The sequence below is a fragment of the Anopheles cruzii genome, chromosome 3, assembly GCF_943734635.1.
Source record: "Anopheles cruzii chromosome 3, idAnoCruzAS_RS32_06, whole genome shotgun sequence".
NCBI classification, from domain to species: Eukaryota; Metazoa; Arthropoda; class Insecta; order Diptera; family Culicidae; genus Anopheles; species Anopheles cruzii.
In genome coordinates this window covers 84,525,536-84,596,229 of record NC_069145.1, presented here as the reverse complement: position 1 = coordinate 84,596,229, position 70,694 = coordinate 84,525,536, and the positions used below count along the sequence as shown (strand labels likewise).

Below are 70,694 nucleotides of genomic sequence, written 5' to 3'. Positions count from 1 at the left end.
TCATAAACTTGGGCAACGCGCCCGCCCGCTGCTGAAGAAGGTTGACCCAAAGTTGGTCCGCGTGGTTCGCTGGAACTGTGGCATCGACGAACGCACGACTTCACTTCGGTCCAACGGCCCCGGGATGGTCCGGGGTTCCGAGCAGCTAACAAGACCCCACTGTAGAATTAGCGGACGCACGCCACCGTTCCGGTGAAGAAGTGATCCAACTAGAGGACCCTCCGGAGCTCGATTTCAAAATTGAACTGCGGCGCCGCGGGGGATTGTTGCGGTGTGGTCCGTTTACCGTTGTCATTATCATTGCCAAGCCGCAGCGGTTGACAGCCGCAAAGCTGCGCAAGAAGTTTCGGTTTCGAAAAGGAACAAAGAATCCATGGCGGAATTTACTGCCTACCGGACGGGGAGAGCCACACGGCCGCACATTCCGCGGTGACGGCCACAGCAATTACTGGCCACTGAGACCAACCAAAGAATACTGACTCCCCTGCGCATCCTAAGCCCGGGGTGCAAAAGTTTCGCCGAACAAGGACAATTCAGACAGCGCGACGAGAGTGACCATCCTCCCGTCGGTAGACGAAGACAAGCGAAACTAAAAATCTCCACCGACGACCGCCGTCGAAATCAAGATTTTGGGAAATCTTTCACAAGCGACCTCCGCCGAAAGGTCGGCGGCAGAGCTTAGTTTTTGTTTTGCACTTCAAGATGCGACGCAGACGACCCGCCAAGCCAAAGGACAGCCCACCGGGGGGTTTCATTTTTCCGGTGACTTTGTGACCTCGCGGCTTTGGGATGGTCATGCCGTCCCGCCCGGTAAGGAATTATTTGGTTATTCACACTTCCCTGTGCATCGCGCCAGCGCCGCCAATTTCTTGGGACCAGAGGACCACCAAGAAACAAGTTGAGAAACTCTGCAAGCAGAATTCATTTGGACAACGTGTATCTTCTTCCCCCCCGCCCGCCAGGTAGCATTCAGGTCGAAAATCGCCGCAAAGTGGCTTAGAACCGAGACCGACCCACGGGCATTTTCCGCGGAACGAGCCCGCAGCAGTAGCAAGCGTATTCCATTTCAAAACACCTTTCTTGGAGATCATAAAATTAGCTTCCTGTCTATTGCAACTCCGCGTCTCGCCGCCTCTCTCTCTCCGCGGGCATGGCTGGACCCAAATCGGAAGGCATTGCACCCTGGTTGGCTTGTGCAAGGGGAGCTTAGTGAAACAAAAAAGTATCCTCTACGGACGCGCGCGTCCGGGCAGGAAATGTTTGTTCCCGGGAAATCGAGAAAAAATACAACTTTCCCCGATTGGACAGGGAGTTGGCGGTATTCAAACGAATCAACTTCAATTAGGTTCAGCTTCAGAGAACACGATAAGCAGCAACCTGCAGCCGAGTGCCTCCTTTTTGCCCAGATGCTAATTAATGAATCGGAAAGATTTTCCGACAGTTTTGCTAATTAATGAGAGACCTTGAGAGACAACTACAACACGACGGGTTCCTGGAACTGGAGGGAGTTTGTTGAACCTTTTGTTGGTGCGCAATTGAAATGAGCCACTTCGAACAATCGGTCAAACAGGTTCCGATCGTTTGACGTGTGTCAACATTTGTGACTTTGACATCTATTGACAGATGCCGAAAACGGTTGATGGTACATCTCAGACAGTTCGCTGGCGATTCTCTAGCGTATGGAGCAAATATGTATTGATAGAAGGCGAACCGACCCGGAAACTCCTGTTGTCCCATGCATCGCCATCTCCGGAATGCATCTGTCGGACGGGCGTCGGACGAAATTTCATTAAGCATCCATTTTATACCACCGTCCACCACCGGACACTCCGGCCGCCATCCGTGTCTCTTGACGATGATGGACGTTCCTTAAGATGTGCCCTTAGTTCTTAGTCTCCACGTCTGCGGGCTCTGCGTCTGCGAAGCAATCAGTTTCCTCCACCGGAAAAAGCGCAGCACCTGCAGCGGCGCTGTCCGGGGCTCGGGTCTGTCAGAAGGCATGGTAATTTAATTTTCTCGTTCTAACCCACGTTCTGATCCCGGGGGGGCGAGGGTCTCTGGCCGGGAAGTCGAGGATCAGGTGGTTTATTGCCAGCCTGTACACGCCAGCGGCGTGACCGGGCGGATGATGCTGGTTGACCTTCATTAGGGCCAACCGAAATCCGACTAAATCAGCCCCTCCTGTATCGGGGCAACGGTGGGCGCGCATCCTGGAACAATGGGCCCAAAACTTCTGGGTGCGGGGTGGCGTGTTCCAGACGGTCGGTGACAACACATAAAGCACCGAAGGACCAGCAGCACCCGGCAACAACACGAACGGTAATGCGACACCTTTGTGTTGATTTAATTAACTCCGGAGCATTATGTTCGCCCGTAGACCTGTGTGTATCCTCTTGGATACCCGTAGGAGGAGGTGGTTTGGTTCCTATTTTATGGCCGTCCGACGGTCACCCCGGATCCCCCCGGAAGGTGGTCCTGCCCGCTTTCACTTCCAGTCCCGAGAAGCCGGCATACCTTGAGACGACCCCCAGCCAGCCACAAGGGGAGACACAAGGAAATCATAAAATATCTTTCTGATGGGTCACTCATAAAATGGAGCCATATCCGAGTGCCGTAAGATATGGCGGCGTCCGTTCCTAAATGGTTCCGGGCGACCGCCAATACTACCCCTTGGCCATGGGCGCCGTTGCTACTTTCTCTTGATACCGTTTTTTTCTCACTTCCTCCAACTAATAGCGAACATTATGAGTGGCTTTTCGGGTACATCCGCCCGAAACCGAAACCTAATCCACACCGGCGGCACCCGGCGGGTCATCCCAAAGGCAGTCAGTGGACGGCGACGCTAGAGTAGTGGACGACGCGCTATTATTATTGGAGCCCTCGTTTTAATATCCTTTTTGCGACGGGCGAGCGAAAGTGTTGCTCGGTAGCGGCCCGTGCCCTTCGATGGAGTTGTTCTTTCAACTTTCAACTACCACCGCCTTCGTAGGGCCGCGCCGCGGAGTATCCCCCGAAGCAGCGTCGTGTTATTCAATATCGCGGCGTCATCAACTCGAGATAGCATTAATGGAAGATGTTTCGGCTGATATTTTTGGGGTGGCCAGCAGCGGCAGCCACGTGGCCACAGGGCGGGTGGGCTTCTGATGGGTTTTGATGGGTTTCAGTTTTATCTGTGCTCCGGGGTGTCAGTTTTACACTTTGGCAACAATTTATCTTCTCGCCCTTCGTGGGCTGCCGCGGACATGTTTCCTCGGGGGCGGAGAGAAAGATGCGTCAGGCGCAGCCTTCTCACTGCCCACGAAGCCCAAGTGTCACCGGAATCTGCGCACTGTTCGATCCGACCCGAACGGGTGTATCGGATTACGGTCTGCCAACGGTGCTCGTTGATAAGCTCTCGAGATGCCTGACGAAACGAAGGACACACTTTTCGGGAATGTTCTGTTTTCCGAAACGGTGGCCACTGCGAGAATCCGTAGGAAGTTCCAAAACCACCAAATTGGTCCATCATATCTCGCGCGACGCCGTATCTGAATTTTTAGCTCGAAAACTTCGCATGAAGCAGCATCCCTATCCTTCACCTTAGTTCCTTCATGAGTGGCGCACCCAACAAAAATCGTTTAATTATTCATCAGCGCCACGATGTGCTCCACAAGATCCTTTACGATGCAATGAAAATGCACACCGCGCCGCTCGGTTCCCGTATTTTTTTCCAGGCGGATATTAACGCGCTGCCCGCCCGAAAGCCCGAACATTCTGGAGTTGATCCGTAAAGTCGATTTTCTGCCGACCGGAGTGCGGGGCTCGTAACGCGTGTCGTTTCGTTTTAAAATTAACAGACCCATAAAGCAGACACCAATTAACCGGCGCGCGCGTTAAACGACCGCTGCCAACGATTTCGATTACAAGCGGTTGTCGTCGTGGGTGCTCTTCCTGCAATCGGATTATTTGGTCGGTGTTTTGCTTTCGTTGCGGCTTGACGACAAGCTCGATTGGCTTTTTACGGGAATTCGAGAACCACTTGGGAGTAACACAATTATCCGACGATTCTGTGCGCCGCGTAGCTCGGATTACGCAGCATAAAAATGGGGATGTTTCATGCAAGCGAACTCTGAAAATGGCCATAAAATCAAGATGTGGCTTTGAAACGATTACTTCAAGTCCATCTTTTATGACTCTCTATCAATTGGAACCAAGAATCCGCAAGGCGACATGTACAAAAGAATTGTGTACAATTTGATGAACATGTTTCGCTTATTGAACACATGTATTGGCCAATGTTTCGAAAACTCAGCGACAGAAGAAAACTTCTTCAGGACAGAGCGCCGTGGACATCGCGCCTTCGTCATGTGAACCGCCGTCACTTTCAAACAAAAGAATTGCTTGGTTTAAAAAACATCCCAGAAACAAAAGCTTTGGCTGTCGTTGACGTTGGAACTAACATTCGGCGGCTCGCATCCTGTTTAACGATTTGCGCTGGGTGTCATAAAAGAGCGTACAACCCACCACCAGTCGAATGATGTGACCCTGGGCGCTGCGGCAGCCACTGACTGCTGACGACTTTCTGAACTAATTCTGCCGCCAGAGTTCATCCAGAGTTCCGCGAGCGAGTCCATTACACGTTCGGTACACGTTCGGCCACGTGCACGGTTAGTAACTGAACACGGCAACCGCCGGTGCGCCCCGGTTTATGTTCTCTGGCTCCGGAAAACCCGTACCACGCAACGGCCAGAGGACACGCACGAATCGCTCGGCCCTCGTAAACCGCGCCGACGGCCGAGGTTTATTGTCCACCACCGCCCGTGGCAACTCCTTCCGACGCGTAAGGGGGTCCCCAATTTGGAACACATCGAGAGATGGCGATGGCCGGCCACCTGCAGGGGTTCTAAAGTGTTATTCTAACATCCGTGCGCGCATTTCTGGGTCGCGTTTGCGTTCCGCTCCGTTTTATGCTCCGTTACGAACGGCCAGAAATGGCCAGAACCGAACTGAGTTTAAATATTAAAATAGCTCTAAAATGTTTACTCCCTCTCTAAACCGGGGAGCGGTGGAATTGCGAGTCCGTCGGCCCTGCGAGCGTTAATCTGTTTCTCTATTAGGAACGGTCCCAAAGCGGCGGCGGGCAGTTTGGCCGACGGTGGCAGCAAACATCGGAGGTTCGCAAGTGCGCATTTTAAACAGGCGACACTTTTTCTCCGAAAAAAGGTACACGACGTCCGTGAGTCCCTTTCTTCCTCGAAACTGAGCACGCAGAAAGAAGGACCCTCCGACAGCAGATGCTGCTGTCCGCTCGAAGATCCGAAGCCGTTAGCCTTTTTTGGCGCTTCGTTACAGCAATTCACAGCGGGGAAGTGAGAAAAAAATGGTGGGAAGTCAAATCGAATCGGATGGGTTATCGCGCATGAAAACGCACAACGTTCCAGCACGCGCCTTTCTCGTTTGGCTTCGATTGGCCTTTGGCGTGAACATTCGATTCGATTCGTTCCAGTCAGTGCTCGATTTCCAGAGCAGGGAGCACCAATCAGTGTATCGCAAACACAAACAAAGACACGCTTTCCACCAAGAAACGCTATGATTAAACGCTCGCGGGACCAGCGGCCGGCGAAAACGCTTCCAAGCAGACGTCAGACGTTGTGACGAAGTTTTTGGCCACTTCATACCATTTCATACTTCAACCAACGCATAGTTGCTTATCGTCGGTTACGCGTGACAGCACGCGCTTCGACCGATGAGCTTTATTTGCCTGCCATCTTGTCCCGTCTGCCCTCGGGGAGAAGCCCAGCGCGACCTTAGGCGCATTCCGCCATCTGGATTGACTTTTTACACGGTTCACGCCCGTGGCCCCATTTCCAGTGAAGCATTTTTTGCTACTCAACATCGCCTCCACAAGGTGGTCTCGACACGTGCCCGTGGACAGCCTTCGGGCCAAAAAAACATCGGTTCGGGAAGAAAACATAAAAAACCAACTTCTCCGTCTGGTGCCCGGGGCAACGCGCGCAGAAGGCGGTGCAACCAGGTGCAAATAAATTCCGAAGTAAAGCGGACATCCCCTCCGCGGGACCGGACCGGCCCCGCCGGGGTTCTTATCAAATTACCGACCACTAAAAGAACCAACTTCCCGGGGCCCACCACCAAACGGCCCCGGCAAATAAAATGCGAAAATCCTTTCCCCGTTCTAGGGCAGCGGACGACACGACACTATCTCCTTGATCCGATCCCCGGGCACGACTTCCGAAAGAATCGAAGAGGTATTTTAATTTGGTTCCCGCCGGTCCCCGGTTTCGGACACACTCTCCCCTCCGGAGGTCGGTCCTTCTGGGGGGTAACGCGATAAGCGAAGCGTCCGCCGGCGGAATCCACAAAAACCTATCCGACCGGTCTTCCAGAGGACCACTAGCCAGTGCGCCTTTGTGTGTCACAAAGCAAGGGAACACGCTCCCGAAAGTAAGCGGTCCCCTAAACCGGAGAACGAATCAAACGGTGGAGACGCCTGGTGCGCCACGAATTCTTTTTGGCAAGCAACGCAATGGCGAACGATTTCACCGAACCGGTGACCACTTCACGGAGTGGCAGCCACCGGCAGCCCGGTAACGCTCTTTATTTTACAGACTTCCTAATCAGTGGTAAATATTTAAGCAGTTTAGCAGTTCAGCACTTGAATTAAATTATTCAAACACCGCCCTTTCGGAATGGAAGGGAGAAGTAAGAGAACCGACCGACCGACCAGTCGCGACCAGTTTCGGCCGCCCGGACGCGAATGGGGATGATGGAAAACGCAACCACATTTCGTGTTGCTGCCGGCTGCTGCTGGGTCGATAAGCAGGGATCGAATTTCGCATTCAGTGCAAGCATCGGTAACCGTAGTTTGGCTTCCATTACCCACGCTGGCGACGGCGGCGGTGGCCCATCCCGGGAGAGGAGCGTAATCCAGGAACGGTGCCCCAAAACGCCTTTCATCTTCGCAAAGTCTTCGGCGGGACGGCTTACTTCGGTGCCTTTATGGTAGAGGTTGTAAAAGAAGCAATTTTACAAATTAAGCATCAACCGTTCATTCAACCAACCATTCGGGGATACAGAACCATCCATCACGTTCGATAAGCTTTCGCCAGATTAGACGTTACCGTGTGAGAGAGTGAGAAGTAGAAGCCCGGTAGAAGTGTGCGATCCTGTACCTGATCAAGTACTGATCAGAAAATCACACGAATTATTAATGAATCACCACCGGCGCTAAACGGCCGGGAAAAGTGTCCATTTCCGCTCGTTCTTTGGCACCGTCGCGCGCTCGCAGTAACACGCGCACAGCAAACAGGAACCGTTTTGTGGCGAACGAACCAGAAATCGGTTCATTAAATCGTACAACATGATTTCTGAGCCTTCGCACCGCTCCGCAACGGAAGCGGGTTAAGAGGAGAGCGCACGGGGCCAAGTGCCGACCGACCGACTGCCGGTGCTTAATTGGGAAAATTCAATCGTTTTCCCGATTACACATCGATTACGGCGACGTTTTTACACGTGCGCCGCACGGCTCGTTGGCGGCGCTAGCAGCGGCAGCGCGGTGGTGTGCGTCTCATGCGGCGGCCATGGCACGGTGCCAAAAGATGGCGACGCTCGCTCAGCTGTATGATTTCCCACCCGCAGCTTTCCCAGGATTCGATAAAGCAGCTGGAGGCGAACCATTTTTTAGGGCTTCAAGCGTCGCCGTTCTTGGATTGAGGAAGGGAGCGGCGGTATAAATAGTGCGGGCCCCGGCCAGTAACCGCAAATTGGCTACCGGTGGTGGTGAAAGCTACCATTTTGGGTACCGATCCGAGTTCATGGCATTCGTTTCAATTAGGAGGCAAATTACCATAACGATTGAAGCCGATATCGTAATTACTCCGTACGGCGGCAGCGACGGCGAGCGAGTTAATTTCAGCGGAAGAGGTACCATTCAAAACAACTCGTTGACAATTTTCGTTCACTGAAATGTAGGCTGTTACGCGGGGGTTAACGTTGAAACACGGTTCATAATATAACAATCAGCATGCACAAAACAAGGTTGAGCGAAATACATAACAAAGCATTAGGTAACGGGTCAAAGGGAGGAAAATCAAACAGGATCAAATCGGAAGAAAGGGGGGTTTGCAATAACCAATCCACAAAGCAGTAAGTTTGAAAGAAACAAAGTGTTAAACTACAACATGTTAGAACACAATCGAAAGGAACGCTCAGTTCAAAACACACGATTTTATCGAAGCAATAGAAAAGTATTTACAATATGTTTAGGAAACGAAAATTCGGAAAATGAGACCAAAAACTGGAAGGAGTCCGGTGTTGAGAAGAAAAGCAGCAGAGAAATTGAAACGGGCACCAGCAGTTTGTACAGATCGCTTGCCACCTTGCTCTTGATTAAAAACGAGTCAAAACGAGTAGGGAAGGTTACAAACTACGCGCAAGAGTAACTGTTTAACTGTTTACATCTCGCCAAAGTAACTGAATGTGCCCTGGTGCCGGTGTGGTAAGGAAGAAAATAATACGATTGCGCACTACCTCTAATTACGCGAGACGATGTTCTAACGTTACTGTACAATTTGGGGATGTTTTTACGAAGCGCCGCACCGCGCCGATCTCTACGACATCTCTACTACTGCCATTACACTGTCGTGATAAGAGTCGCGGCCAACCGACCAAAGCGTAATGAAGATCAATGGTTGGGAAGAGTTGAAAAATCCGAATGTACCTGGTTTGGGCAGTGTCAATAGTTTGTTATGGTTGCAGAAGTCAGTGGAGCAACACTCGATGTTGAAGTAGGTGGTCTTCTCCTTCGAGGTTAGACAACTCAGGGGCAGCCGATCGGCCAGGTCGTACTGTTTCTTCTTACAACTGGTTCCCCACACAGACCACACAAATCGAGTTGGATGGTTTTTGGTTGGTGGGATGTTGGATGATGATGATGTGTGTAATCCGTTGGTGTTGAGATGATGGAACATTGAACGGGTATTAACGGGTAGATCGGAACGGTTTTGCGGTCCAATGGCAACAATTATTAATTCATTGTAATCCGGTGTCACACGCACGGTCGATAATGCGTCATACAATTTTATGGGAAAGAGAGAGAAAATGGGATAGAAGAGAACATGAGTATTACACACACACACACACAACCACAAGGAACAGCGTGAAACAGCTTACAGACAAAACAAACGCTGCCTGATCGATCATAAGGCCCCGTTGCATTTGTTTGAGGTCGAAATTATAAACCGAAAACCGGGTTGGGATAATTTAAATGAAAAGCAAAAATTTGGGAAGTTTGACAGTGGAACCTAGTCATTGAGGATAGGGTAACGAGGACGAACGCCGAGAGCTTCTCTTGTACCGATGGAGCCGCAGCAGGGAAACCCCCATTGGAAAACTTGTTCATTATTCGTGGAACTCATTGTAACAAATTGTCGGCTGAAGTGAAAACACTGATTACGAGGAGCTGTAGGAAAGAGAAGCAAGGAGTGTGTCAAACAGGGTTCTTGTGTTAGCGCAAGTGGTTTGGTAAAGTCAAAATCAATGCAAATGTGGATGGCGTAAAATTACAACCAAATCGTGAACTCGTTATCGGAAAACAAGAAAAAAAATAAGTAAAAACATGGCAAAGCTGGTTAAAAGGAAAACGCAATAGTAAAACGCACTGAGAAGGGGAAGTAGAAAACGAAAGCGAAAAACGAAAGATTAACAGATTAACAATCTCAGGGTTCATTCAAGACGAGACCGGCACGCAAATAGAACGCTGGATTAGACAACTTACAACTCTGGGTGGTGATGGTGGTGGGTCAAATCGATTTACCTTAACTTGGGCATAATTAAAAAGCAAAGCTCATCTTAAAGAGTCACACGTCGTTGAGTCGTTTGGAATTGATCGTCGAAACAATGGGACGAATTTTTCACACATCGAAGGTGCGTTTTTTTCGTACCAAAAAATCATATGGTGAAACGTACAATAAAAAAAAACTAACACAAAAAAACAAAGAGAATAAAAGAGGATTAAAAAACACAAGAAAAGAGTCGTCATTATTGGGAGTGTAAGTGCAAACAACACAAACAAACGGAAGGAAAGTATCATTCGAAGTAAAAGTGCATTATTAAGCTTGAAAGTAAACAAAAAAGAGAAAACTAACAAAAAAAAACACATTAATCAAACAATAACAAAATTCGAGAGGAGAAACAAAAACGCAAGCGCACCTTCTACCAAAGACTTTGCGGGTTTCAGATGGAAATTGCACAAGTCGGGCCCGTAGCAACAGTAGTGATCGTTAGGCATGTCGTCGGTCTTATTACGACACCAGTTCCAGGTAAACGGACCCCAGTGGTCCTTCAGATCTAAGCACCTTCGGGAGGGGAAAATTACGAATACGAAAGTGAAACGCTTTATTCATGTTTGTACACGATGGAAGATGGAAATGGCATTTGTTGATCTAATTTTAGTCTGTCAAGAGAATGTTTGTAGTCATAAAGTCTGGTCACCGTATAAGTCATGTCTAGTATAAGCTCCGAAATCGATTTTGGGCACAGGCATCACGAATTCGACGAAAACGAATCATTCAATTGCTATGCTGTCTAATGCCTACGCGGGTGTCTGGTGTTGATATCAAACATAATGGCTCAATAGTTGGCTCCCACGTTCCGAAGCAGCAGGAACCTTCCAGAAGACGGGCCCGGTAGCCATAATCGTGATTGTAATTAACTCGGGTCTGGAAACGACTAGCACGCAGTCAAATTTTACGAACCGTGACCAAAGTTCTGCCGTTGGCAAGCACAAATTCTAATGCAAATCACAAAAAACCTGGCTTTGTCCAGAGGCCTAATTAATCGCCATTCATGTCTAATCGGTCATAACCAATGGGAATCACCAAGCAAGGTACAAGTAAATACTTTTAAACATTGCCAACGAGCCAAGCGAAACAACGGAAGCCCAAACCAACGGATTTTGTAAGCGTTTTCCATTTTTCTTCATTTGCCTAACTAACCCCAGGGAGCATCGGCACGGCGAAGAAGCACGGAGCGCCAGGCGGTCCGGTCCGCGAACCGGTCATCGTTTAGCAGCTGCTTTCGGTTTAATTAGCAGACTATTTACCGAAACCGCCTGCTTCGCCCGGGACCAGTCCTTCGCCCCCGAGGCCTGTAACCTGTAAGGGGTCCCACATCGCGGGGCTCAACCAACGCACACAGGCCCGACCCGGCCCAGCCCGGCCCGGCCCGGCGGATGGCCATCAATTTCCCCATTAAATAGACAGTTTTAATTGCCAACTGTCCGCAGCAGCGGCAAAGTGCTACCGGAGGAGCCGTGGCCGTGGCTTCGAACGAGTTTGACCACGAGCGTAACTCCGGCGGCGGATCGATCTTCGAACTGCTCCACCGGGGATGAAATGAGGGCCCCACTACAGCCTATTAGTAATAGTTACCCAGCTTACTTGCCAATCCCGCCGAGGAGCGACTTCCCTGGCCTGGGTTGGAGCATAGTTAACCTTCCTGTAACCAGCGCTCCCGACTGAAGGCGTTGAAAATGGAAAATTAGCACCCGACACCAACGGGTGCGTATGTGTGTGTGTGTGTGTGCCACCGCAACCGCAAATGCGGAACACGCCGGAGGCGACGGAGGGTTGCAGCAGAAGTCTTCCACAGGTCTTCTTGACTTCAAGCCATTTGCCCACCAACAAGCCAACTGAATCGAGTTTAACGCAATTTGTGAAGCCTTGCGATCGGCCGAAGCCGTCAAGCAGCGTTCCGTGCGTGGTCTTACCAACGGCCGGAGACTCGAGAGGGAGAGACTCGTAAATCAAAAGGTCCCATTAACACACACTCGAGAATGTACTGTAACGAGCGCGGGCCGTCGCCTGACGATGGATGGGATGAATTTTCTTACGGAACGCCAATATGCATCATCTTCCGGGCCTTTCCAATCGATAGCATTCGGTAGACAGACGATCTGATCCGTTTGCTAATCCCGTGCGATTCCGGGTTTGAAGCGTTTTTAATTAAACATTTTTATAAACATCCTTTTGGGGCTTAATATGCCACGTTCCGAACCGATCGAACTTCGGCAATTCTGGTCCAAGTGGCGGATAGAAACAATCGTGCCCGAAACACCAAAATGTAGCCCGCCGCGCCGCGTTACAACGCATGTCGTTACAATTCGATTTCAATTTGGCGTCCCATCGCGAGACGCCATAAAATTACGCCAACGACGCGGAACGTTTGGCGCTCGCGACGAAGCAATTTCCCATTTTTCCCGAGAATTTTCACCCGAATCTCGCGAGACATCATGCTCGGCGGGGCCAATAAAAGTAGAAAACCCCCCCCTCGACAAACCGGTTCAACGGTTTGTTTCGCGTTTTTTTTTTTGCCTTCTTCCCACAGGGGAGCCATCGGTTCCCGCGAGGCGCTTGATTATTGCGCATCGAACAGCAACAAAACCGCGATATGAGTGCGATTTTAATGTGGCCACACACAGCACACATATGCGGCGCGCGCGATGATTTCGATTCGATTTTTGTTTTTGTCCGTTTATTGGCACCGCCCGTCACGCTCGAGAGTGTGTGCGATCGGGAAAAACACATGGAGTCCCGGGGGCGAATCGAAGAAGTGGCTCCCGAATGGGCTGGAAAATTGTCGGATGTCGTCCCGTCCCGTCGAGGTCGTGTCGCGTCTCGGTCACGTTGCAGACTGGAATTTTGTCGCTGGCCATGATTCGCGTAAGGGTTAATTTGATGTTTCTAGCGTAGAAATTAGGTAGAAGGAAGGCGACAGAGAGTAAGGAGGGATAGGGCGGAGAGACGACAGAAAGACAGAACGTCGGACGGAGCGGAACGAGCTGCAATCGCAGCCATAACTTGGCAATTTCATTGCCCTTTTATGGTTCGTAAAATAAATATTTGCGAAATGAACTGGAAAGACGGCGTTCGCCGTTACGATTCCTTATTTTCTGCTTGCGATGCGATAGGCAAAAAAAACCAAACGGAATAGAAAGGATTTTAGAGAAAGACAGAGAGAGAGGAGGTCGTGAAAAAACGCCAAAATGATAGGGGAAAATGATGTTTTTTGCGCGTCGTCAGGAAATCAAATCAGGATCGGAAGGGACATTTGGCGCTGTACTGTACACCTTTACCCTAGCCGAGAACTACGGAGCTGCTATTGAAAACCAAACAGATAAATAAATATAGAAAATGAAATCCAAACTCACAATAATATTGGTGCAATGTTTCTGTAGCAGTGTGGTCAGGTAATCGAAACGAAGCCGAAAGTTAGAATCAACCGAATGCAATGAACCACTAGAAAACGAACGATTTTGGCCTAACTGTCCAACTGTCCTCCTAAAGTCTAGCTCTCCTCCCAGGCGTGACCAGGAGAAACCGGTGAAAAATCTGCCGCCGATCGTCAACCTTAATTTCTCGCCCGAGAAACAGGAACAAATTAAAGCTCAAGCACATCAAAAAGCTCGTGTGGTGCTGCTTCCAGAGCGTTACACGTAATAATCATCGGCCCCGCCGCCGTGGCGTGCAGAGGGACATTTATGCCCTCGCCCTCGTACGTAAGAGGCGGTGTGTGTCCAGTGCGCGCGCCCGTTTGTCGATTGCCAAAAGGACGAAGAGCAGAAAGAAAAAACAATAAAACGTCACATTCAACACCTAGAAAATGGCCGTTGGAAGGACGACGATTGTAATGCTGGCGCGTTAAAGCAACGGGCGACCAACGGCCGGATCCTTCCGCCCGCCGGTTGTCTGGGGGCGGGCGGTGCAAATAATAGCGAGCCACAGGGACATGAATTTTGGGCGAAATTATTATTGGATTTAATTAAAACGCTGCTCGAGCACGCGTCCACCGGAAATTTCGGTCTCGCCGTCTTAGAAGACGATCCTAGGCGTGACCGGCACCCAGAATACTAATAATGAAAACACACGACACGGCCAGCGAAAGAAAGAGAGAGCGCGATGGTGACGACAGATTTTTTCCGGTTTTTTTGTAGTCGCTTTCTTCCCTCCGTTTTGGTCCACCGGCAGAGGATCCGCGCGATGGTGCTTTTTTATTGGTCGGTCCGCGGGTTGCGCTCAAACCACGGTTTGTCGCAGCATAACTTTGCTTCAGAAAGTAATACCGGAAGACCCGGACGTGGCCCGCCTTTTTGCCACCGTGTGCGGGAAAAGAGGTACGGAAAAAAGGACACACCGTGACGATCTTGTGTCTCAGTCCGCCGTTCCGGTCCGACCGGTGGCACCGGGGATCCGCAACAATTGGCCGACGCGTACCACGCACCGAACGGGATGGAAAAGGATTCAACGGTCGCCTGGCCTGCACGTGATTCGTGATTCCGTGCTGCCGCTTCCGTTCCGGTTTTACCGGACGCCAAACCCTCGACCGTAGAAAGGACGACATAAAAGGCGAGCATTTACAAGCATTACAACAGATTTTGGTAGCATTTTTCCTTTCTTGTCGGGTGAGAGTATTTCTCGCTGTCAGGTTTGGGAAAATGATAACACGAAACGAAGGTTCAGTTCGGGGTCTCCCACGAGGTAGAAGAAATGTGCGTTAGGCTGAGTTTCTTATTTGACAGTAGGCCCACCACCCAGCGTGGTGGTCGGCCTTACACTATTCCGGGAAACATATTCTCCGGAACCGACCGGGACGGGTTGGCTATGACGTGTGTAGTTGATGAGAGTTTATTCCGCCCCACCCGAAGACCCGATGACCGTTTGAGAGAATTACTTGGGTGGATTGACGACGGGTTAGCTTTGCCCCGCGGGACACGGTGCGGGACCGGGGACGGACGTGATGATGATGAGGTGATGAGGTGGTGAGAGGCAATGGGAGCGACACAACACACGTACACACACAGGATGGACATTGCGAAAATGATGCGAGGGCCGATCATTGGGCCGATCACGGGACAGGACACCCGGAAATGGAAAATGGCTTCTCGAGGGTGATATGGAAATGGGGATGGAAAAGAGGAGAGAAAAAACAGAAACAAACGCACACAGGTGGCCGGCGCGGAGACGAGGGGCAGAGAGCCTCCGCCCCGCGTCCGCTGGTCCATTGGATGCAGATAAGACCCTACCTGTAGGAGTACTTGAGATCACCGTCCGCTTCGCGCGACAGCGACGTGAAGCACACGCCGTCCGTTTCGCAGACGTAGTTCTCGTCCTTGCAGATGTCACAGTGACACTTCAGCAGCTCTGCAAACAGACAGAAGAGAGAATCGGAATTAATATGCAGGTTGCAAGAAGCATCAGAAATTGCCGGTGAGGTGCCGCCGCCTGGTGTGTGTCCTTGCTAAAAATCCTGCCAACGACAGTGACCCAGGGGGCCACCCGATAGATGGGTCACAATTTATGGTTTTTAATTTACCAAGAATCCGCTTGGGTCGGTGTGTTCGATGGAAAAGCGCGCCCCATTCGACCGTTTGATCGCTTCGTTTACTCTGCCCGGGGCGCAACTTATGGCCCACTTTTGGACGACCCACCCAGCCGGCCACGTCGATGCCGAACCACCGAACTTTCAATTAACGCGTTAATCGGGTTAAAATTGTCAGCCGCGTCAGGCGAGCGGCGCTCTTTATTAATGTACCCTTGAGCCCTCATTACTGTGGGCAGTTCGGAGAGCTCGGCATGCTCGGAGAACGCGCGGCGTTGGATGGGCAATTAACATTCCCTTCTCTTGATCGGCAGCGGGCTCCAATCGTGGCCCCCACGACGGTCCCTTCTCTCCGGTGCCGGCGAAACATATTTTCCGTTTTTCCCACCCAACGGAGCGTCTCCGAGCCTCAGGTCTCAGGGTGACCACCCTGAGGCAGAGACAGAGTTAGATACCACCCCGGGCAATGCGCTCTCATCGCGGGTTTGGCCATTTTTTAAAAAGCTCATTAAGAATCGTAAAGCATATTTTGAAAATTAATTAATAACGATTTTTCCCACCGCCCACCGTCCACCCGTGCACCGGTTCCTGCCGGTGTCACATCCCATAAACTTTGCTTACACTAGAGCCGCCCACACTGGAGCCGCCTCGATGCTCGGGACAACTTTTGTCCCATCCAAGGTTCCCGATAGACGGCGTTCGCTCTCTCTCGTTCTCGCTGGCGGCGCACATCCTTAGTGAAGATCCTTGAGGAGCTCACCCGGCAGTGCCGGAACGCGCGGACGCGCCAGTCGTTGCCCTTTTGACAGGCTGCTGTCCCCAAGCAACGACAGCTCCCGTCGCTTCGGCTCCGGCTAGACGGAAGTGTAAGCATATTTGCACATGGCCGCCCACCACCACCCGAACTCAGTGTCGGGGCGACACCCGAGACACATTCTTCTGTCTATCCACCCGCGACCGCCCTGTCGCACCTTTCCTTTTTCCGTTAATCACCCCCATTCAAGGGGAGAAATTACATTGGTCGCATCCGGAAAAGGGGGGCTTAACACCTCCCGCGCCACCGGAGGGTCATATCAACGCGAGCTGCAAATTTTCTACCCACCCAAAAACTGGCCGCCCAGGGTTACGATTTTGACTTACTGCTGGTTTTATTTTTATCCGCCGCCGTCAGTGTCATCGTTTGTGGTGAGGCCGCCTGCAGTGAGGCCGGCGCCAGGGCACCACCGCCACCGCCACCGCCACCACCACCGTTCGGGTTCGGCGCCAGTGCGCTCGCCGCGGGGCCAAAGTTCTCGCTGGAGCCGGAATACTTCCCGTTCGGTGGGCTTCGCTGCTCGTCCTGTTGATCTGTCCGGGGCTGGTGTGCCGCCGCTCCCGACGATGTTTCGTTGTCGTCCGATGCCGCCGTGTGCCGGTAAATTGTTGACGCTGCGCCGTGATGTATGCAATGGAAAGGAAACGTAAAGAAGTGGATTATTAACCAATTGAACCGAAGCAATGTTGTGTTGTTGTAATAACAAAGCACCGAAAGGTGGAAACTTTTCGCAACCCCCGAGCGGGGGGAACTACGTTTTCCTGAACGACTCCACACAATGTATGCTCCCTACATAACTCTACCAGCGCGTGACGGTTTGCGTGAATCGGGCCAATTCCAATGCGATGGCAATCATCAGGAAAAAGAAGGAAAAAACCGAAAACATAAACCAACATTCGTGAGCCGACGCGGCTCGGGCGTTATCGGCAGCCCGGCGGCGGGGCCGACCCCGGTTCCCCTAATCAACACGAGGCATCCGATGGGCAAAGGAAAATTTAGCAAGCGTCCATCATCGAACTCGACCTCAAAAAGTGGACGACCCCCGCCCGGACCGGCTTTTTATTCAAATTTTATTTCCCACCAGAATTTTCCACACGGACCTCGCGGCCGGCGGCCCGGGGTGACACTTTTTCCACTGGGTTTTTGGCGTGTTCATGTTTACTTTGTTTCACTTTTCAGTTCGGGCCGATCCGATGGCTAGTGTATTTCCGTCTGTTTTCCGGCGGGGGTTTGGTGGATTAGGACGGTTCCCACCATGCCGAGCCGAGAGTGGCACACCTTCCCAAGCGCGGGACTGCGGCTCGATTTCAATGTCAACAGAAGGTTAGAAAGACGCACGATAAAACCATCAATGTCACCCCGGTTTCGGTTGCGCCATGTCCGCATTGGATTAGTATGGAGCGGCGAGACGCTCGGCTACCCCACGGTTCATTACTATGGCGAAAGGGACATCGAGGGAAAACGGATCGAGGGGGCCGCGTGGTCCCATCGATGATGGGTTTTTGAGTCACACCAGAGTACCGACGCCGCCGTCCCCGCGGGCTGGCGGGCTTTATCATCCGTCAAGGCAGCAATTAACTTGATGCGGGTGAATAATCTCCGTCTGCCACTTCGCAGCAAGTGATGGACGCGCTGGAAAATTGAAACCATTTACTCTCGTTCTCTCTGGCTGGCTGGCTGGCTGGCTGGGTGCACTGGGAAAATCCGCCAAAGACGCCATGTGTTCGCCAAAAATCGCGGGGGATCGTAGGAGGAGCTGATGGAATCCGCCGTGTCCCTGAGACCGCTGGAGGAGCAACGATGCACAATCCTCGCCGGGCGCAAAAGTGATTCATCTTCAACCGCCCGTTCCCTTCGGAATCGCAGCGGAAAAAGAATGCCACAAATCAGCTCAGCTTGGCAGAACTGAACCTTTTCAAAACACACGGACAACATAATACGACCAAACGCAAGGATCGATACCTTGCGCCGGGGCAACAAAGTATAACGCTGGAGGCCAAAACACTGACCAGTTCGCCGAAGACAGCCGTTCCGACGTGAGGCCGGCCGCTGTAGCATTTAAATAAAAATCACATCAACAAATTAATGGTCGAAGGAAGTTGGCACACCGCATCATGTCGTCGCATGGGCCATTTTTCAAATTCTCACGCCCAGTGCGGACACGAACCACACGTTGCAACCGTTCGCCGGTGTGCATTCGTCCCCATGACAGCAAACGAGAATGATAATGAGCCTCGAAATTCGTGGCGTATCGGCCGGCCGACCGGCCGGGCCATCAATTACCGTCCGGCAGAGCATGAAGCCCTGTTGTGGCCTCTTCTCTTTCGTGTGACACGAATTGGATGACTTACGTACATTGTAGCCGCACCGTAATGGGGTATTGTAGTAAGAAAAAGCGAAACATGGCGGAAATGGTCGGCCCATTGATTGTGCAGTCCGAAGAGAAGGCACGTCCCGAGGCACGTATTATTTGCACACAAACCACCATCACATTTATGACCGGCACTGTGCGGCGCCGTGCCACGCCGCTCATTTGTTTACCCGCCGGTTGTGGCCTCTCTCTAATGCGGTGGAATGTCACCTGAAGTGCCCAATGTATCATTTCGGATAGGAGGCCCCCCCTTATTCCGTGTGGGCTGCTGCCGCCTCCTGTTAGCCGAGCAAAGCGCAAACAGCAGATAAGCGACGCAAATGGAGAGAAGCTACTCTCCCTTACACAGGCTGTTTAATAAGTTCGTTTGGTCGATAAGAAGGACACATTTTCTTGGTTTGAAACACATTTTGCTATTAAGTATGGCCTTCCTAAACATCAATACACTTGTTCCGAGGAGACTCCAATTTTTCAAAAAACAAAAGCTAACTAAATTTCATTCGCATCCCACAAAACTGATGCTAACATCTTTTTAGGCAATTTCTGGACACGAACTCATTTCGGAATCGAAGAACCAGGCTCAGACCACTCCTTAGCCACTTATTTTGATTCAGGATCATGCTGATAGACCCAAGTCTCATCCACAGTGATGATTCAATGCACAAAATCCACTTTATCCTATCAAAAAAGCTCTAAATGTTGCCGAGAAACTTGCATTCGAATGCGTTTTTAGCGAATGCGCACCCATTTTGCAAACAGCTTTTAGGAACACAAAACTTCAGTCAAAATATTGGTTATACTGCTCAATGAGTTGGCTAGGTCTTGTACTTAATTTCTATCAGTGATTGGACGATTTAACCCCCTAATTAAAGGTGAAGAGTTCTTATACACGTTCAACATTCTTTTAGAATTTTCCTTTGCTTTAAAACCTTCCAAAAATAAAAATTAAATCATTGCACGATACTTGATTTTTTTCATTGTAAAAAATACAAAAAAATGCATTGGTCGATTGAAATGAAATTTCACATACGTTCATTTGAAGAGTGTAGTAATATAACAAAAAAAATCAGACTCGTAGCAGCGCTCTCTGTTATCGACCATGCGAACTTATTGAACACCCTAGTACATAGGCGCCCACGGGCACGCGCACACCCGCTGCACTAATGCTAAAATACAACCAACCGAGCCCGGAGAAGCTGACCAACGGAGGAGCTGGCCCACCGCCACCGAGGGGCTTAGATGAGAGAAACGGGTTTGTTTGCCGTAATTGCGAGTCAAACTTGTTCCGCGGTGATAAGCGGCACGAGATAAGATAATCTGTAGCTGGTGGTGTCCCCCCGTGCACCGCGTGTGGTTCTGCATCATACGAGAGGTGTTTGCGAAGAACAGGTCACGTAACAGCAGCAGCAGTGGCGGCGTTGCACGGACAGGAGCTGCACGACACGACCCACCCCGCCACTGACCGAGAAGTATCAGTTCATCAATAACCCAACCAACCGGACCTGTTTTGTTCCTTTCTGCTGCACACATGGCACATCAATCAGCTCGGGGGGCTCAGGGGGAGAGACCGGCTGTCTGCGTATCGCGGCGACAATCAGGAATAGTGCCTGTCGCAGTGCCGCACACAAACACACCACAGACATAATTCGAGACAAAGAGCGATTAATTGCTGTGAAAGTGTTTGATTGATTGCAAACAATGAAAGGCGCTCTCCGAATCGGGCATCTTTGGTCCGGTAATTTCATCCGCCGTCCCAAGATTCGAACAGAGACCCTTTACCGCTCATTCGGTACGTCTGTAGACCGAAGAGTCAAGATGCTATTCACTCGTCCACAGCAAATGCATTTGGCGGGGGTTTGTAGTAATTGTTGCGCTCTTCACAATCACAGCCACGGACCAGAGCGGCACAAAACAGCAACATAATTCCACACAATCTCGCCCGGCTGACCGCCCCACTAATGAGCCGTGGTTTCGCGCTGCGTTCTCGTTGCGCTCGTCGCGCTCCAACGAAACATGATAAGCCCACCCGGCGGCTGGGTTTCACCGAGGCACGCGTGCCACGCCACGGAAAAGGATTAAGGCCGGACCGAGAGAAACGGTCTTAAAATTGAAACGCAACCGCGTCCCATTGTGGCGACCGTGACACCCGGTCCGGTCCCGTCCCGTGACAGAAAACAAACAGCCGGCAAACAGCGAGACGCGGAGATTAGTACCACGACAGTCCCCCGGTGGTCGTGGTCCGGTTGGTGACACGCTGATAAGGAGTGGCGCTCGCGCAATTTATGTTCTTCTTGGGGGTGCGATGCGCTTCGCTACGATTTCTTCACAGCTGAAGAAGCACAGCTCCCGCGCTGCCAATGGCGATTAGCGGGACGAGACGAGAGACCCGCGCGCGATTAGCGGTGCCCCCAATTTGCCCTCCGGGGGGGGTCTTTTGGCGGTGTACTCCACATTAAAACCAGGATTGGGAATGTCCAGCTGCAGGCACTCCGCCCGATAAGAGAGCGACCGACGGAGGCGCCAGCTGCCGGCATCAACGACCCCGCAGGAATGAGGAAGTGTGTTGATTAATCTGCTCCTTTTTATAGGAGGCCACCAACGAGATAGCCCTAACCTATGGCACGGAGGAATAAATAATTCTTTTCGTGAGCGAAAGAGAGAGACGCGCAGTGCAGGAAGCGAAATCACTGCCCATGGAGAACTGATGTAACCTGTCTGGGGGCGATTCATCTTCGGAACCTATGAAGCTGTTGCCTCTCGAATGACCTCACCCGGAGAGCCCGCGAATGACGTGCACGTTCCATCCCCATCCGGGGAGACTCTGTGTTTGGGCAATGTTTTCTCATCTCAGGTACGAATTTATCGCTTCAATTGTGAGAGCGTACCTCAGAGCCCGGTCGGTTGCGCACGACTCCGTGATGGATCGGACAAACACACAGCATCACACAGCGTCTTGGTCTTGAAACTGGTCTACTAATTGTAAGAAAAAACCATCGACGGGGCCGCGGCCGCCGCCGCAAACACCTCAGGCGGACGGATCAATATTGACCAATTCGAAGGTTCGCGTGGTGGTGACCGTGAAGTAGCGCACCGCACTCAGCGCGGTCGATCGATGGATGGATGGGAATGACCATCAATCATCGGAGGAGCCCGCTGCCACTTGAACGACGCCAAGTACCCCCTCAAAGGGGCCCCAAAAGGCCTAGCAGCAGCAGCACCTGAAAATGTTGTTTGGAGACTGTTGTTTTGTTTGTGACCGAGGACACAACGCGATAGCCCACTTCCTAGAGTTGAGTGTGTGTGTGATTTGCATATGCACAAAAAATGTCGAAATGTCAGTCAGGAGTTAAAGAAGGCACACGATAGGGCATCTGCCATACGTCCCGATGAAGGACTCTTGTGGTAAACGACGGACCAACCGTTGTCTGTAAAATGCCAACAATTTCCCGTTTGCCACCCAAAAAAAAACAGGTTTCTTTCCTGGGCAATCGTCTACTGGCCACTAACCAGACACACCCCATGTTAAATGACCTGTCATCAAGGGTTGATCGCTGTGATGTACGCCACAACATTATGCCGCTTAGAAGGGCACTGTAGCGCCAGAGCGCCAGAGCGCCAGAGCGAGGGCTTCTTAACCCATCGCAATCAAACCGTCCAAACCGGGACCAACGATGGGACGACGACGTTGGTTAGTATCCAGCACTCTGGCGCTCTAGATGAAACAGCAATCCGACACAACGCCCCACCACACCAAAGGCGACTGTCCTCAGCCTGATGGTTCGCATCTGGCCACACGGCGGCGGCTTGCGACCGTTTCCCAGTAAATCCGACTTCCTCCTTCTGGGAAAAGTCCATTTCGGACAAATCGGACGCATATCGCTAAGTGCCCTTTCTCTGGCGAGGGCCCTTGCCGGCGCGCACAGCGATATTATGATTATGTTAATGGTTACGGTTGTATGATAATCACACCACGCCTTCGCCTGGCTCCATCGACTTCCGTTTGACCGGTCGCTTTCGCTAATAGCAAGGTTCTGCTTCAAAACACCGGCACCAAATACCGGGTTACTTTTACATTTTCGGTTTTCTGTTTCCACCACTGATCCTGCTGCTCGGTTTAATATTTTTCATCTTGTGGCCAGTGGACCCACACACACACACCCAGCGACAGCATAATTTGTCCACACGCAAGACGCGTCAAACGAGTAACGATAGCAATAAGAGTGCACTAACCAACCGCAGACCGGAAAAGGACATCATAACGATCGGTAACGCGCGCACGGTGTCCGGATCCGCGGAACGAGAGCGTGGCCCGGCGCGAAGACAATAAAAATCTGCTGCTTAATCTTTATATCGCTGTTGTTCCAAGCGGCCAACATTTGCTTCCGGCCAGGGAAAGGAGCGCAAGCACGAAACGAAAAAAGACCACGGAACGTAACACAAGGATGCGGCGGCGGGATCGTGTTGCCGCGTTCGGATCGTGGCTGGCCGCCGCATATTCCGCACGTCCGCGTCGAGAGACGATATAAACTTTTCGAAATGTGTTTGCCGGAACGTTTGGATCTCGCCTTTCTCTCTCTCTCCGCTGCCGAGGCATGATTTACATCGTAAAGCGACCGACGAGAACGTGGCCATCGCTTCACGGGGCCACTTTTGCAGTCGCACCAGCCGACAAAAAGGCAAGCGCATCGACGGGCCGGGCCGACGAGCAGCATAAAGAAATCATCACCGCCCGGAATGCCGTTGGAAATCGCTGGAAATTATGGAAAAGTTCATCATAACGAGATTCTGGCAATCTTTTTCCGTACCGACCCCCGGCCGCTTCCCGCTACAAAGGAGACCTCCAAACCGGTCAGAGTGCTCCGGGTCCGGGTCGGGTGTCCCAGCCGAAAGCTCCGAAATTTTTGTTTTTCCCATTTCGGGTGATGCGGATTTCCATCCATTTGAATTTTTATGCTCCTGACGCCGCTCTGCCGCTGATTTCATCAATCGAATCGGCCCATTTTTCTCTCTGCCCGGCGCTTCACGTTCTGGCTCTGTGATTCCGAGGAGCCCAAGGGCGCCCGCCAACAGCGAATAGAGATGTTCACTTAGCAACATCGTAAAATGCTAAATATGTAAAAGTTCAACGGAACATCATCAACGCAGGAACGCCGACCCGTCTGTTTGTGATTTTTAAAGCGCCACATTCTGTGAAATGTAGAAAACTTTTGATTCTACACTTTTTGGCTTCACCTCCCCGAAAACCGTTAGGAGCGGCTGAATTATCGGAACTTTACATATTTGATGATATTGAGCAAAACCAAACACGGATCCCTCACTGATGCGCGGCAGAATTTAGAAATATTTCTCCTTCAAAGCTCACATCACGCGGGGCCGGTGGTGGCCACAACTTTGAGTCACGACTGTTTATAGCCATTGTTCCGGCGCGCCAATTTCGGTCGGCGGCGACGAAGACGAGCACGACGATGTGAAAATTAATAATTTAAAACACTTCCATAGCATTCAAAGCACTGCCCATCGTTTGACTGGCCGGTGCACAGTCACGTACTAATGCGAAATTATGTTTTCCGCACCACGAGAACCGGGCAAAAACTGGCTGCACATTTATTCATTTTCCCGCCCGTTTGTTTTATGGCCGATTGTCCGCCCTGTTCCCACTATCACCGCGCGCGCTCTCTCTCTCTCCCTCTCTGTGGCTCCGAGGTGCACCGAGAATCATGAAGGAACCATAATTTAAGCCTTGCCACGGGCGCAAAATAAAATTTCCGGAACCGAGAAGAATAATTTCCCGTTCGGCCACCGTCCACCGGGCCGGCGGCATCTCAGCAAAGGAAGCAGCCGCAGCAGCATGTCCGTGACCGGAGTTGATCCCGGAACGTGCGAATCAAACAAATACGTAAATACCGAGGAATGCTCCGGCAGAAAAAAAAATCACAATTCCTCCACAATGCAATCGGCCACCAGAAAGCCCACGCGACACAGTAGAGTTCCGGATCCGGTCAAAGTTTTCCCGCCCGAAGGTGGCGAAGGAAAGCCGGAAAGGAATCGCGCGCGACATGGTCCGCGAGTTTAAACGCGCGAGTGGTACGTGCTTTTCGTTTATATTGTTGCTACGGGTTGCCGCTGCTTGGGTGCCGGATCTTCCCACCGATCGAACCTTTCCTTCCCCCGCCCCGACCGAGGTCAAAAGGCGAATGCAAAATTGCATACAAAGGTGGAAGCGCCCCGGGGGACGCATCTTCGATTTTCCGCCCATCCCCGGGGGGGAGAATGTGCGCTTCGATGACCTATGACTTCCCGACGTCCGGGCAAATGGTCTCCAGCATAGCCAGCGTTCCCAGCAGGGAGCCCTGGCTCACGGGCAGTCCTTGGAGGGTCTGCTTTTCTGCCTCTTTTCTGCTACCCCTTTTCCGTTGACTGGACCACAGTCCGTTCGTCGGTCCTGGCCCTTGTGTTCACTTCCGTTCAGGGCGGCATGGGTCAGAAGGTTTGCGGCGCATCAAGAAGAGTGTCGTTCGTTCGTGCAATTTATTTTTAATAATGACTTTTATCGTAAACCACGTGGGGATCTTATTTTTAATTTGGTCTTTCGTACGACGCCATCACGATTGAGCCCTGCTTTGGCCCTCATGCGATTTTTATTTAACCGACTATTTCCATAGATAGCAAAAATAGTTTTGGGACCGAACCAGATCTGTACAAATGCCAAATTTTGGACTTCAATTTTATTGGTAATGCTCCAAAGAACAGAAAATGGCTGAACGAACGCGGATTAAATAAACGGAAAAACAAAAGGAGGATCGCTACCATTTGGAATAAGTGAAGGTTGTTTCCGATCGGCTCGGTAACGATTTAGATCAATTGCCAGTAGCGATCTTCATTCATCGTTTTATTGACGGTTTTAGTAGCTTGTGGTACACCATACCTTCCTGGTCACACCATACTGAAAGCATCGCCTTTCGGGTGACGCGGTTTGGCTTTGCAATGGAGGAACTGGCAACATTTCGCCAGGTGAATGCAATATTTTTTGACGAACTTCTGGATCTCTCACATGACTCCAAACCGGTGATTGGAACACAATCAGTGTTTCTATACCTTGTTGTTGTGTTTGGGTTGGGTCTGCATCCAGCACCTCCTGCCATTCGTCGCCTTCAAGCCTTTTCACAGCACCAAGATGATGCTCATTTTCCAACAGGTCGAAATGGACGAAATTGAAAAGGAATGCACAGAACCCTGTTAACAACATCTTAAACAAAAACCGGACAATATCAACATGCACATTTGGCGTAAGTTGATATAATCCGAAAAATGTCCCTTTCAGCAATACAAATTAAATCACGAACCGGCGGGATTATGGAAATTTTAGCATCAATTTAATTAAACACAAACGCAACAAGCTCAAGTCTTTCCAAGATTTAGCGACCACCACGGAATATTGCGTATACGGTTGAGTTAATGTGTCACTTGCTAAAAGCAAACACACAAAAGTATACAACCTACCCCGTAGCCTAACCTGTTCCGTGTGCCGGGGTTACAATAGCTCCGAGGTGGCAAATAGCAAAAACTTTCCAGCCACTTAAGTCCCTAAATCGCGGCGAAATGATGTGGCGTGTGGTGGTGCCCCCTCTGGCCCCGCCAACAACACGACGCTTACCCTGGTTTCCCACGTGTGTGCGTGTGAACGGTGGGTTGGTGGCCACCGAAACTCCAACCAACGCGGCGGCGACGGAGGCGAGAAAAGTTGGTACAAATAATTTGCAAATAAAATACAACAATAAATCCGCCCGTGTCTTGTTTGTTTTGTGTGCGTCATGCCTCACGTCACGCAGCGGACAGACAGGTCCTTTCTCGGGGCTACCCCGGGTGTGCCGTTGCCCGGGAAGCAAATCTTCAGCTAACTAATCTCATAAACCTCATCTGCCTCAACCCCGGGCTGTCGCTCGACGGTGACGTGAAAAGCATTCGGAAAAGCATCAAACCGGGCGTTCCGGGCACCTAGGGAGGAAAAGGGCGAGCACATAGCGCGGACCGGCGAGAGTTCATATAGTTTCGTATGATTGTCTAGAAGTCACCAGAAGTCTGCGGCTCAATCGGGTGGAACTTCCTGCTTTATTCACACCAGATCGTCCGAATAGTGTGTGTTGCTTTTCGGCAGACCACTCAAGTGGTTGTGGCCGCAGGGAACCAGAGAAGGATTTTTTTTTCGTAATTGATTGTTTAATAACCTCGGCACTCGAGGCACTCACAAGAATTGCGGATATTGGTGGAGTAAACTAATTTGACCACACCGAAACAACCGAAAGCAGGAACGCAATACGCGTAATTAACGGAGCACGCTAACCTGGCCAACTCGTCACCACCGGTCGGTCACCAAGTTCACATCCGCTCGGGCACGGGCTCAAACTTCGGTGGTCAATGCTCCTCGCCGGCGGAACAAGTTCCAGAAGTTTGTTCCACCAGGAGAGGGTCCGGGCGGCGTAAACGGCGCAATCGCGCTACATAATCTTCGGTTGCCGTGGCTCAGGAAATCAGCACGGAAGCCGGCGGCGGCGGCGACCCAGGCGGTCCGGAGGTTTTGTCTTGTTTGTCGCGCGCGCGGTGATTTAGTCGTTAGGTTGATTGATATTATTAGTTTGTTGCAGTGGCTGGCGTCTTTCGCCGCAACAGTCTCGCCCGGATGATTTTGTCACCATTCCGTTCCATTCCGTTGGTTGTTTCAAGCGGACAGGATTGTCTGAAAGTTTCATCAGTCGCCGCAGAACAATTTAAGTTCGGGTTGCGTGGACTAACTACCGCCACTGACTCCAGGTTCCAGTTATTTATGTTCGGCAACGCAAGCCCGGTCGAATCCGGAACATAAACTATTCAAGAAAGTCAACCCACTCAAGATCTGCCGTGCCGTCTTCAAATGGCCCGGGATTATAACTTTTAGAATCATTAATCTTTTACGCCCTATTGGCGTGCACCGTTTGAACTCGTACGGGGTCGGAACACAAAAATCAACAAATCAAATCAGATCAACGACACTTCCCGCCGGAGTGAGGCGTCAGAGAGCGAGTGATGTGGCTTCATCTCACACTTTCGTGGTCGCACATCCCTTTCTCACTCGCCTCTCACGGTGCCGCAGTGCAGATTTAGAGACACAACACAAATCGAACCATCAACAACCGTTCGCCATCAACATGCAAAGTTGCCGCTCCTTTTGCGGCTTGCGAAAAATAGGGGCTTTGGAAAAAGAGTGGAAACCGCAAGCGAGAAAACCAATAGTTGCGCTTTGTTTACAATCGAACGGCGGGCGAGCGAACGAAAGAGAGAGAGAGTGAGGATTCACCACCATTAGGAATTGTTGCACTTTGTCGGCGCCCGCGGCCACTCGCTGTCATCGCGTCATGTAAACATACTTGAACTTGGTGTGTTGCCGGTTGCATGCTCACGCGACGAGGACGGCTGACGGCAATCCGCGCGCGACCAGAAACGTCGATGGCGAGAGTCTGGCACACCAATACTAGGGCGGGCTTATGCTCGTCGCACGCGGCGGCACCTACCTATGCCGCACTGGTGGCTCACGATCGATGGCCGAGGCATGGTGGCAATGACCAAGGACAAAGAAAACGAAGCAAAGGTTAGCAAAGTGCAACCGATTTTTTTTCCTCCTTTCTTATTTGGGAACGCGGCGCGGAAGAACCCGCCAAAGTGCATCCCTTCAACAGGGCGGGCTCAGCTCTGGTGGGTAAGCAAATCGATGCCGGATAAAGGAAGGTTGGTGCTGGTTGAACGCACAGCGCCAGGTGTTGAAGGAAGGAAGGAAGCCAGTGACCCTATTAGCGGAGGGATGCCAACAGGAACCATCGTCCTCTCCTGCTGAGGATGGTTGATGAACGGTTGATTGAATTTGGATGCAGTCGTCACTTTCCGTTAGTTAAACTACACGCTAGGAAGAGGAATATGACGTATTTTCAATGCCACAAAATGATCACTTTAGGGATGAAGCTGTTCAAGAGCTAGAGTCTGGCTACAGACTGTTGGTGTCCGTGAGTTTGTTATCCAAGTCCGCTAATCCCATGAATCTAATTAGAAAGGTTTCTGAAAGTCCGATACCACAATTGAACGAAAGAGGAAAGGAGATCATAGATCATTTCGCTTCCATCTTACGCACAACAAAGTTCGCAGTGTCCAGACCCCCGCTACACGTTCCTTTTCAGGTAACCCAAGGGGCGTGGACCCTTACACAAATACTAAAAACAAATACTTATTACTATGGACATTACGATGGTCATTTACAAGACATTTACGAAACATTTAAACATTTATGGATGATATTTACAATTCACAAAACAAAACATTTATTGCGTCGAGCGGCGCTGGGCACTCGAATGCCACGTGCTCAGCGGTCTCCGGCACACCTGGGCAGGCGTTGCAGTCAGGCGAGTCGATCAGCTGCATACTGTAGGAGCGGAAGAATCCGTGAACGGTCAGGACCTGCGTCAAACGGAAGTCCACCCTTCCATGCGGCCGACAACACCACCTATGTACATCCGGGATGAACCGATGCATCCAGCGGATGTTGCTCCTGGCGTTTCTCATCGTTGCTCGTCGATCCCACAAGTCCAACCAGACTACGGGATGGCTTCAAGACACTGATGTGTGTGTGCACGCACGAGGCAACATAGCAACAAATTGCAACCCGATTTGCAACGCGCCCACTCTCGCCAAACTGCAGAGCCCGAATCTGTGTTCCCTCTCTCTTAATGGCCGTTATAATAAAGTACGCACCCGTAAAAGGTCAAATTGGTTACAAGGCTTCGGTGAAGGTTTGCCTTTTTCCCCACGAAAACTGAATCTTACACGAGATGGAAACGGCAACCAAAACAGCGGACAAGAAATCTGATCGTGGCGCTCCTCTCCGCCGAATGAACTTCGCCGAACGGCAAAAGTTACATCAAAGTGGACGAACGAGCGGACGCGGAACGGGCACGGCTTGAATGAAAAATGGTTCCCAAAAAGCTGGAAAAGCTTGCTTTTCTCCTTAGCCCTTCGACACGGCGAGGCACACGTCGTCCCGGGAGAGCTTCACGCCGGGCGGAGGTTCATGAATAATCCGGGCCCATTTTGTAGTGCTGGCGACACAAGTTCCTGCCAGCTTCCACACCACTTTTGGGGGCTCCACGAACAGCATAGAAGCGTGTAAGGGCAAAAGCTCGCCCTTCCGAACCTACGGAATCAGCGGAACGAAAGGAAGCGTTGGCACACACACAAAAACTGCAAAACGATGGTATGTGCGGAGCAAAAACAAAGCGACCTAACAAGAAGGATATCTGCCCGAATATCCGGGGCGACACGCTAAACGGATGAACGGCAGATCTAACACGGGGACGGAGCAAAACGGCGCGCGCTGTGATACTTCCGGTTGGCCACCCGCAACCCAACACCTCGCCCTCTCTCCCGATTTCTTATTTTCATTTCATCCACCCCGCGGGTCGCTCTCTCTCTGGAGAATTCCGGATGGTTCATGTTGCGGCACCACATTGTCACTCTGTCTCACGGGTACCGCCGGGGCCGGGACGACCGCTGGGACGACACCCGAGTCCGGCAACGACTTACCCGCCCTCGGGACGGGATGGGATTACGATGCCGCGCGATAAGCCGCGGGGCGGCCCAGGGAAATCACAGTGCCGCACTCTAAATATTTTATTTTATTTATCTTTCAACACCGTCTCTCAACCGGGCCCCGGCCAGGGCAAACCCTGCCGCAGGCGCCATCAAGTGGCCGATTGATCCTTGAACGGTTCCCCGCAGCAGCAGGTTCGATGGTCCTTTTAGTTCGGTTCTGCAACGCAAATTTCCCCACAAACTTTTGCCTCCCAACTTCTGGGGCGGCTGCGGACGACGACGTGGACCATTCGGAACCAGCTGACTTCTATTATGCTGATTCCCTTTTCGATCGCCGGCCGTCGTCAGGGGACGCCACACACCAACGGCGCGGTTCTCTGTCCGTTCGCGGGTGTGGAACAATTTGCTGTTTGGCAGTTTTATTTTTTTGGCCCTTAAGCTTAATACCTTGTTTCGATTTCCGAGCGATATCCACACACACACCATCCGGTGTTCCGTCCCTTCGAGTCCCGCGTGCGGCGTTGATTGTACTTGTCATAGCCCCCTGGTCTTATCGGTTTCTTTTCCCTTCGATTCCTATAACAATTTGAATAAATTTTCCCCGGCGACAGGAGGGTTTTGAAATGGGACGACGGACGGCAGCATCATCACTCAATTGATTAGACGGTCAAGACCCCAACAAGAGGGCCCCGAAATTCAGCGAAAATAAATCGCCACGCGTTCGATGTGAGGGTGTGAGCGCCACTTCCTTAAAAATGACCCAACATATTACCGAAAAACAACCCCAAGGGGTGTCATTTAGGGGTGTGCACAAGTCCGTGGCCTTTGGGAATTAATTTTTGGCAACCTAAACACCATCCATCACGACACAATTTTGCAACCACACGCGCCCCGGTCCCCTTGGGCGGGCCATATTTTCCCGGGTGAAATACGATACCCAGGATGGCCCGGTGGGCACTCATAAAAAGGATAATGAACTTAGTTCCCGGCACACGGTGCCGCCACAGGTCCTAAACGGAAGGAGTCCTCCCTGGCTGGGCTGCTCCGAAGAATAATTAATTTTCCATTTTCCAACGACTGCGCGTCAGCGGGACAGTCAGCGGGAGCGCTTTGCTGCCACGATGGCAACGAGTTTGATGCTCTAAGCCCGCGAGCCCGCGCGTCACATCTAATCGTCCCCAAAGGTGTGCTGCCTGCAACTCCTCCGACGGCCAGACACGGACCACGGACGGTCCACGGAGGAGAGTTCCGCGGACTTCCCGTTCATTACTCTTTATGATAAATCGAACAAAGACACGGATGCAGCGAAGCTGAAGCGGCACGAACGCACCCCACGCGATCGAAGCATACGCCCTGCGGTCCTGCGGAAGCTTCACGGACCGGAGAGAAACAGAAAGAGTGAAACACCACAGTGAAACGAGCCACCGCGCGCCTTCGCGTACCGAGTACCGGGCGTCTCCATCGAGACCCGGGTGGACGCGTTTTCCCGGCGAAAATCTAATGCTCACCAGACACGCCAGATTTTGAATGAGCTTTGAAGCTGCCGGCGGTGGTCTTTGGGGCGCTCTAGAGCGACGCCTGGAGGTCGCGTCAAGGGGCTGCCGTTCATCTTTCGATGCTGTTGTTGCGTGTCGGCGTACAGAGGGATGCGTACTTGGCAGCGGCAGCGGCAGCGGCACCGAAGAAAAACCGAGTGATCTCCTTCCTGTCCAGACACCACCACGGAACGAACGGCTCTCGGGTCGCTTCCCCCCGAGTGTATTTATGCGAGCAATTATTTCTTCATCATTCATCATCTGTGGCTCGCCCGCCGGAAGGGATGTGCGTAGGATTCCCCTTTCGAGCGCCGGAATAATTAAGACCCAGACGGGATGATCCCAACCCGGCCCCACGGCGAAGTGGGATATCGATTTGACTCCTTGGCAAATCCTGCCAGTCACCCAGATTAGCATTTTATAGGACTTTTGTACGAAGAGTGTAAATAATAAGCACGAATCGAACGATGTTACACCGCGAAAAGGACCAAGATCCGAACACCAAACCCGGCTTTTGGGGGATCTTTAAAAAGTGCACGGCGAACCCATTTCTCTGCCCAGCATTTAACAAACCCTTCTTCCCGACGACGAAGGATCGCCGTTTGGAGCACGCAACACGATGGGGTTCACGTCCGGATCCACAACATTACGCAACGCTGCCGCCGCCGCCCAGGAAATGATTTTCCTAACAAACCCACCCCAAAGGAATGTGAAAGGACCAAACGCACCGAGAGAACGCCCTCGGAGAGCAATCCGTGAGACGCCGCCACCCGAAGTCTGCTTGATGCCCCGTCCGGAATCACGAGACGTCCGGACGCGGCGACGGGGAACCGTCAAGCCGGGCCAGACGGTGGTTGTACATGTCGTCCTAAAGGTTTTGGGGGGGCTCTGCTGCCGGAGCATAATCGACGTCATCGGTTTCGGCGACTTCGGGTTCCCGAATGGGCGACGAAGAGAGAAAAGAGAGAGAGAGACTAGAGAAAGAAGCGGAAGAAAAACTACACACAGTAAAAAGGGAAATGACCTTTTACAAACGTCATCCGTCATGCTGTCGGGGAACTTTTTTTCGGTTCGGCCACAGGCTGCGTATGGCGTGGCTCTGTGTGTGTGTGTCTTTGGTGGTAGTCGCCGCCGATACACGCACCAATACACGCGCATTCAGAAGATGCGGGCCAGCGCATGAAGAGCATCTGCAACACGCACCGCGAGCAAGGACGACGGGGTGCAAAGCAGTCAAGCTGTCAAGTACAGGGTGATCCAGCAAGTGTTCTCTTTTTCAGTTGGTTATAAAACAGAAACGGCTTAATATTTTTCGATCCTTGAACTTTTATTTGAAAAGTTGATTCTTAACATTTATGTATAAAATACTATTTTGGTTGCAGAAAATTGGGAAATATGGAAAATGTATTTCCAAAGTTGTAGGTCGTCGACAAATGAGTTCATCAAAAGCACATTTCATGAAAGCTCATTTCCACCTCGGTGGCTATGTCAATAAGCAGTATTGTGCTTCAAAAAACCCCTAATATCGTGCAAGAGAAGCCAATGCATCCACAAGTAGTGACTGTTTGGTGCGGATTTTGGCTGATTGGTTTTTCGGTGAAATTGAAGCAAAGAACTTGGACGGCATTTGGTTTCAACAGGACGGCACTACGTGACGTACAGCGTCAGCCACAATCGATATTTATGTTACGCGAACAAACCAGCAACTATCGACAACCTCAAGACCCAAATTCAAGTTGCTATTACCGAAACAGGACCAGATACAATCGCAAATGTACTCAAAAATAGATCAACCGAATGAGCTACTGCATCGAAAAATATTCAGTAATTTTTTTATAATAAAATGAAAAATTGCACGCTAATTTGCTCACCCTGTAGTTGCGTTCACAAGAGCGAGACGGTTCTCTGCGCTAGGCTACGCATCCACAAAACTAACCCGGAACCAGCGGCTGAGAGTTTCCCGTTTTTTTTTACTGGACAAAGTAATTGAAAATAGTTGCTGTTAATCATAAAATTACTTCGGTAGAAATGCTCGATGAACGTTGAACTTCCGGTGGTCACCCCGGAGAAAGTTGTGGGCGACTGTTGGATGTGGAAGACAAAAAAAAGAAAGAGATGATGAATACGGACACACAACAAACACCGGAGTTGCCACCAACTCCCCGCGGATCTGCCGGCTGGTCTGCCGGCTCCGGAAAATAAGGATCCAGACCGCCCAACCCGGCTTGGGCCCAAATGCGATTAGGGATTTTTCGATAATGAGACCACTACGTGGCGGGGAGTGGTGAACGAAAAATGAAACACTCCAGCCCAAGACAAGAGGGGCAAAACACAAATTGACCAAAGGTCCAAACGAGCACAAAAATTTCGTGGGCAAAATTATCTACGGGTTCCGGGTAGCGGCATCCATTGGGGAAATCTTCGCCCGCCGATGTTTGAGTTTGGGAAGAAGTTCGTTTTCTTTTTGCTGGAGTATAGACGACTACGAAAGATACAGTTGGCGCTCATGTACCATACATACATCTGGTCCTGTGGTCCATAATTTAGGGGCCGCCTTCTTCGTTAGTCATCTTTCGGCTTTTGGGATACGCCAATTAGGCGAACAGGGAGCCCGGCATGGAGGCTGCTCCACGGGGACTTAAAGGATACCGTGGGCACCAGCTGGCCAGAAAGGTGCAAGTAACTGATATGAAGAAATAAAGAAATCGAATTGGCCAAAGCGAACCACAGAAACGCACGGAGCAACAAACGGATTCAACGGGTTGGGACTCTCTCTGGACGCCGAAAGGTTGATGTCTCCCCGGTGACCGCCGATCGAATGTTTGGTGGATTTCGGTCGGTCGCTACGGAAGATGCTGCTTCAGACGATTTGATGAAACGCCTCAGCGTCTCGTGTCGCAGGCAATCTCTCAGGCCCAATAATGCTGACCGCCAATCGACCTTTGGCAACATTAAATAATTTTCCGATATTTGTTAACATAATTCCATTACACACTTTGGAGATGGAAGCCACCATCGTCATGTAATATGTCAATCGTCGTCGTCTGTCTGCCGGCCATGAAGCGGAACCGAAAACTGTTGATCCATCCGCAAGAGTGCCGTGCCGTGCCGGCCTTCGCCTGTCTGTCGATCGGGTTGTCAATTTTCTGGCAACACCACCACCGCACTGCAACCAGTTGCTCGTGTCGCTCCCCTCTCAAACACAACGTTTCGCCAATCAATCCGCCGGCACAGCAAGTGCCATTTTGGCACGTTCTACCAACAGCACGAACGAACGCAAGAGGGCGGCGACCATTAATTAGTGACCAGTCGGAAATCGCCACGGAACCCCGAGATTTGTCACCGGACACTGCACTGATCGGCGCTCCGTTTGGGTCACAAGTTGGCGCTGGCCGCAAATTACTCTGCGGCAAAAGGCACGGTACGATGAGTCAATCGATTACAAATCAGCTGCTTGCCACGAAAGGAATGATTAATTGGTTTCCATCCGTTTCCGCTCGAGAGGGCGCAAAGAAAACGGAAATTAAGGTTGGCAATGCCACCAGAAGGCGGAAGAAAGTATGGTTCGGGCTCGCTTCACAGCACCTACAATGAGCGTAGCGCAACGCATTCGCGAGTCATTCATTATGCGCCACATCCCAACACAACAAGCAAAGTGCATTCTGTGCAAATCGCACACGCCCCGCATCATGCCGCGCCGCGTGTGCTGGAAACCATGCGCTTCGTGGTTCGGAAAATCAGCTTTTCCAGCGGTCCGCCGAGCGAGAGCGAGAGGCCTCCTCACGATGATCACGGGCGTTTGACGTTGCAGTTCGGTGGGCAAACGAGCGCCAGATGTAGAAGCAACTACGACGACGCTCGTAGCGCCGTTATTGTTGTGCACTTACTTTTAGTTTTTTTGTTTTATTTAACCATTTAACACCCAATCAGTGTGCGCCTCTTTTGGCAGTGAGATTTATTGCGAGAGAGGCCCCGACGAGAGTCGGTTACAACAACATATAATTCGCGGCGTTGTTTACCGCTGCGTTTACGATATTTTTGCGCCACCGATTGGCAGCGCATCGGCGGAGAGAAGATGCATGTTGTGGGTTGTTGGGCTCGGCGGCGGTGAAGGGTCTCCGGTGAAGGGTACAAAAGAGTCGCACGGGGAAAGTGAGGGTGTATCTACATACGCATACGCACGTAATCAATCATGCCGCCAATCGGGGTCCGGTGGCCGATATCGGCACACCATCACCCAACAGCAGCAGCAGCTGGAGAGGTTCTTCGTCATGTACCGTACGTCTTCGGACAGGTGCGCGCCCGGGGCTTTTGAGAGCATGAAAAGACGCGCTTGTTTAACAAAATTCCACCGCATGATCGCGCATCTGACACCACCCCCTGCTGGGTGGTCAAGCGAGCACGAAGAGCCATACCGAGATACAGATTTTTTCACCTGCTCGGAAGTTTTTATCTGTTTCATTGGGCCCATTAAGCTTGCGTTGGCCGGTGTGTTGCTTTACTTTTTTGATGTGATGTTTAATGTTTCACCTAATAAGAAGATCGCTTCATCGCAAAACGGTGTGTTGAGTGAGTTATTTTCAGTACCATACACTGCATTCGCCCCTAGTGTGCTCAAAAGTCAATAGCGGTCCCCTCGTCGTGTATCGGTGGTCCTCCTGCAGCTCCGCGTATTTGCGAGGCAAACAACGGAGAAACATTAATTGCGTTTTCGAACCATTAGGCACGGCTACACCAAGCGGCAAGAAGGGAACCGGTTCTTCCGTGTGGTTCTCCCACAGGGTACCCCTTTCCGGGACGGGCGCGGGCAGCATACGAGATAGTAATAAGTGTTTCAATTAGTTTGCTTTATAATTTAATACACTATTAAGTACCTTTACTATTCGCTGCTCCCGGCGCCAAGCGCCAGTGTAGTCACCGCTCCGTGAACACTGCGCGCTCCCCATTGCATGCTTTAGTTTATGTGTCTTTATGTTCTGCCATACCGGCCAAGGGCTTGCTGTGCCAGCCGCTTTCGTTGGGCAAAAAAGGGGCATCCCAATAATTAAAATAGCAATGCAAATTGAAACTCCTAACTGAGTCGTGCTTTTCCGATTGAATTTGAAATGGAACCCCGACCAGGGACGACCAAGGTTTGACTCGCTATGGCCACGGTACAAATTCAAGAACAACCTTTGGCATGAGTGGACCAAAAGAATTACCCCGTTAAGGTTTGGCCGATTGTTCTCCAGTTGACCATTGCAGGGCAATTGTAATGCGAAAACGCAGAAATTAATCCTCTTGTGGAGTGTGCTCCGTAATTAACGCCATGTGCATTAAAATTCATGAAAGAAATATTTATTCAGAAAAAAACGATTATCTCTCCAAACTTGTTGCGTTTATAAGCCAAATCGTGACTCCCACCGACAAACCATGACGATCGTCGTTGCGATCGTCTCCACGAAACGGGATTTATTGCCCGATTGCTTTCGATTGATGCTGCCATTCTGGATTGGGACGCATTTTGTCTTGGCAGAGTAAAAGTCCAAGAACATCCACAGACAGGAAAGAGTGAGAGAGAAAGAGAAGCGGCAAAGTAATTAATTGATTTGCATCACCAACGTGGCAACGGCGACGCTGTGGTCAACCGGCATCGCATGTGGAAGACTGTGCGAACCGAACCGCCCGGGGAGCCCAGGGTGCAGCCAAGGATGGAATGCAATCGTAAACGTAATTGGCCCGAGATTAATTAGACCACCACACCGTGGCGGGCATAATCTCCGAAACGGCCACGGTTTTTGCGAGCGTCGTGTGCAGCACAATATGTTGTGTGTGTGCCGCCGGGAGTGCATTAAATTCAATTAACCGAACAAAAGCTTTTCTATGTAGGGGGGTTGAAATTTAAATTTAAATTATGCTACCCGCTGCCGGTAATGGATGAGTTTTGCTGCAAAAGCAACGTAAGCGGCCAAAGAAAAGAAAATCCTAGCTAGAAACAACACGACGAGACGAAGATTGTCGCGCAAGAGCTCTCTTTAGCTACAAATACATGATCAACGCGTTGTAGTACAACCTGTACACTCATTGCGACAAAAATGTATGAATTTGTTTAGGCCTCGTTCGTATTGCTTCGAGCTAACCCCCTAAAAACCAGACCTTATTTTGTCAGTAGAAGTGAATCATTTGTACGCCGTACCACGCCACGCAACCAAAGATGTCGTCGTACGGACGGCGTCAGATCGTGTGCCTTTTACGGCACAAGTGTCAGCTAGCCTTGAAACGATGCCCACGACGACACAGCGCGAGTGGCGCCGAAGTATGAACAAATAAAATCCACAAACCCGATCTCGCCGAGAGCACTACTTGTCGATGCCGTCGATGATGTAATATTTCTTTTTAAAGCCATGGTTAAGGAGAAATTGAGTTCCAACACAAAACAAAATAAACAAAACAAACATGATTAACACACGCCGGGACACGGCGCGCGTAAAGCGAGACATAATAACGAACAACAATTCCCAAGACAAGCTGATTCTCCAAAGTAAGAAGAAGATTATTATCTTGACAAAGACTTGTTGGGACTTGCGTCCCAATTTATCGCTCACCACGGAATCGATCTTCAATCAATGATCGGATTACTTAAAATATCAAAAACGACAAAGGAAATTCTCCTGAAATAATAAAAAAAAAATAATAATATAATACTGCACCATCCTACGAGAGGTCGTTTCTAACCGCCATATGTGTCTATGTTGGCCACTCGAGAGCACTTCCGCTCGTTTTGACACGCAGACAAATGCCTTACATTTGGTTAACATAACGCTTGCCAGCGCCATCCAATCATCAACCGCGCCCCTTGCGACAGCAGCAAGAGCGTCTTAACCGCGCCGGCCCGACAACGATCCCGATCGAGCGATTGCGCTCGAAACACGCCACAAGTCTCGGCACGCAACCAACGACACGCCGGCTGGCTGCCGAAAAGTCTGCGCCGCAACACCACATCAGACAGATCTCTCGTCTAGGAGCGCTAGGCGGCGATCGCGAAGGCGAAGTGGCCCCCAAACAGGACACCACAGTCGCGGCGGCAGCTGCCGTCTGCCCGAAAAACCTGTTTGCCATTCGGTTTGCCTCGCCGCGGCCAGACGGACATCTTTCGCCCTGTCCTCACCTTCTCGGTCTGTCGGTCTGTCTGTCTGGTCAGCTCGCGGACGATCGGCAAGCTGGCCGCGAAGAAGGGAAGTGCGCAAACAATTTGCATTTTCGACGATGCCCGGGGCGACGGTTTGTGCCGATTTCGAACGGCTTATGAAACTAGACGACAAGCGCTCGTTATTGGGTGCGCGTTTTTGATGCGTGGCCGACCAAAAGATGACAGAACTGCGCACTGGAACGGCAAATGGTTTAAGATGTCGCTGTTTCGGCTGCTTCTTTCTTAACTCGTTCTATGACAAGCTGTTTACAAGATCTTTTCTATGTTCTAAAAGACGAAAAGAAGCTAATACTAACTGGCAGGCAAAATCTTAACATTTTACATAGCTAGTGGTTGGTAAGTTTTGGTGCACAATAGAATGAATTTAACAGCTCAATCTCTTGTACGGAAAAAACATGATCATTGCACCCATTTCAAACGTTTTTGCTGAAAAAACTCCACGATCGCTCTTTCAACAAGCAAACCGCCATCAACCAGACAAGCGAAACCCGACGCACACCAACCAACGGCAGAACAATTGAACACGTTCGTTTCAATTAGCGACACAACACGATCAACGCCATCAACGGAACGGCGACAGCGGGCGGCTTGCGCACGTTTTGCGCTGCACACGCATGCACCAGACACGTGCGACGCTAAGCTTAAGACGCTGCGCAGGAGTCATCGGCCCAACCCTAGACCCCCTCGCTCGCGCCACACCAACCCAGACAGTCCCCCTCTAAACGCCCGCGGAACCACCAGAACCAGAATGAGGAAAACTGGAATGCGCGGCCAGGGAAAAAGGGGGCCAAGACAAGATTCGGATCGAAATGCGCGGAGCATAAAATGGAGACAGAGAGAGTGAGAAGGCGCACGAACTGGGTCAATTCAGTTCATTCGTCTCGTGTGGTGTAAATTCTTAGTTCGCTCGACACATCGATCGTCTCGATGATCGCTGTAGGACGGGCGCCGTGCGGAGCCGGCGAACCGGGTTTATTGCGGTAATTTGTGCGCCGTAATGTTCCACCTTCGCCACCCCATTGGTGTGGCTGGTGATCGCTTTTTTTATGTCATGTTTTTTAATTTATTCTAATTCGAATTCTTGCGTTCGATACATTGTATCATGGCGGAGGCGCAGGCCTTTTTTCTCTCCATTAAGTCGGGCTTCGAAAATCGCGTGACACATTGACTGCATTCCTAAGCCGCAGCAGACGACGTCAATGATTGTTACGACGACTAGCGTGTTTTTCCCTCCAATCGAGCGGCGGCAAACCTTGATAAGATACCCGGGACACCCGTGTGCTTATCTGGGGACCACGGCCCAAAACGCTCGAGACACGCTGCACTCGTTATGCCTGCGCACAGTAACTCGTGAAACTTCCCGTTTCTGCTGGCCTGGCTTATGTTTTTGTCTACTCCGCCAGACAGTTCTGTCAGCAAAGCCGTCGGTACAATGCATCCAAAGGGAAAAAGGCTCGAGTCTACGGAGGGAAAAATGAATGAAACACAAATTTTGCGACTGTCATCAACGTGCGCAATACATAAATGAACAACAAACACTTGAATCGATCGGCGTGCGCGACGTTTTCATGGCAAAGTGGCGCCGGCCGTTAAAAAAATGGATACATTGTGCGTTTTCGCGGTGGCCCATCGGTAACTCCTTGCAATTGACGGGAAAAGGGGGCACACTGGGGCAACGGTGAGGCCTAGGGTAGAATGAAATACCCTTCCCTAGGTTGGCTAAAAAGTCATCGACGTTTTTTGCGTGAATTTCAAAACTTTATGTAAGATACTTCCGATGGTACGATTTACGTCAAATATTGGAAAATTCAAGCTCCCGGCCTTTCTGACGAGTCACTGAAGACGTGCGTAACATTTCGTTGTTCTGTTGGAACACAAAACCTCTTCCTTTGGCCGATTCTGAATTTAGTGTTTAGCCAAACGGCAGCAGCTCATAATAAACGATTCCTTTCAAGACCCACCGCACCGCACAGCGCTGTTGAGCCCTGGAATGGAAAGAAGCTTTTTCATTCGAACATTTACTTACCGTGGGCAAAACTGGACACTAACAGCATCGTGACGGCACAAACCACCGACCATCGGACCACAAGCCGTCGTGAAACGTTCCTAGCGGCCATCGGGCTTCGATTCGTTCGGCAAACTTCTTCCATTTCCACGACCCTACGATCGGTCACCACCGCGGCCATCCTGGACCGCTCGGTGTCACGCTGAACACGTGCTTCACGGTTGCACTGACCGGTGGTGGCGACCGGATGCGATCGACGGCGGTAACTGGAAGCCGCGATAGCAAATTCTGCTCATCAGCAACAAAAGGGACAAACCGCCGAACCGCTACCGCACTTGGCTTAAATTTCGCCCCCCCCCCTCGGGGGGGGGGGCCACAATTTGAAGTACCAACACTTTTGCCTTTCGGCACTTTTCGCCGACGTTTCGTTTGAGGCGATCGTAGCTTAATGATAGCCTTTTCAGATGCACACTAAACGCAAACACTGCTTACTCACGGACAAATCTTGTTGATGGGTGTCGCTTGGGGCAAGAAACTTCTACTTCCGTTACTGCCACGGTTGGACATCTTTATCGTTTCGAATTAATCATATTTCTTCCCTGCGTTCCGGGCTGAAGATCGAGATTTCCCAAAATTATTACTCCGATGGTGCCGAATAAATTCGCAAGCAAACGCAGGATCGCAGGGACGCTTGTTTGGTTGATGTATGGGCGGCCAATGGGGATTCGGAACCGGATTCTTTTCGCCAGCCAGTCGAACCGCAAAGAATCCCACCGATTGAGGGACAATCGCACTTCACACGGTGTTTTCTTCTTTTCGCTTCACTCTCACTTTTTCTCACTGCAACAAAGTGAACTCGCCCACGGCCAAGGGGGCCCAATGCGGGGGTGGTGGCCTCCTGTTGTGTGTATGTTTACCTGCAGCGGCAAACAACAACGCGCCCAGCTTTCACTTTGCAGCAACCGAAGGAGGAGCGTGAGCTTTCTCGAACGAGCCAATGACACACGCTGCGATGCGAATTCGCGATCCGGAGCGACACTTCGGCGAGAGCTCACACTCTGCTCACTCACTGGCGGAATGCGAGGCAGCTTCTCGCCATGCCGAGCCGGCCGTGCATCGTTCACTTTTCACCGGCACGCATGAATGCTCACGGCGCGCACATTTTTCACTCACTGGGGCTCGCTGATTCACACACCGGCCGCGAGAATGGCGGGCGAAGCTACACAATACGGAAAACTTTGCCAAAAATAAATTCACAAAAACCACCCGCACGCACACACCACGGCGGGCGCACACAAACACAGACCGCAAGTTCGGAGGGATCCCCCCGCCGGCACCGAATTTTCGAACCGGGAAGATGATTTGCGTTTTTGTTGATTGCTCAGTTTGGTGCGGTTATTTTGTTTCGCTTTTCACTAAATTACCACAATCAGAGAAGGCATTGATTAATAGATTGATTCAATGAAATCTGCTTCCAGCTTCGTAGTTTCCTCAACACAAAATATAGGATAACTGGCTTGTCATTTGATAATTGGGTGCATTTCGATTAAAGTTAGAAGTGCCGACTAACGGATCGCTTCTCCGCACACGGTTGCACACGCAAAAGCCGAACGTTGAACGAAGAAAACATGAAATCGGAAAACTGTACTCCACCGTTCCATTGACAGATTTTCCTGCCCTACGCTACTCAAAATAACGCACACATCTTCCTCGCGCGAGAGAAACAGGACCAACACCAACACAAGGCACAAAATGGGCACCCCAAAAAAAGGATGAACACGGCACAACGCAAGAGTTTCCTCCAAAAACAGAAACACACACACTCAATCCACCCATCGGGAAAAGAGCTAAAATGCGATGGAAATGGATTGCGACAAAAAGTTTACGAATTTTCGCACATCCCCGCACCGAAAATTCCTTGTGAGGAACCATCTCTTTTCCGAAATCGTTTCGCAATCCAACACGATGACCTTTTCCCGGTGCGATCGCTCGGTTTGTGTATTGTTTGCCGAAATATATGCACACACACACACACAGCCACTCACAAAACTCCAAGCAACGCCTACTGGGAAAAGTCGCCCCAAAGAAAATGCCGAGAGGCCGAGGAAAAGCAAAAGGACCGGCCGTTTCTCTGTTTCCCCGATGAGCCGATGCTGATTTCTTCCTTGCGATGCCAAACTTGTGTGGCAGTTCCGGTGCTAGTATTGGTATGTGCGTGCGGACAGTATTTAAGGCCGTGTTCCTTCGCGTTCGTATGTGTGCCCATTATCTGCCTTCTTTTAATTCTTTTCGCTTCGCTTCCGCCGGCCTGGTATCCATCACCGACCCCCCCGATCCCGCGCAACCCAAACAATTCCCCTTTCAACACAGCCCCATGAACTCCACCAATTGTAGGCCTTAATATTCTGGCCAATTTTTGTTTTCACTTCAGTGCCCTTCGCACAAACTGCTTTCGCCACTCGCTTCCATGGCGATGAAAATGCGTCGTTTATTTGGAGGTTCTAAGAGATTTCGCCCCTCTCGGCTTCACAGCGAGTTTTCGTTAACTGGCGGACGAATTGCGTGGCCTTGCGTGGCTGATTTTGTTAAATATTTCCACCAAACAATCTTCGAAATTGCGCACATTTTCACGAATTGCAAGGACGGTGAATGTTGACGAATCTTCACGAACTGGCACTGGGCCGAAACGCATAATCTTCCGCACAAGGATACATACACACGCACGCGCGCGCACACACACACAAAACGTTCAGAGTAGGGGCCAATAGAACGGGCGGCAGCATTCCTTCGAATACTGGTCCGTCCTGCTGCAGCTTAGCATTGTTCCTTATTTTCGATACGCCATTCCGCAGCCGAGGTTCGCGAAAATCGAAAGCATCGTTCGTGTGCTGAACTTACCGCTCGATTGGCAAATTGGTAAAGAACGCGTAGCACCGGACACGCCAAGCACATCGTCGCTGGCGCCGCAGGCCGGATTGCCGGTGGAGAACAACGTCCCCCATTCACGGTCGATTCGCGTTGATCGTCGCGGCTCGGCACCGCATTTAGTTGCTACGTTTCTCACAGCACTTTATTTGCCACCGCGAGCCATCTTATTCTGCGACCGGGCGAGATGAGAGCAATTTTGCACAATGTTTTTGACAGCGCAATCGTTTGGATAAATGTTCTCGTTTCCTCGATCCGAAATGCTCGCTAGGGAGGGGTCTATTCAATTATAGAGACTTTGAGCTGCAATAGCTAAAAATTCGTCTCTTTTAAATACACTTTATCTCTAATAAAATTATATTCTATCTTAACCTCTTTTGTTGATTTGTCCCTAACCCGTCAAACGTCAAACGAAACGTCAAAATGTTGTTTTTATTAATCTAACCGATTTTTGAACCCAACTTTGACGCTGCGAACCTAACTTTGATGACGAACCTGACAATTCATCTTGCACTCAATTTCTTCCTCGTGAATTTTGTCCACAAGAATTCATTTTGTCCACAAGAATGAATTTTGTCCGTAAGAATGAATTTTGTCAACAAGAATGAATTTTGTCAACCTACGAAAATCCCGAAGGTAACTCACGAATTCATCCGGCACTCAATTTCTCCTCGTTCCGTAAGAATGAATTTTGTCCGCAAGAATGCATCCGTAAATTCATTACGTAACTCACTTAGTTTATTATTTTTACCGATTTTTTCAAACACATCCGTGCAACATTTCACGTCGCGAAATATTTCCTTCAATTGCTGGGACAGTCGACATTGGTTTTCGACATTGCTTTTCGACATTTGCTGATGGCTTTGTCGGCTGGCTGACACTTCTTTACCGCACCGTAAATAATTCATCACGAGGAGCCGGATCCATTTCGGAAATTGTGCCGGATTTTTTCGATCCGATCCAATCTGGTGAGTCATCATTATCCGTGTCTGGCCTGTGTTAACTTCAACACTGAATTTACAGTGAAAACTGTTTCACACAAGATCTAATTTCTTTCCCTCACTTCGGTTGTGTTTCCTATCGCAGTGTGCTTGGTGTGAACCGTAAACCGTAAAATCCGTTCAAGATGATGTCCCTTCCGGGAACGTTCGCGTGCGATGAGTACGGACGTCCGTTCATCGTGCTGCGGGACCAGGAAAATCAGAAGCGTCTTACCGGCAATGAAGCTATCAAGGTAAATTTCTTTGTCGTTTCGACGGGTGGGACAGCAGGGTGTGCGGTCGTTCGTAATTTTATGTGATTTGCGAATCATTTCCAACTCCTAATGCAATCGATAAGAGTGTTTCTGATGCCAATCAACGAACGTGGAGTGAAAAATCGCCATCGGTTGATGCCTTCATTGTTTAATGAATCCTTTACGGAACAGCCGGATACCGCATCATGCAAACCTAACCTCACTTTGTGTTTACTCGTTCCAGAGTCACATCTTGGCAGCGAAGCAAATCGCATCGATCGTCCGCTCTTCGCTCGGGCCGAAAGGTCTGGACAAGATGATGGTCAGCGGAGACGGTGAGGTCACGGTTACCAACGATGGTGCCACGATCATGAAGCTGATGGATGTGGAGCACGAAATCGGCAAGCTGATGGTGCAGCTGAGCCAGTCGCAGGACGATGAAATTGGTGACGGTACCACCGGCGTGGTGGTGCTGGCCGGTGCACTGCTTGAGCAAGCCGAGTCCCTGCTCGACCGTGGCATCCATCCGATCCGTATTGCCGATGGGTTCGAGCTGGCGGCACAGTGTGCCATCAAGCACCTTGACTCGATCGCCGAACAGTTCCCGATCGCTCTCGACAACAAGGAACCGTTGGTGCGCGTTGCCATGACGACGCTCGGAAGCAAGATCGTGAACAAATGCCACCGTCAGATGGCCGAGATTGCCGTCGATGCGGTGCTAACGGTTGCTGATCTGGAAAAGAAGGACGTTAATTTTGAGCTGATCAAGCTGCAAAATAAGGTCGGCGGCCGAATGGAAGATACCTGTTTGGTGAAGGGCGTGGTAGTGGATAAGACGATGAGCCACTCGCAGATGCCAACGGTGCTGAAGGACGTGAAGTTGGCCATCCTCACCTGCCCGTTCGAACCGCCGAAGCCGAAGACCAAGCATAAGCTGGACGTGACTTCGGCCGATGATTACCGCAAGCTGCGTGTGTACGAGCAAGAAAAGTTCCTTGAAATGGTGAAGCAGGTCAAGGATTCCGGAGCAACCTTGGCCATCTGCCAGTGGGGTTTCGACGACGAGGCCAACCATCTGCTGCTGCAGCAGCAACTCCCGGCCGTTCGTTGGGTCGGTGGTCCAGAGATTGAGCTTATCGCCATTGCCACGGGTGGCCGCATTGTTCCACGTTTCGAGGAGCTGACGCCTGAAAAGCTTGGAACGGCAGGACTAGTTCGCGAACTCAGCTTCGGAACCACCAAGGATAAGATGTTGGTGATCGAGGAGTGCAAGAACACTCGCGCAGTTACGATCTTGATTCGCGGTGGCAACCGGATGGTAACGGAAGAGGCGAAGCGCTCCATTCACGATGCACTGTGCGTGGTTCGCTCGCTGGTCCGGGACTCGCGTATCGTTTACGGAGGTGGATCGGCCGAAATCAGCTGCTCGCTGGCCGTGGCACGTGAGGCCGATCAGCTGTCAACGCTGGAGCAGTACGCTTTCCGGGCTTTCAGCGTTGCCCTCGAGTCGGTTCCGTTGGCACTGGCCGAAAACAGTGGTCTACCGCCAATCGAAACGCTGTCGGAAGTAAAGGCACGCCAGGTGGCGGAGAACAGCTCGACGTTCGGTGTGGACTGCATGTTGACCGGCAACGACGACATGAAGGACCACCACGTTATTGAATCATTGCATTCGAAGAAGCAACAGATCATTCTCGCTACCCAGCTCGTCAAGATGATCCTCAAGATCGACGACGTTAGAACTCCGGCGGACAACAACTAAGCTCGGTTGTTGGCATTTAAATGTATTTTTTGTCTGTGGGGAAGATTCCTTCTTTGCAACCAAACTCACACATACATTCGTAGCGCACACGTCACATTCAGTTATTCACAGTGCTCCTTGTGGTGCAACATCCATCTCTGCCTTGGGCCTTTCATTCATTTCTTGCTTAAATAATGTGTCTCCAATTATAACCAGAACGCTGCGAGAATTAAAAATAACGCTTTGTGCGGAACTTATTAATCTACGTGAACGACTTAAAACATAAGTGCTTTCTAACTCTCATTTAAAAAATAAAGAGATGTTTCATACCGATAAACAGTTTTTTTTTCTATTATTTGCGTTCTTCAACGGCGCGAGTCGAATCATACCGCAAACAGTGATTTAATTAAACACGATTCATAAATCAACCGGTTTGATTCGTCTATTTCTACTCGCATAGTGCAAATTATTACTTATACCGCTCGGATAAGGAATCGTTGCGAACTTACAAGATGTTTTTGTAACGTACATTTTCTCCATTTGGTGACTGTGAATGTCGACATTGGCGACAAAATCCTGACAGCTCCTTCAACTAACGTTTTGGCAGCACTGCTGGCAACTGTCATTCAACGTCATCGCAGGATCGCAATTGCTCAGGTTGACTTGGTTTCTTAGTTTTTCGTTTTTTCCTCCCAAAAGAAGCGACCGAAGCGCCAGCAGTTGCCGAGGACGTAGAGAAAAGGGGTTTTTGCTTTTCCTTCTCGCCCACTTACGAAAGTTAGTGCTCCAAAACCCGAATTTACGGTGCTCGCGTGTGGCAGCAGTCGCGGCTGCATTGGTGGTACGATACTAAACTTCCCCGTTCTGGATCGCTAACTCTCAGCCAAAGAACGACAGCGTTCGATGCAAACCACGAGGGGCCGTTGGGTTGCAAAGTGTAAATTTCAGCGCCGTGTGTCCCAACACCTGCCGCACGCAACATTTGCTTGCTAACTTTCCAATCAAAAAGGAGCGGATGAACCGCCGTAAGAAGTAGGCTGTGTATGAGTGTGCCTACGTGGGTGTGTGTGCGCGTTTCGGGGTCAGTTTACTCATTTTAGGTTTCATCGGGCGTAGGCTCGATTAATGACCAAAACTCCGGCACCTTAAGGACGACCCAAAATACCTTAACGAGGACAGTGCACGTCCTTAACATACAACACAGATTCTAAGCAAACCCTTGTGGTCCAGCAGGGGAGTGAATAGCGGTGCCAGTGTTCGGCTGTGTGCGTGCGCACAGCGATGATTGTGTGCCTCCGTAATGCTTTGAAGCAACTTCCATCACCACTCGCATCGAAATCTTCTTTAAGGGGTTAAAAATGTTCTTTCGTCGGTACGCTTCCCGTTCTGAGAATCCGTAAAATCATGGAAAGTTTCTCCTTTCATTCTTACAACTGAGGGGAAAAGTGCGTAACTAATACGAATCGCTTAAAAGAAGGATCCAAGGCGGCACTGTTTATTAGGAAAAGGCTGGAAAAGTAATCAATAGTGGTTTAGTGAAAGAAGTGCCGAAGGACAGCTGTTAGTTGCTTAAACTGGCTGAGTTTTTAGAAAATTTATTCGCAGCTCTTCTGGAGTTGCAAGTTTAGATTACAATGCGCACCGACTAAACAGCGACAGCTGTGAAGTACACCTTCCCGATACTTTAATGTTGCTATCAAAAAGACAGTCAGTGAAACTAAAGTTGGAAGAAACCTTTCGCTGTACAAGAAACTCAATCCCAATATAGCCTGAGAGGTGGAATAATGGTGGAAAAGAAAGATCCGGCGAAACCCCTCCACGGCTACGCGGTTGCCACGATGTGGCTGTGTTGCGATGGGAAGTGTGAAACGTGTCACGTTTTTGTTGGAACTGCGAATCGGTTTCGCGGTTCCGCCGAATGTCACGAGCTGACCACAACACACAACGAGCGCGGCCTCAGTTGACGTCATTCAGGCAGCGGCGAAGGGCTTTTCGAGTTTCTTGGCTGATTCAACGGTTCAGTTTTTAACGTCTCCAGCTTCTTATGATTAATTCCTAGAATACAAAACCACTGAAGTGAGAGCCAACAAATCAAGTTACGAGATTTGTAACCTTTTTATTAGTAGCCATTACAATAGCCACCTCCCCAAAAACCGTCCCGTGTATCTTTTCGTGCCACAAATGGATTTGTTTCATTGCCGCCAATTAGTTTCAATCAGCGACGAACCTCTCGGCTGAGGGCAATGGGGGGCGAGGCGGTGTGAGGAAAACGGAGAGTGTCCAATTAATCGCAGTTTTCGTCGCGCTCTCAACCGTCACGAATGTCGCTCGTTCCCAATGTTGTCACAGCCTCCTGCAAACATCGATTAGTTTCGCGATTTTACATTCGATAATTCGCCTGAACGTGGTTTCAGCTTTGTTCTAAGTGCTTCCATTTCTTTTCCATAGCAATCGCCTGCGAATGAAGTGAACGAGTGAGAACGAGAGTGTAGAAACCGGAAAAGGAGTTTCTTCCGTTTCATCGAGCAGTGGCCTACTTTTTTATACTCGCGCAACTTAACCAAAGCTCAGCGCGTACATGGACCACAAAAAGGCGATTCCAGAGGGAGATTTAAGCTTTCTATTAGTTCGTCAACAATTTTCTAAAGTGTGCACGTGTGTTAGTTGGTAGCTCATAGGCGGTCTATGTGTGTGAAAGAGGAAGAGTGTTGTGAGAAAGTCTCCACAGTGAAGATTGTCTAGCGACGAGCTGTCACGGGGTGTGTGTAACGAAAATCCTGCGAGACAGCTGCCGTAGACGTGCGTCTCGCGAGTGGGCGAACCGGAAGTGGGCGGCTCGTGAAGGGAGAGAAAGAGAGGGAGAAAGTACATTAATCAACGTCGGGTGTTCCTGAAGTGTGTGTCGAAGTAGACGACGGCCTGCAGCAAGGCATCGAGTGTCGCCACGATGAATGCCTCTGATCATGGGTAAGTGGTGCCGGTCTCCACCCATCGCGCCCTTTCTAATAATTACCTCTTTTACGAGCACACCTCTTAAAATCAACGAATTCAACGGTGAAACCAGTACAAACCGTGAGATACTAGTTTCTAGCGAGCCCTCTGGACATGTTTCTCGCGCCATTCCGGTACTTTCATGTCCGTTTCTAGTTACTGAATGTCGAGAAAGGTCCCGAGAATTCGGGAAACATAAATGGCACAAGTTGACCACTGTACCTCAGAACTATTCCGTTTTGCTGTAAGTCAAACACTGGTTCTCCGAGTGCAAGACAGAACCTTTACGAAAGGCTTCTTCCTTCGGAACCATTTCTGCAACTCACATTGTTGGCTTCCCTGCTCATGTTTTGAATAGGACAGACATTCGGACAGACTTCCCTTTGGCAAATTTAGCAAAACAGAACGACAGTTCTTCAATATTATACAAATGTTGTTTTGTACAAAATGTTGCTTACAAAAAAACAGAAATAGAAGAATAAAAGTTAGCAACTAGAAATCTCGACTGCAGCAAATATTGCTGAGGCTTTTCACAGCGACCTTGGTTTGTCACTGGAGCTCCCTATTAAAGGCCCTTCAGCTCCCGTTGTAGCGCATACCGCGCCAAGGTTCACTGAGGCTCTTGTAATGGGTGCTTGACACATTGCAATTGCACCGTTGTTGCTTCGGGATTGTGTTTGTCTTACGACTTGATTCGCACCGGGCGTTGTTTGTGTTTCGCCGAACGGCTCCTAAAGTTTGGTTTGTATTTGGTTTGTTGTGTTTTGTTGCAAAGATTGATGTAACCGGTCGAACTCGTGGCTCGCGTGGCTTTGGTTTTCCCTGGTGACCAAACATTTGTTGATTCTTTGGAAAGCAAGTTCTTTTCCCTGAACAAAATATTGCCCACATTAGTGGAAAAGTTTGGATGGTTTCGGACCGGTTGATTTTACATTTTATTCTTTTATGTGTACTTCTGTCTACGATATTATTCTAGTTTAAACGTTGTTTTTGATTTATCGTTACGTTCTGACACCATTCAAATGTGAATGATTCATATCACTCGTTTGTAGTCGAATTACGGTTTGCACTCGATACGATACGATTCGATTCGATTCGATTTATGCATGAAGTGTTGACCTCCCCGTCCCAGCTGCCATTTCTGGAGCCATTTGTGGAGCTTCGCTTAAAATATTCATAATTGGAATGCACATTAGCCTATGCATGTCGATGGTGCACGTCTCAATCCGGCTACCGGTTCCTAGAGTAGCCAGTCCGTTGTCTGCCTGTCCGGTGTGCTCTGCTGCTTTGCTAGCATTCCCGGTGAACGAACGGTAACCAAATGAAAGCTCCCAGAACGACGGCCCCCTTGGAATCTATTTTTTGGCAAACATTTTCCTACTCCTGTGTGGCCTTTTTCCCGACTTTCTTCCCTCTCGTAGCGATATTTTATGGCCCGTGAGTGGGCTTTTGCCGTTGTTGCTCATGTAGTGCTTATGATTTAACATTCTGTGTGGTCCTCCGTCTGGAGAGGAGGCACTCTTATTGGGACGGCGGTGGCTCCGGCAGACTGTCTGCTGCGCTCGTCAATAATCCTTTTTCCTGCTTTTTTTTGCTGTCCATTTTCCGCCCGCTTGAACGGCGTTCGTTTAACCATTCGTGGTTTCGGTTTTCCAACCGCCGTAGCGCCACCGTTCCCGCGACGGGTTGGAAGCATAATTTAAACATGACCCTCACACGCTCACGGATTGGATTCTAATAGTTTTTAATTCTTGGCTGCGCGCCGAGTATCCGGCATGGACGCAGTGTTTAGGTTCACGTTAGATATTTTGGGCGCCAGAAGAGGTTTGTGTTTCGCAACGCAGCGCATCGGCCTTTCCAGTATCACCGGCACGCGATTATGCTGCAATGCCGGCCTCCGAGTGGCGTGTGACGGTGATGGTACGGATTTTGATTGAAGCACGAGAGTCAATCTGAGCTCAATGGACGGCTTCATTCGTTTATTGATTTTCGGTTTAGGTAATTTTGTTCATTAAAAATCCATTCCGCGCACACGTCAGCAGATAACATGGACAAAGGTAGAATGGAGATTTCATTACTTGAAACAAACTGTGGAGCCATTTAGTGTTAGGTTGAAATGGGAACCGGTGAATTAATACGATGAATGTCCACCAGTTCATACTGTCAGACACCTCGTCAATAATTTTATAGGACACTCTCTGTTGGTTTGTTCCTAATTTTCATTTGCCGTCGATGGGTTGTGCATATTGGCCCCTCGATGCTCTTTCGTTATTTCTTTGTTCCTACCGCCGTACCCGTTGAGTGAAGAAGCCCGTTCTGCTTCGCCGCTGAGTAAAAGGTACTCCGTCTGTGAAGAGGTGCATCAAAATGTGCATCCCAACAAAGGGCCCAACTTTTTGCCATCATCCGACCACACCCTACGCGGAATGAGAAATAAAAAAAACCATTGCCATTTTACTGCCCCAGAGACAACGGTGTACACCTTTTGCCACTGCGCTTCGTCGGTTGTGCGCTTCTCGAACCTCGGTGTGATGAATCCTGATCCCTCCACTAATGCAAAGGTTGAAAGGATTCCGTACGTAGAACAAAACGGGCGTTCGCGTTTTGTGCCCATTGTAGCAATAGAATAAATCACAACACAATATCACACACACACACACACTTGCGGGCGTATCATGGCCCAGAAAGCGGATACTCAAAAGTCGACTCGTGAGGTCCGATGAAAAAATTTGAAGCAAATCACAAGAACAGAACATCCATTCTCTGCTGCGCCTGTGTTTGTTCACGTTCGTCTCGTCTCGCTTTGGGTCGTCTGTTTGCGTCGAAAGGACCCAGAAAGGATGCGCACCCCGAAACTAACGAACTGTCCCGTCCTGCTTCTTTCACAACCTTGTGCTCTTTTCCCGCTCCCGACCACACGGACCAACTGGACGGCGATGCAGATTGTACCGAATCTGGTGCGAATTTTGAAAAACCTGATCCTAGCCGGTTACTCGCCGGAGCACGACGTGAGCGGCGTTAGTGATCCGTTCCTGCAGGTACGTGCCGCCGCCGAGTGCTGGACGTTGGACGAGCACTGAAAACTACTTTTTCTTTTAACGCTGTGACTGTTTGTAGGTGAAAATACTTCGTCTGCTAAGAATACTGGGCCACAACGATCCGGATGCGTCGGAAGCCATGAACGACATCCTGGCACAGGTGGCCACCAACACGGAGACGAGCAAAAACGTGGGCAACACGATCCTCTACGAGACGGTGCTCTCCATCATGGACATCAAGTGAGTTCACTCCCTTGCCGTGTAGCATCCGATGGACTCTGGAACATCCCTTTTTTCGAAAACAAAAACTAGATCCGAGGGTGGCCTGCGTGTGCTGGCGGTCAACATTCTCGGGCGGTTTCTGTTGAATAGCGACAAGAACATTCGGTACGTGGCGCTCAACACACTGCTGCGGACGGTGCACGCCGACATTTCCGCCGTCCAGCGTCACCGGAGTACGATACTGGAGTGCCTGAAGGACCCGGACGTTTCGATCAGACGCCGCGCGATGGAGCTCTCGTTTGCGCTGATCAACTCGCAGAACATACGCGCGATGTCCAAGGAACTGCTGGTGTTTCTCGAGAAGGCCGACCCGGAGTTTAAGGCACAGTGCAGTAGCCGGATGGTGCACGTGGCCGAGCGGTACGCTACCTCCATTCGCTGGCGATTGGACACGCTGCTCAGTGTGCTGATTGCGGTAAGCCCTTCGTTGAAAGTGTCTTGGAGAGGATAGCGAGCTTACTGTTCATTTCCTATGGCAGGCCGGGAATTACGTGCGGGATGATGTCGTTTCGTCGACGATTCATCTCATCCTCAACAGTCCACCGGAGGAGCAGGCGTACATCGGGCAGCGGCTGTGGAGCTCGGTTCACAACGGGGCCAACTCGGAGGAGAAGCAACCGTTGCTTCAGGTGGCCGTGTGGACTATCGGCGAGTACGGTGATCTGGTGCTGAGCTCGGAACGGATCGAAGGTAAGTGGATCGGTACCCAATACGGCACTCGGAATTGCCACTATTTAGTTTGTGTGTTGTTTACCTGTATTCCGTGTTCTTTCCGTCCATTGTCACCATCTGCTTAACCTGCACCGCATCCTAAACTCTGAACCCCCTGCACCGTTGCCGCCGCAATTTGCAACGACATAAGATGTTGAAATTCCTGCAGAACACCAGCTCGTGGACATCTACCAGCGGCTGCTCTGGTCCACCTCGGTGTCGACCACGACCAAACAGTACACCCTGGTTTCCCTGGCCAAGCTGAGCACCCGGATTCACTCGAAAGAAGAGTAAGTGACAACACACACGGCTCTCGCTCGGCAAGGGTTCGGCACGCCTAATGTCCGCCTCGTTTCGTTTGACAGGGAATCGCGAGTGAAACAAATTATCGAAGCGTTTGGTTCGCACCTGAACATCGACCTGCAACAGCGAGGGGTCGAATTTTCGCAGCTCTTTCGCGAGTACAGCCACCTGAGGCCGGCGCTGCTGGAAAAGATGCCCAAAATACAGAAATCCCTCCCAAACGGTACCGAGCTTGAGGGTGGCGCATTCGATGACCAGCAGCCAAGCATCGATCTGATCGAGGGCGGTGACGATGGTGGTGTCGGCGACATCGGAACGCTCATGATTAGCACAACGCAGAACGTGGGCACTAAAGTGAGCTCGGATTCGGTAAGAAATTCATTGCTGATGCCGTTTTATTGCAAGGAAATTATCCTCGTTTTCTCCTCTCGCACACACAGCGTGCGCTGCTTGATCTGCTCGGTGGCGGTGACGATCCTATCGATGGGCTCGGTATGACACCTGCGGCGGATGTACTGATTTCGGGTCCGGCAACGAACGGCAAATCGGGCGCCAGTACGCTACCGACGACCGCTGGTAACAACCAGGATCTGCTCGATTTGCTCGGCAGCCTCGATATGCCGGCCAGTACGCCACCGGCGGCCGTTAGTTCATCGGTCACGGGAGGTGCTACAATTCCGCTTGGCGGCTCCGCTGCTGGCATCGGGCTAGATCTGAACAGTTTGAACGACAATAGCATTAAGAACGGTCTCCCCACCGCGGCCATCGGCATCGGTGGCACCAACACACTGTTAGCAAATTCCGCTTCCTTCGGTGGGCTCGATAATCTGCTGAACTCTAACCTGTCGCCGGCCATTGTTGCACCGTCGGCCATCGGTGGTATCGTTGGTTCGTTGGGTTCACCGCTTGCCAGTTTGGATGGACTAACGTCTCCCACGTCACCGCCGATGACGATGACGATGGCAGACATTAACACCAACAGTAGCAGCTTATTCAGTGACTTCTCCGCCGCTGCCATCAACAACAACGATGTAAGAGAGCGTCTAAAAGACTGATCGATCGCGTGGTTATGACGTTGTTAATTTTGAACTCGTTACAGGAAAACGCAAAAATACTGACGGCTTTGGACAAAAATGGCATTCTGGTGCAGCTGTCGGCGAAAATCTCCGGAGGATCGTTGCAGATTCTGATGACGGCAACCAACAATTCGCTTACCACACTCGAGCAGTATCTGTTTCAGGTAAAGCCATCCGTGTGATCCGGACAGTTGCTGTGGGATCGGATATTTAATTGCTTTTTAATGCTTCGTTAGGCCGCAGTACCCAGAAGCTTCACGCTGCAGATGCTTTCCCCGTCTGGATCTACCCTGGCTCCCGGTGGTACCATAACGCAGGAAATGCGGGTCACCAGTACCGCAAAGGTTCGTGCCCTTCCACAGAGTTAACTCCCAGGAAACTAAAATGCAACTCTGTCTTCTTTTTTCCTAGGCGACGTTAAGAATGCGACTTCGAATATCGTACCACTCGGACGGTAATCCGATACAGGAGCAAACGGAAGTCACTGGCTTTCCGGAGGAGCCCACCGAATGAGATCGACCGACCGAGAACGACCGGACGCATGATCGCCGAAAGTGTCCAGGGAACAGTCGGCAGTCAACAGTGTGTCGCCAAGCTCGGGGTCCTTGGACCTCCGAAACGCTGCCGGTGCGATATCCGTTCCGCTTCCCTGAACCCGGCTCGATCGTTGGTTGAACGATCGAGGACATTTGCTCCGGGGCTGGTGATAGTTTTATTTTCCTATCGGCGTATTGTTTTCTACTTAATTTATCAACCTGTGCAAGAAGGAACTGAAGAGATCGTTTATATTTCACACCTCACTGAATGAAATATATAAAATTTTATTATTTGGTTTTATGTGAAGCATGTTGTAATGGGGGTGCATAGACGCGCTAGGGACCTCTCCAGGTATCTTAAATGCAATAAGAAAGAGTGTCGATAATAGATAGTGGAAACTATAAGCTCAAAACGAGAGAGTTCACTGTTAACAGTGGTTGGGTAGTGAGCGTCGAGTGTCGGAGCAGCGTCAAGGGAGTGCTAAAACTGCAATCGTAATATTCCAAACGGTGTGCCCTTTGCCCCCTCTTTCTTTGTACTAACTGCCACCATCAATACCGATTCTTCCTTTCCACCTTTTTTGCGGAAATGCAAATGGTCGGAGGCGTTTTGAAAAGCGTCGGCTTCTGTAGACAAATGAGAATGGTCGCGTTGTAGATGCGTGTGTGTGCGCGTATGTGGAAATATGGCATGTCGTGTGTGTGTGTTTGAGTGCGTGATAGTATCCACGAAATAATCTATTGTACATATATAATGCTATACATTATTGTAGTGACTTTGACCGTCGGAGATGATGCGTGTAAGAAACACTACAATGTAGAAGCATTTGTATCTGGGGCGGAGTGAACGAGTGAAGTGTGTGTATTATTTTGATAACAAAATGCAACCGCTTCGTGCGAGGACAGCGACGCGCATTAGTGAGCGATGCAATGTATGAGGGTAAAGTGTAGAACAATAGAGTCACAAAGTAGGCCACCAGCAAGGGCTACCGAAGTGTGAAAGACATCGTAGACGTTAGATGTGTGGTAGTTTGCAAATGAAAGAGCAGCACTAGACTGCGTTAATGTGTGCTGAAGCGAAAATGAAAATATTAAGAAGCTTTAGAATTACCAACAGCGAGACATGATGTTGGCAAAAGGTAAGCGAATCGAGTAAAGAGTTAACCTAGGGTTTTTGGGGGATACAATTAACCAGAACAGATCACACGGGAGAAAAGTACTAACACGATTAAGTTGCGAAATGAGAAAATATGCAGGAAAGCTAAACCAAGAATGGCTCAATACGGTTGCTGTGAGAAGTCTGCTAAAGGAGAAAAGTTTATCCTTTCGAAAGAGAGTTTTGCACTCCTTTCTCCACGGTGGTCGCCTAGGTAATAAAAGGAGGAGCCTACTCTGTTCAGTGGTGGTCGTGTTTAGTAGTGTTCACGTTCAGCGCCTTCGTCTCGTTGCGTTAACATGAAGCTTTTGCACCGGGCGTAAGTAGCGTATATGGCTGGACCGTGATAAAACCTCCCAACGGTTTTTCGAATGAATGTGGAAGCAAACGATTGTGGGATTCGTTGCTCTTCGCGAAAAGTAAAACGATGCGTGTTTACCCGTTATAGGTACACCGGACGCGCGGTGTTTTCCGTCCAAAAAAAAAAACAAAACATGAGAAGGCATTCGAAGTGAATGGTAGTTGAAACTGACAAAACGCGTTTCCATCGCGGGAGGCACGCGGCATAGAAAAAGGCAAACAAACAAACGCAAAAGCATGATGATTCACGATATTGATATGTTAATCCCTCCATCCTACTTTACTGCGTACTCGTAAGACATTTCATGAATATAATCCTAATCACAAGCATGTTTGGTTTTGTTTTTTCTTCTGTTCGCTGTGTTCAACGTTTCATTTTCAGGGTTTACTTCATTCCTGGAACAGCAAATGTGTTGTGCTACGAACAACATTCCATTATTGTTTAGTTTTTCCAATCTGTTTTGATGTCCACCTCTTTTTAGCAGCGTAAAGAAAGCAGAAAAATGTTTCACGCCAAGAACAGAGCAATACTCAGTGCGCCCATTATTGCTCAAACTTGATAAAAACCACTGGAAAATCCGAAGAGAAACAGTTGTAATCATGCTTAATAGTAGATTTTGTACTGTTGAAGGTGATCGAAATCCGCCAACCGGCGACATGAAGCTTTCATCATTCTATCGCACCCTGCACATTATTTATCCCTTTCACTTTAAGGCAGTAGAAAATGTTCGGTGTCGATAAAACGAATGAGAAAATCTGTTAATATTGAAACAAGCACGACATACAACACTAGGGAATGGATGTAGAATGTGTAAGAAATCGGCTAATGTGTTATTACTCCCTGGCGGTTTAGCAGTTTCTCTAGTACTGATTATCCTACAAGAAAGAAAAACCAACCGCAAGTAAAACAGTATAAAGAGCCACAAACAGTACACTTAGGACTTTCAAAACATTCCGCGTACAACATACTAGAGCCAGCCATTGTTGAGAGTAAAGGAAAGATAACCAACACGGAATAAATCTGAGCCGATGCTGAATTATGCGTCGCCATAGCATTTCATTTAACATTACAACGCTTGCGGTGAAAGCATATACGGCAACTTACTTTGGTTTGAGCTACATCGAGTCTACCAGCAGGGTAATCGAAGCAACCATGCACCCGAACGCTGTATCAGAACAACCATTTACTCAAACGAAATATTATGTATTTTTGTTTGCATTCTTGAAAACGGGCCAGATCATTATTGTTACGACTGGAGGAGAAGCGAAAACAGAAAACAAGAAAAACATGTTACATATGCGCTAATGTTGTGCGGACGCAACGTTTGAATGGAAAACCGTAAATAAATGTATGATACAACACTGTACAGCTGACCACCTTTCTACGCCAAAAGCCACCAATATACTTATGTTACCGTTCCGTTCGTTTGATTTATTCATAATTTTATTTTGAGAATATCGTTGAGAGAAAAGAACGAATCTACTACAGAATATCTGTCCCTAGCGCCGTCGATTCCTATCGTCTTTAGAATATCAGTTTGTGGTATTGCGAAGAATCGACCGGCATCGTGCCTAGTATCGGATCTGCCATTCACACCATTTTTGCTCCGAATAAAATTGGGTTCAGTGGCCGTTTCGTGTCGTTAAAACATTGATTTCAAAAACAGAACACGCGCAACCGCGCTTATCGAATTAAAACACTACTATTTGCCACATAGTTTTCTTTTTGCTTCTTGCAGTCGTCCTCTAGGGCTCACGAGTGTGGCCCAGTCAGTGTTAATGGACGCGTCCCATTCCGGATTCTGGCTCGATGGTGCCTGCTAGTGTGCATAAAATCGATTGAGTAAAAGATGCTCTAATTCTAATAAAATCGAATAACGTCACACTCGGTCTCTCGGTCACTGGCAAATGCCATGCGACCGCGGGTGACAGACATATTTAGAAAAGTTGGTTCCTTGTGGTTCCTTTCGCGTCCTACGGTGTGATGTATCAACAGGAAGTATAACAAACATTAAAATTGCGCGGTTTAAACGCTCCGGCTTCGTTTAGAACACTATTTCCTATGCGTGGTAAAAACGTTGTAGCTTCTAAAAAGGAAGGCTGCTTCACGTGTGTAGCTCTCTAGTTAGTTACTGATAGTGCAGTGTTCTCTATGGTCCATTGCTTCGGCTTGTTGCGGATCGATAAAGCGCTATTTATTAAACTGTCTCGCGGAACAGACGTATGTATTTAAGATTTATGTAACAAAAATAGCAACAAACGAACCGGTACATTTATATCGAGATTTCGAATTCGATAATCGGCCTCCAACCGCTTGAAGCAACTCGTATCTAACCTAGGATGCAGAAAAGGAACAATAACTTCAACCCAGTGGCTATATTTCAGCTTAGTATCGATAAATTAGTAACAGCACGACCGACGGAAGAGCGGGGAGCGGGGAGTAAAGAAGCAATAACAATACGGGTAACAATTCCTGCTGTGCCTGGGAGAAGACTTTTAAAGCGTCGCCGGGAACAATCGGAAAATAATAATGCTGCCCTTCAATGCGGGAGAAAGAAGAAACACTCCCGCATAAGCTCTAAATGGCCTCGATAAGCACATTTAAAAACTGAGGCAACACAGCTGACCGAGGCGTTGCGTTTTAAAGCATTATCATCGTCGTCTGATATTTGATAAACTCGTTGCATCACAAATTCGCTTTTCTCTTCGCGCCAGTTCGTGTTCGTGTTCGGGTCGTCATGTGTTTGTTTTTTCGCTTTGCCATCTGCTCTGCTAGCGGCCGCCAGTCATTCCACACTCGTCATTCCACCGAAATTCCTTCGGATCCTTCGGACGATCGAGGTAAAAAAACCTTAGGCCTCGAAGAATCAGTTCTCGTACTCGAGGTAATCGAACGTGTACCGCGGTTCAAACTCCTCTGTTAGCCGTTCCGCTTCGGTCACTGGCAGATGGCACACCTTGTTGTGGCAGATGTACGCCGTCGGCATATTCTTGACCATCTTGAAGTTGTCGAGCGACTTGCGGCGTCGCTCGATGTGTGCCGGTTGATCCACCTTGAGCTGTACGATGATCATGCCCGGGATGTGGAACTGACGTACGGCATCGACGAGTACCGTAGCATCCGGTGACTCCGGTCCCACCACAATCAGCGTTGTTTTACCGTGTTCCTCGAGCAACGCGGCCGACATCATCTCGGGCAGAACGTACCCAAAGGGGGTGGTCTGGGAGAAGTACGCGAAAAGCGTGCGGGCCTTCTCCTTGAGACGCTCCTCTTCGAAGTAATCGCTCAGCAGTAGCAAGTTATGGGCCGCCACACTATTACCGCACGGTTCCGCGCCATCATGATCTGGCGGAAATCATTGAACTTATTACATCTTGCTTCAATCGGCTGGGCGTTTCAACTTACCTTCCTTTAGACGCACGGCCACGTTCGGTGAGTTGGCCTCGGAGTAGAAGTACGCACCGTGTTTTTGGTCCCAAAACAGCTGATCCTGTATGTCCTGCAGTTCCTTCGCCCAGTGCAAAGCGTGCTCGTCCAGAGAGGCCACATAGTAGTCAATCAGTCCCCTGATCAGAAACGCGTAGTCATCGATGAACCCATAAATAGGACGTTCTCTGGAAAACAAATGGAATCGTCATCGAATCGAATCGGTTGATGGTGCGCTTCGTTACTTACGATGCCAGCGTTTCCTCGTCACCGCCGTAGCACGATCGAAGCAATTTGCGTGCCTGGACATCGTACAGATTCGCGCGCACAAACTTGACCAACTTCTCGGCCGTCGCCAAATACTCACTCCGTCCGGGGGCATCCTTAATGCAGGCAAGCTGTGACAATCCCGACAGCACCAGCCCATTCCACGCGCAAATGATCTTCGTATCGAGATGGGGCCTCGGTCGCTGTTCGCGAACTTCGTGCAGCAGCTCGTTGGCCACACGCAGAACACGCTCGACGATCTCCGGCGTGGTGTCGCACTTTTCTGCCGTTTCCCGCACTGATCCGTACACGATCGGGATGTTTTTGGCAAGCAGATGGCCGTGCGGATCGCTTGCTGGTTCTACATTGCCCGTCTCCTGGATATCGTAATGCTCAGCGTACACCGCCACCGCGCTGACCTTTCCCAAGTCCCCGAATTTCTCGGCTCCACGCTCCAGCGTTTCCTTCACCTCGGAGTACGTCCACGCGTAGAACGCACCTTCAACCTTCTCCGTGCTTTCCTTCGTCGGCAGGGAATCCGCGTCTTCACCGCTGTAAAAACCACCCTCCGAGTGGCGCAGGTCCTTGCATAGGTACCGATAGATCGCATCGGCCACCGTAAGGTAGAGCGGTTTTCGTGTCAACCGGTAGCCGTTGACGTACAGCGACAGCAGCTGCCCTTGGTCGTAGAGCATCTTCTCAAAGTGAGGCACGTGCCACTTCTTATCGACCGAATAACGAGCGAACCCACCGAACACGTGATCGTGAATGCCTCCGGCGGCCATCTTATCGAGCGTGTTCAACACCACACCCAGAACCTTATGCTTTGGCTCCTGCACGTGCAGGTGGAACAGAAGATTGAGCTTGGATGCCTCGGGAAACTTGGGGGCTCCGAGTGAACCACCCCAAACGGGATCGTAGTTCCGTTGGTAGATGTTGACGGCTTGGCGGAACTTTGCCTCGAGCGTTTCATTCGCTTTGCTCGCCGCTTGCTCTTCATCGGCACCACCGCTGCTATGCTTCTGATCAACGTTCCGACGGATGGCCTCGATCACGGAGCGACCCGTCGTAACGAGATCCTCCCGATCGGTGCTCCACTTGTTGGCCAGTTTCGTCAGTACGGTCGTAAAGCCGGGCATACCCCAGCGATCGTTCGGTGGAAAGTAAGTCCCCCCAGTAACGGGGGCCAGATCGGGCGTTAGCCAGACGCTCATCGGCCACCCGCCGGATCCGTTGATCAGTAGGACGAACATCATGTACAGTTTGTCGATGTCCGGTCGCTCCTCACGGTCTACCTTGACATTGATGAAGTGCTCGTTCATGATGCGTGCCACATCCTCGTTCTCGAAAGATTCCCGTTCCATCACGTGGCACCAGTGGCAGGTGCTGTAGCCGACCGACAGGAAGATTAGCTTATTTTCGGCCCGCGCCCGCTGGATCGCTTCGTCGCCCCACGGGTACCAATCGACCGGATTGTGCGCGTGCTGCAGTAGGTACGGAGACTTTTCCTGTTTCAATCGGTTGGTGAACTTTGGTTCCGACGATCCGGCCGAGTGTGCCTCCATCGCGTTTCCCTTCTTCGGAGGTCCGGTGGATTGGCTCGAGCAGGCACTACATGCGTGCGTGCGGCGCCGTATTGCGTAATGGGAACGAGAGCAGGGAACCAGATCCCCGTGAGACAAAGAAAGATGATGAGGTTGAAAAATCGATATGTAATCGGGCAATCGGGCTCATGATGACGACCTACCGTACTTGCGTGGTAGTGCCGATGGTACTCGGCACCGGATGCTGCGAAGAAGAGCCTGAAAGGGACAAAGGCACCGCCAGCAAGCAATGCGTATGGACCGTAGATGGGCAGCCGTCGACGGTCGGAGCGCCAATACCGCCGCTCCCGGGACGAGTAACTTTCCGCAGGTTCGTGCAACTACGCAGATAGTTTGCTAACTGGGCCCTGGCGACGCTATGTAACAACATAGCATAAATACACTCGGTCTGCTGGGCCCGACGGTTCCGCACTGCGGTCCGATGCTGCCTTTGGGTGCCGAGCGGATGTTTACGGATGCGATTCGAAAACTAACGAAGGAACTTTTGCGAAGGAAAACAAATCCAAACTATTCTCTCGTTGCTTACTAGATTGTTTCTTCGGTTTCTCTGTGTTTGATTGAATGTTGATACGACGGGCAACGCGAACAACAGTAATTCCTCTGGCACACTACCCAAATCACCAAAATGGGTCTAGTACTCTTAGCCTACTATCGACTACGTCGCAGAATGAGTTTCACGAGTTCGATGCTTCACAGATTCACAGATAGTGACGGTTTATGCTGATCGATGATAAAACCTCAAAACTCGTTTTAATACGCGATAGTGCACGGTACTAGCGAGAGCGAGATAGCGCTGATTGTTGACAGGTGTAAACACGGTTTGTTTTGCTTTTTTTCTCTTCCCTTTGGCGCTTCAGTTAGCTGTCACTTTTACAGCTAGCCGCTGCAAGAATATTTTGCACAGCGGCACAGCGAGCACAGTCATTTGAATAAATCGTTACAATCAGCGGTAAAATTTAATGGGTTGGCAAAGTTCCGCGGTTCATCAGCACACCGAAACACAGCTTGCATACTATAGAGGTGATTTTTTCTTCAAAACTCCACCAAACATCTTATTTGTATGGTATATCTTATTTTCAAGCGAATCCCCCTGTAAAGAGCTTGTTTCGGATTGCAGAAGATAGCAGAAGAAAACTGGGAAGAACTTCGCGCGATGCCACAGCTAAGGATCGGATGATCATCCCGTGACACTACGGGGCACCGGTGCTTCGAATCGAAAGCCTAGCACAACGTCCCATCTGGCTTCAAGAAGTTACCGGCCAAGGATCGGACAGAGTGGAAAGCGGTTGTGGCGAAGGCCAACGTTCAGGGCGCTTTTGCATCAGCTAATTGAAAATGAAACCGGATCTACAATAAATATGCAAATCACCTAAGCAGCCCAAAAACAAACCAAACCAAAAAGTATATCGCTCCAATAGATCTCTTTCAATGGGGAGTCCGGGCTTCGCGTGGAGTCTGAAGCGATAGAAAACTAATTAGCATAAAATATTGCACCCTCGTGGCCGTGTGTGTTCGATCTTCGACATGTCTTCTGCGGTGGCCAACGCTCTGCGGCCACGGCCAAGGGAAAAGTGGCAACCTTTTTGAGGTTGAAGACGTCGATCGCTGTGCCGAGAGCGCCATCAGAGCAGCGAACGTGAACGTGATGTAAGGCCGGTGCCGGCAAGAATATTATAGCTTTTCATTACATTGATCACGCGCGGACGCACCCCGCAGGTGGCACTTGAATCACTGAGGGATCACCGGTTTGCCCTTGGTGTGACCCGTGAAGATTATGGTAATAATTTGCTCACGGTGGGGGGCATCGTCCATTAGTTCAATTTAATAATAAAGAAGAACACCGCTACCCGGCTTTGGATCATGCGATTTTCGTGCACGAACAAGGACGGAGAAGGTCTCGCGGTCGAAAATTGGTAGAAAGTGGTGATTTTTGTGATTAAATAATTGTTACGGAGTGCATATAATATCACGCCCGGTGCCGCGAGACTGTTTCCGTTGAAGGGGGTAACAGCGACAGAGGTATCGATGGTTAAAAGAAAGCTATCAGTGGGCTACATTTGTGTAATCGGTTTTTAAAAGGTCGCCCACGTAACATTTCCGGTGCGGTTAACCGGCAGGATGAGCTTCGGTTACCGTGCAATTTAGGGTCGCTCGATTGTTTGGCGATGGATGCCGGCCAAGCCGGCTATGCAAATCAGATTCGGGGTTTTTGCTTCACATTTTATCGCTCGCATGTTAATTTCATATGCAAATTTTCGTGCAAAGACTCTTCCTGCATTGAGAAAGGAAAGCCGTAGGTTGTATCTCATCCTGAAACAGTCTACTCATAAAACTAGTTGAAAAAGTGAACGATCTTCGACTGCAATATTGGGACACATTTCTTTCCAGCACTGGAATAGCAAGCCCCAAAGTAATGAAGCATAAACTTTTCGATGATAGATAGACGGCTTTCAGCTGGTGGTTCCTATTTTCCTGGGACCAAGTCCATGGCTCGGTGTGCAGTACTCAATACTACGTTGAGTGATTTATCGGTAACCAACATCGTTGACAAATGGCCGCATTTGTGGTTGTGGTGGAGTTGATTTGTGTTGAACAGCTGAGGTGTTCACCCAGGCCACTGCACCGTCTCTAGGTTGTTGCTCAGGTTAGGCCGTTTTGAGCCATGGTCTGCGGTCTGCAGCATTTCACACCACAGAAGGTTACTGAAAGTGCATTCACGAGCAGGGTGTAACTTCGAAGGGCTTCCAGCAAGATTGATGGGATGGGTTTACGGAGGACTAACGTGGCTAGGGTAATAAACGGTCAAAGAGAGTTTACTCCGAAACTCGAAGCACTGTTTCCGAAGAAAACGGTTTAAGACGTTCGGCCTGAGAAATACCTGGAAGCGCAACATTTAACGTTTATGTCTGGTCGGCTTAAGACTGTGTTTTTTATGCTTTGTCTGACCACTGTTTACGGCCAGATCTCGTGCGTATGAAAGTGCAGCATCAGTTGCTATCCGTTTCGTCCCTGGCCTTTGAAGAAACGACTAATGGTGTGGTAAGTGTTCGTGATGAGCATCATTGTGAGGCTTGGAGCGTTCACGTATATTTACTCAGTTAAGTCCACATGAAGTCACCGCAAGGTCTCACTTGAAAATTTATTGAGCATAGCGTGGAACAATGTACGATTATGCAATGCGAGCTGATGAACTAAACTGCCGAAATCGGAGATGGGCAACTGGTTGATTGATTTGAACCTGGAAAACTGTTAAGATATCGTGATAAATCGAAATAAACAATCGGACTTCGGATCGGAATCGTTTTTGTTTTTGAATGGTGTTGTATTTATTGTTTCATCTCGGGGCTTGCCGTTTTTCACAAGTACTCTTTAGGCACTATCGCTCTATCGCTCTATTTTAAAAAGTCAACATTTGTATATAATTAAAAAACACGCACACGCACATCTTTTCGTAACACAAACGTACAAAAAGATCCATCTTACGGGGTAAAGGTTTACATCGATACTTCGTTGGCACCATCGTTGAAGAGACGATTCGGAGGTTTGGCCAAATGGGTCCGCTCTGAAGCTCTAGAGTAATCTGCGGACAGCACAGACAGAGGTTGGCTTTTTCCATTTGTCAAAGAATTGAAGAAGAACAAAGGGGTATCACACTCTAGTGCACAGGAAAGAGGCAGACGAAAGTATAGATATGACCGGCGCCAGGGAGGGACTTAGTTGTGGCCAACTTGGTCGACCTGCGACTGGAGGTTCGAGATGACCTCACGCGGAACCTGATCGCCAAGCAGTTGGAACAGGTCGACGCGCTGGGTGCCGGGGATCGATTCGAGGGCGGCCACCTGGATACCCTGCTGCACTCCCTGGATTTGGGCGTCGAGCGGGATCAGCTGTTGGGACTGGGCCTGCCGGATGGCTTCGTCGGTGAGGGCACCACCATCGCGCTGCGGAGCGGCCAGCGCCAGGGCGAGGACGGCCAACAGGCAGATTGCGACCTTCATGATGCGGTATCTTTGCGGTGGAGAAAGTAAACCATTAGTTCCCTGTTTTCTGCGCGACTGCCGGAGAGCAACGGAGTCAGCGACCGGTTTAGAGTGCCCCATCCCAACTCCAGACTCAAGAACTGTGACCCAGTTGCGGACCCTCGTGCACAGGCCTACCGGTAGCCTGCTAGCGCCCGGGGATTGCTGGAAGTCGCGAAGAAACCTACTAAGATCGCGATCTTTCAGCCAGCGAAGAAAAGCCCCTCGGGGCGAGCGCATGGTAAACGAATCGAACGGGGGAATGTGGTTTCGTAATCGCCACACGATCGCCATCGTCAGACCAGACCAGAGAGGGTCGCTTCAATCTCGTAGCGCCACGGGGTGCTTCCAGAAACCGGTGGCTTTCTGCCGCTGCTTGTATTCTTCTTCAGACGCAAACTCGTCCGAATGGCCTTTTCCTTTCAGTCTGCGACGGCGACCGGTGGCCGTTCATTTCGTGACCTCTGTCGGCCAACTCGAAACACGGTTAACAACTTCACTTTCGATGGTGCCCCCCCGAAATGGCCGAACTGCTTCCGAGGGCCACGTTTCGCACGCGTTGCGCTGTTATCCTTTTTGCCGATGATTGCAGCGTGTCACGTTGTTGCGCGAAAGTTTCGATTACGTGCTGCGCGATGGACGATTACGCGTGTGGACATTACGTTACTAGCGCCAGACTTTTCTTTTCTGGCTGGCGGGCTTTCGCAAACGATCATTTGTCAAATTCACTTCGCGGAGTCTTCACTAGGCGCGATTGAACCACTCGACGAGGTCCACTGACTATTCACCACTGGGTAGGGACCCTCGCCCCCCTAGTGCACTTATGCTCCATCACTAACTACGGGGAAAAGCACCGAGTAGACTGTGGGGACGGATACCCCGGTCACGAACCCCGGCATCCCTTGGGAGGCTTACCTGTGAAGTGAAGCGGACCCTTACGGATGATCGACGGCAACAAAGCTGGTGGCGGTGAGCGGCGTGAGCGACGATTAAAGTGTTGGCGCCAACGGTGCTATTGGTTTTATACCACCGATCCCCACCATCAGTGTCAGCTCTCTCGTCCCGTCTTTCGGTGGGCTGCTGTTGCTTTCGCTCTTTATTTCTCTCTTTCTCTTTTTCTCTCTGCTTTTCTCTCTCTTTCTCTCTACTTTGTGTTTCTGTCTTAAACCTATTTTTTACGGCCGACAGTTTTCTGTGATTTCCACCAGCAACCCCCGTTTAGTAGTCCCGCGCGTCTCACGATGGTGGTCCACCAAGTCAACCGTGGCTCATGCTAATCGTCTTCCTCCGCTGCTCAGGTCTCAGGAGCCTAGACGAACGAAGGTGAAGCTAATGATGCTGCTCTTGTCTTCTCGGGAATCGACGGTCGTTGTTTTGCCTCGAACCTGAAATAGGCTCTGTGACGTGGATGCGACGTGGACGTTCGAGTAATGCTGGGGATTGTTTCACCAGGCACTCCACTAGCAGTCCGGTTGCCAATTTCAACCGAAATGCGGAAGGAAAAGTCCCCAAGACTTTCGGGATATCTTCACATTCTCGGCTATAATGAATGGTGGATGGATTCAGTCGATTGCCATTGACTAATCAGTGACTTGCTAAGTAAAGGATACATTATCACTCATAGGGTGATCGATGAGAATTCTGTAGGAAGAAAACAAATCTCATAGTGGAAACCATTATTTACCGAATTCGAAGTCAATAAAGACATCGCCGGGATGACTTCAGAAAGTAATGGATCTGTGAATTAATAAAGAAACAGGTTTGCGGCCCTGTCTATGCAACAGAGCTGTGTTGGGGATACACAACTATACGTTTCTTCAAATGATTGATACGATCGGGTGTCCAAGCTATAAATTAAATAAATTGCTGTCGTTATACGTAGATTGCGATATAGTGACTGATTAAACGGTTTTAAAATGCTTATATTCATTCATATGCTCGTCAATTGATCCTAAATTCGTCAACATTATCGATGGATGTTGTTTCTCTCAACAGTTAACTTTCAATTAGTTGGTAAAAACGGTTGATTTGAAGTTTGTGTTCGGTTTTCTCCGAGATGCTGATGTAGGGTTGCGTTGATGATTTGAATATTCGGTATGCTATGGCCCGTTTAGTACAATCACTGTACTAAAACTAACCAAACTATTCCAAGTAAGTAAACGCTAAATTATTGCTCTTGTATGCATTAACTTTTTAACTGTACATGTATGTATCATTAGGATTACTTTATTTATCCGTCAATTACTATAAAGTCTTAGATTGTAAACCCGTCAAGTCCAGAAACGTTTCCCAGTGACTGAGTAATGTAGTGAGTCCCTTCGTTTCTTCGAAGCTTATACGGTAATTTTATTTGTTTATAAAACCTAAAATCTGCAAGCCTTCTAACCATTGTAAGGCGAAACATGACGTGGGTTGATAAAGTGTCCAACAATAGGGTAAAAGTAAAGCATTAGTTACGGTTAGTTTGAAGAAGATCTACTTTTTTCGAAGCCAACCGCCATCGGTAGTAACAATATGCGTAGTTCATCGGCGAAGGCCATGCAAAGTCAAGATGAAAAGAAAGGAAATTCAGTTCGTCGCCGTTTGAAATTGTAATAAACACCAAACACCGGAGCGTTTTGTTTAGACTAAATTTATTATTTCTTTAAGATTCACTATCTTTGACAATTGTTCAGGTATCTCCAGTAGGCAAACCGGGCGGGCCGCAGATGTTGTTGGCCCCACCGTTTGATTGGTTCTCGTCGCTGGTGTGTTTGTACATTAGAAGAAGTCAACTTTGTTCTTATAAGAATAATGTTGGGCGCACGCGCGCAAAACTCGTGTACGATGCTTATGATTTAGAGAAGTAAAAGGGGTTTGCTGTGTTTTTTTGTGTGTTTCGAGTATCTAACTCAAGAGCAATCCATTTCGATTAATCCAAGGGCGGGTTCCAATGTTGGGTCTTTATCCTACCGCTCGGCTCTAAAGCTCCACTCCAACTCGTCCCGCTGCGGAGACGAGGCATGGTAGAAGCCTGGCCTGGTGGATGGCGTAATGTGGCGTGTGTTTTCGAACGGTCCGCATGTTCATGTTCTTATGTCCGTGTCATTGATCCATCGGAGGCTGCGCATCTCGGCATCGTCGTTGCGTGAACCGGCACGAACCCCAGAGGAACTCCAATGTTGAATGTGCTGCGGGACTTTCACGCATTGTCCGCTTAGAAACGGGCCAGCTGCTCGTCAACGCTGCGCTGCAGATACGGGTAAACCTGGGCTTCATCGAGCTGCACGACGACTTGCTGGACCGAGACGGGTTGGTCAAATGGCACGTTTTCAATCTGGTTCACGAGCGGCGCAACCTGGATGTCGAGCACGCGCTCTTCCGGTCGCAGGAGGTTTTGCGACTGGGCACGCTGCAGTGCGTCGGGCCAGAACTCCTGACCAACGTTTTGGGGCCGGGCCAGCGCAACGGCCAGCACGGCAAACAGGCAGATGGCAACTTTCATCGTCTATTGGACACTGGAAAGGAAAGGGAAAGGAGCGAACGAACCGGAGTGGTGAGAAACTTTTACCGCGGGACGCACGAAAACAACGTGGAATAAGCCTCCAGGAAATTCTTCGCTAGCCTACGGGTACTCGAAAAGCACTACACAAACTTGACTAGAAGCTCCTGGTGTCACAGTTTGCCACGGCCGACGGACGGAGCGATCATCGGAATCTACTCACCTTCACCAGAGCGGTTATCCGAAACGATAGAACGACGGTTGCCCGACCGGGGTCTTTATATGAACGTCACCCCACTCTGCCGTTTTGCCGAAAATCGCCAACACAGACGCCCGATGGCTCGATAACGTTGCGCCGGAGAAGATGCTAAAACTTGTTTCCGTCTTGACTGTGTTTTTTTTTGCTTTGTTTTAACATACGAGATTTCATTTATTGGCACCGACCAAACGGGTTGAGATGGACTACACGTTCGAGAGGCCAAAGCGAGACGGTGAGGTGAGAGCAAGAATTGTAAATTAGTATAAAAGCACGCTTGATCGCGCGACGGTGTAGGTGACAGCCACGGAGGGGTTCATTCTCACGCGAAGATCACTTTCTGAGAACAGTTTTGCATACGTTATGCGAAACAAACAGCATCAGTTTGGTT

At 50.0% G+C, this 70,694-nt stretch overlaps 5 protein-coding genes across 5 annotated transcripts in view; 2 read left to right on the top strand and 3 right to left on the bottom strand.

The window, feature by feature from the left end:
* Positions 1-28,142, bottom strand: part of LOC128271178 (TGF-beta receptor type-1) — a 42,206-nt gene extending 14,064 nt beyond the window's left edge. Inside the window, exons 1-4 of the mRNA XM_053008619.1 lie at positions 28,103-28,142; positions 16,516-16,800; positions 15,077-15,194; positions 8,717-8,859 (exon numbers count right to left, since the gene is read on the bottom strand). Coding sequence (XP_052864579.1) covers positions 8,717-8,859; positions 15,077-15,194; positions 16,516-16,800; positions 28,103-28,142 — 586 coding nt within the window. The remainder of the gene's footprint in view (positions 1-8,716; positions 8,860-15,076; positions 15,195-16,515; positions 16,801-28,102) is intronic.
* A 16,766-nt stretch (positions 28,143-44,908) lies between these two features.
* LOC128271651 (T-complex protein 1 subunit epsilon) lies at positions 44,909-47,122 on the top strand. Its single transcript, XM_053009263.1, has 2 exons — positions 44,909-45,055; positions 45,300-47,122. Exons 1-2 carry the CDS (start codon positions 44,948-44,950, stop codon positions 46,815-46,817), a joined length of 1,626 nt encoding a protein of 541 aa, XP_052865223.1. The 5' UTR covers positions 44,909-44,947; the 3' UTR covers positions 46,818-47,122.
* A 5,601-nt stretch (positions 47,123-52,723) lies between these two features.
* Positions 52,724-56,114, top strand: LOC128271177 (AP-1 complex subunit gamma-like 2). The gene is made up of 10 exons (XM_053008618.1): positions 52,724-52,825; positions 52,905-53,065; positions 53,138-53,522; positions 53,587-53,797; positions 53,970-54,108; positions 54,184-54,490; positions 54,562-55,152; positions 55,221-55,361; positions 55,434-55,541; positions 55,609-56,114. The coding sequence occupies exons 1-10, from the start codon at positions 52,724-52,726 to the stop codon at positions 55,708-55,710; spliced, it is 2,247 nt and encodes a 748-aa protein (XP_052864578.1). The 3' UTR covers positions 55,711-56,114.
* A 3,991-nt stretch (positions 56,115-60,105) lies between these two features.
* Positions 60,106-63,039, bottom strand: LOC128272197 (uncharacterized protein B0495.5). Its single transcript, XM_053009955.1, has 4 exons — positions 62,691-63,039; positions 60,926-62,554; positions 60,656-60,864; positions 60,106-60,595 (listed from the first exon to the last, which is right to left on the bottom strand). The coding sequence occupies exons 1-4, from the start codon at positions 62,915-62,917 to the stop codon at positions 60,117-60,119; spliced, it is 2,544 nt and encodes an 847-aa protein (XP_052865915.1). The 5' UTR covers positions 62,918-63,039; the 3' UTR covers positions 60,106-60,116.
* Positions 63,040-65,894: 2,855 nt separating this feature from the next.
* Positions 65,895-67,547, bottom strand: LOC128273134 (uncharacterized). The gene is made up of 2 exons (XM_053011052.1): positions 67,482-67,547; positions 65,895-66,555 (listed from the first exon to the last, which is right to left on the bottom strand). Exon 2 carries the CDS (start codon positions 66,543-66,545, stop codon positions 66,261-66,263), a length of 285 nt encoding a protein of 94 aa, XP_052867012.1. The 5' UTR covers positions 66,546-66,555; positions 67,482-67,547; the 3' UTR covers positions 65,895-66,260.
* Between the last annotated feature and the right edge of the window lie 3,147 nt (positions 67,548-70,694).

Coding starts and splice junctions, on each gene's coding strand:
- LOC128271651 (XM_053009263.1), top strand. CDS start 44,948: ATGATGTCCCTTCCGGGAACGTTCGCGTGCGATGAGTACGGACGTCCG. Junction 45,056..45,299: donor CCGGCAATGAAGCTATCAAG/GTAAATTTCTTT, acceptor TACTCGTTCCAG/AGTCACATCTTGGCAGCGAA.
- LOC128271177 (XM_053008618.1), top strand. CDS start 52,724: ATGCAGATTGTACCGAATCTGGTGCGAATTTTGAAAAACCTGATCCTA. Junction 53,066..53,137: donor CTCTCCATCATGGACATCAA/GTGAGTTCACTC, acceptor AACAAAAACTAG/ATCCGAGGGTGGCCTGCGTG. Junction 55,362..55,433: donor TCGAGCAGTATCTGTTTCAG/GTAAAGCCATCC, acceptor ATGCTTCGTTAG/GCCGCAGTACCCAGAAGCTT.
- LOC128273134 (XM_053011052.1), bottom strand. CDS start 66,545: ATGAAGGTCGCAATCTGCCTGTTGGCCGTCCTCGCCCTGGCGCTGGCC.
- LOC128272197 (XM_053009955.1), bottom strand. CDS start 62,917: ATGTTGTTACATAGCGTCGCCAGGGCCCAGTTAGCAAACTATCTGCGT. Junction 62,555..62,690: donor GGCACTACCACGCAAGTACG/GTAGGTCGTCAT, acceptor GCACGCATGTAG/TGCCTGCTCGAGCCAATCCA. Junction 60,596..60,655: donor GGCCGTGCGTCTAAAGGAAG/GTAAGTTGAAAC, acceptor GATTTCCGCCAG/ATCATGATGGCGCGGAACCG.